Source organism: Erithacus rubecula (assembly GCF_903797595.1).
Source record: "Erithacus rubecula genome assembly, chromosome: 28".
Taxonomy (NCBI): Eukaryota; Metazoa; Chordata; class Aves; order Passeriformes; family Muscicapidae; genus Erithacus; species Erithacus rubecula.
In genome coordinates, this window is record NC_136680.1 from 2,028,088 (window position 1) to 2,087,654 (window position 59,567).

The 59,567-nt window shown below is 56.1% G+C and overlaps 1 protein-coding gene across 1 annotated transcript; it reads right to left on the reverse strand.

Annotated features, from left to right (window-relative positions):
• Window positions 1-208: 208 nt before the first annotated feature.
• On the reverse strand, window positions 209-43,868 carry EFNA2 (ephrin A2). Its single transcript, XM_079328481.1, has 4 exons — window positions 43,455-43,868; window positions 6,485-6,774; window positions 2,053-2,118; window positions 209-576 (listed from the first exon to the last, which is right to left on the reverse strand). Exons 1-4 carry the CDS (start codon window positions 43,574-43,576, stop codon window positions 455-457), a joined length of 600 nt encoding a protein of 199 aa, XP_079184607.1. The 5' UTR covers window positions 43,577-43,868; the 3' UTR covers window positions 209-454.
• Window positions 43,869-59,567: the final 15,699 nt, after the last annotated feature.

Here is a 59,567-nt window from a genome sequence, read left to right on the forward strand (position 1 = left end):
CTGCCCACAGAGGGGACAATGGGGGCTCCCTGGGGACCCGAGCCCGGCCCCTGCAGGTCAGTCTGGCACCAGGACGAGGACCCGATGGGAACAACTCAACAAATAAAAATAAAAATATTTTTTCTTGAAAAAAAACAAACCACAAAAAAAAATTTAAAAAGAAAGAAAAAAAAAAAAAACAACCAAAAAAAAACCCAAAAAAAACCCAAACGGACGAGGACTCTGTATTTGGTCTAGAAATGTAAAAAGCAACGCCCCACCGGGACAGCCGGAGCTGCAGGGCGGGGATGGAAACCGGGATCCATCCGCCGGGACAGCCCAGCCACGCCAGCGGGGACTTCGGGCGGGGACTTCGGGCGGTGACAGGATCCTGGCGGGCAGCACCGACCCTCCCCGGGCACCTCCAGGCGCTGGGGCCGGGCAGGATCCGCCCCGGGGCCGCTCGGTGTCGGTGCTACGAGAGCAGGAGCGTCCAGACCACCGGCACCACCGCCAGCGCCGCCGGCGGCACCCTGAGGCTGCAGCAGGAGTTGTTGCTGGTGAAAATGGGCTCCGGGGATTCGTACAGGGAATCGTCTGTGCCAAAGGAGGAACGGAGGGAGGGTGAGCCGGGGATGCTCGGCACTGACCCCTCCCCAAATCCCAGCTTCCCCAAAAGAGCAGCTGCCACCCCCGGGAGGTGACACATCCGAGGGTGGGAATGCCCAGGGGGGCTCCTGCCCTTTTACCGGGATTGCGGAGCCCCGGAGCCCCTCCCGTGTGCCAGAGGAAGGTGACACTGATGGGGGATGGACCCGCTCGGGACAGCCTGGGGGTCCCGGCCAGGGCGGCACGGAGCACACGGGGGGGACACACGGGGAACACACGGGGACACATGGGGACACATAGGGGACACATGGGGACACACAAAGACACAGGGACACATAGGGGACACACGGGACAGACGGGGACACATGGGGACACACAAGGGACACACAGGGGACACATGGGGACACACAGGGAACACATGGGAACACATAGGGGACACATGGGGACACACAAGGGACACATAAGGGACACATAAGGGACACATGGGGACACACAGGGACACACGGGGGACACACGGGGACACATGGGCGACACATGGGACACACAGGGGACACATGGGGACACACAAGGACACATGGGGGGACACATGGGGACACATGGGGACACACAAGGGACACATGGGGACACACAGGGGACACATGGGGGCACATGGGGGACACATGAAAACACACAAAGGACACATAAGGGACACATAGGACACACAGGGGACACATGGGGACACACAGGACACACCAGACCCCACGTGGCCACTCCCCCAGCTCAGCCTGCTCCGGTTTGTCACTGAATTATGGATTTTTATGGACCTGGGGGCAGGACAAGCAGAGTCTGGTCCTGCCTGGGGATGCTCCAAAGCTGCACCCACCTGATCCCCCTGTCCCCCCAGTTCTGGAGGGTCCCTCGTGCCAGGATGAGATTCCCAGACTCATCCCAGACCCCCCCAGGGCCCACCCACCTCTCTCCCCCTTCCCTTCCCCTCCACAAGACAGAACAAAATCCCAACATTATTAAAATACTAAAGTATAATACGGGCAGAGATTTTTTTTCCCCCTCATCCTGAAGGGAACATGATGAGATTTTTGTGCTGGGTTTTATTTTAAAGCCACCAAAGGAAGGGAGGTGAGAGCCATCAGTTACCCGGTGACATTCCCCTGTCCCCGGGGAGAGCCGCTGCCATTTGCTAATTACACATTAACAGGAGAAGAAAATTATTAATTTGTTTTTTTAAATGGCTGATTTATGCCAGTTGGAAAAGTAGCCACTGAGCAGGGATGATTGTTGTTATTCATTTCTTTTTTTATCCCTGTCTCTCTGTCTGGACAGTGCTGAGACAGCTCCAGCAGAGCTGAGGGACACTGTCCCCATCCCTGCCACCTTTAGGGTGGTACCCAAAGGTCACCACATGCCCCCAACTCATGGGTAAGATTTGGGGACCCCCCCAGGGACCCCCCCAAACCTCCCACTTACTTGTTGGCCGAACATAAACCTTGAGCTTCAGGCAGGGCCTGTCCACCGTGTTCGGGGGGGAGGCGGCTGTGGGGGGAGAAGGGACAGAGGGGACAAAGGTTGTGGGGACAGCAGCACAACCAGGGTCAGGGCACTGATGAAATAAAAAACACTGGGAGAAAGGGAGGGATCACAGCAATTAGCAGGGTGGTACATCCTCTCAGGATGAGAAAATGGGATTATTTTTTGTATATAAAAAGAGATTTAATTTTCTGTCTATTTTTTTTTTTTTTAATTAAAGCAAGGGTTTTTTTACCCTTCCCTTTTCTTTTCCTTTTTGGCACTTCACCCCATAGGGGGAAGGAAAGAGTGGCACTGTGGGCATCCCAACTCCTCCATCCCAGCTCCTCCAGAGCTGCTGCCAACCCTCCATGGGGTGTGGCTTTTTTTACCCTCCCATTTTCTTTTCCTTTTTGGAACTTCACCCCATGAGGGGAAGGAGAAAGTGCTGAGCTGAGTGGCACCGTGGGCACACTACAGCATCCCATCCTATGGAATCCTATCCCATGGAATTCCATCCCACAGCATCCCATTCTACAGAATTTCATCCCACAGAACTCCATCCTACAAAATCCCATCCTACAGTATTCCATTCCATGGAATCCTATCCCACAGAATCCCATCCCACAGCACCCATCCCACAGTGTCCCATTCTATAGAACTCCACACCATAAAATCCTATTCCATAGAATCCCATTCCACAGCATCCCATCTCATGGAATCCTATCCCACAGAGCTCTATCCCATAGCATCCCATCCCACAAAATGCCATCCCATGGAATCCCATCCCATAGAATCACATCCACAGCACCCATCCCACAGAATCCCATCCCATGTAATCCTATCCCATAAGATCCCAGTGTTCCATTCTATAGAACTCCATCCCACAGCACCCATCCCAAGGGATCCCATCCCACAGAATCCCACCCCACGGCACCCATCCCACAGAATCCCATCCTATGGAATCCTATCCCACAGAATCCCACCCCACAGCACCCATCCCACAGAATCCCATCCCGTGGAATCCTATCCCATAAAATCCCATCCCACAGTGTCCCATTCTATAGAACTCCATCCCACAGCACCCATCCCAATGACTCCCACCCCACAGCACCCATCCCACAGAATCCCATCCTGTGGAATCCTATCCCACAGAATCCCACCCCACAGCACCCATCCCAAGGAATCCCATTCCACAGAATCCCACCCCACAGAATCCCATCCTATGGAATCCTATCCCACAGAATCCCACCCCACAGCACCCATCCCACAGAATCCCATCCTGTGGAATCCCATCCCACAGAATCCCACCCCACAGAATCCCATCCTATGGAATCCTATCCCACAGAATCCCACCCCACAGCACCCATCCCACAGAATCCCATCCTGTGGAATCCCATCCCACAGAATCCCACCCCACAGAATCCCATCCTATGGAATCCTATCCCACAGAATCCCACCCCACAGCACCCATCCCACAGAATTCCATCCCATGTAATCCTATCCCCTAAGATCCCAGTGTCCCATTCTATAGAACTCCATCCCACAGCACCCATCCCAAGGGATCCCACCCCACAGCACCCATCCCACAGAATCCCATCCCAAGCACTCCCACCCCACCCTGCTGCCCCCCAGCCCCTGCCCATGCCCAGCTCATGCCCTTGACCCTGGCAGAGGCTCAGAGTGTCCCCCTGCCTGTGGGTTAATGGATTCCAGCCCGTGGGCTGGAGCAGGAGGTAATTTCTTTTCTTTCATGTCTGCTAAATACGGCTCCTCAAAGAGGAATAATTTCTAATGTTCCGCATGACGGGAATTCTAACCGGGTTAGCAATGATCAGCTTCCCATTTACTCCTGTGTAATCTCTCCCTAACCACATTAAAAAATAAAAAAAAAAAATAAAATAAAAGCTGAGGAGGGAGGGGTTGTTAGTGGGGAAGAGAGAGAGAGAGTTGTGGCCGCAGTTATTGCGCCGGTGACATTTTACGGGGGGGAAGAGAGAGGGGGGGAAATGGTAATTTAATATAGATAAAAGGAACAAATTAAGTGGGCTGAAAACAGCTGCTTTAGGAAAAAGAGGAGGAATGATAAGGCAGAGGAGCGTGGCTGTGGCTCTGGAGAGGGCAGCAGGGTTGGGGTCATGCTGCCTCCTGGGTTATTCTTTCTCTCCCCCTCCTGCCCCTGTGGATGCTCTGGAGGTGGGAATTCCCTGCCAGGGTCCCTCATCCTGCAGCCAGAACAGGAGTTTCCTCCAGAGCAGCTCAGGGGTCAGGTTTGGGTGAGAAAGTGAGTCCAGATTGAGGAGAATACAAGAATTACATGGGAGAGCATGTGAGAACATGGGAATTACATGGAAGGGCACAGGAATTACATGGGAGCATAGAAATATTTAGGAGAGCTCAGGAATAAATGGGAGAGCATAGGAATTACATGTGAGAGCATGGGAATAGATGGGAGACCACAGGAATTACATGTGAGAGCATGGGAATACATGGGAGAGCTCAGGAATTACACACAAGAGCACAATAAATCATGGGAGAGCACAGGAATAAAAGTGAGATAATGGGAACACACATGAGAGCACAGGAACATACTGGAGAGCTCAGGAATTACACGTCAGAGCATGGAAATATATGTGAAAGGATGGGAATCAGTACAGGAATTACATGTCAGACCATGGGAATTGCATGGAATACATAGGAGAGCACAGGAATGACATGAGAGCACAGAAATACATAGGAGAGCATGGGAATAGAGGGGAGAGCTCAGGAATTATATGTGAGAGCATGGAAATGCACATGAGAGGATGGGAATAGATGGGAGAGCTCAGGAATTATATGTGAGAGCATGGAAATGCACATGAGAGGATGGGAATAGATGGGAGAGCTCAGGAATTGCAAGTGAGAGGATGGGAATGAGCACAGGAATTACATGTGACAGTATAGAAATACATGTGAGAGGACAGGAATGAGCATAGAAGTGACATGTGAGAGCATGGGAATGTTTTGAGGGCACAGGAACACACAGGAGATCCTGGGAGAACTGTCCAGTTCTATTCCCAGTGCCATTCCCATGGGATCAGACCAGTGCCTCTGGCCAGTCCTGGTCACTCTCACACCCAGAGCTATGACTCAACCCCAGAAAACATCCATGGGATGTTTGCCCTGAGCTGGACAGCTGCAAACACCATGTGTGTGACAAAACCAGAATCTGAACCAATGATACATAGTCTAAATAGAAATTCAGCTTTTAGATTTTGAAGGTTAGAGTGGGAACCATAAGCTCTGAGAGATAAAATGATTTTTCCTACTACATCAGTGTGTATGACTTGTCAGGTTCTGTTATTTTAACATCAGAAAATCACCTAAATATCAAACAAATATTACACTTGTATTTCTGTCCTTACAGAAAAGCCATTAGCCTTTTATAGAACACCATCATGTGTATCATTCCACATTCCTGAATATATGCAAGACACTTAGTGTGGACACTGCTGAAGGCCCAGGCAGATTTTAGCCAGGGCTTTTCTCAGGTTCTGAGTTCTTTTTCTCTTTCTCAGGCTGGGAGGTTTTTTCCCAGGCTGAGACAGTTTGTCAGCTCCAGCCTGAGCCTTTCCCAGGGTGATAACTTTCTTGTAAATAGAAAGGAATTAATAAACAGAAATTAGCACTTGGTGTTGGCTGAGGGACAGTTTAGTGATGTACATGGCAGGAGATGTTTTCTCCTGTTGTCCAATGAACTGTCCTGTTTGAGGTTTGTGAACCACTCTATAAATATGGTTCAGTTTTTCAATAAAATGCTTCTTTTGCTTCTCTTGCCTAAGAAGTTGTACAGCGACAACTCAGCAAATCCCATCCCATGGAATCACATCCCACAGCATCTCATTCCATGGAATCCCATCCTACAGCATCCCATCCCATGGAATCACATCCCACAGCATTCCATGCCATAGAATCCTATCCCATAGAATCACATCCCACAGTGTCCCATTCTACAGAACTCCATCCCATAGAACTCTATCCCATGGAACCCCATCCCACAAAATCCATCCCATGGAATCTTATCCCATAAAATCCATCCCACAGTGTCCCATTCTACAGAACTCCATCCCACAGAATCCCATCCCATAAAATCACATCCCACAGTGTCTCATCCCACAGAATCCCATCCCATGGAACCCCATCCCACAAAATCCATCCCATGGAATCCCATCCCACAGCACCCCACCCCAAGGAATTCCACCCCATCCTGCTGCATCCCAGCTCCACCCCCAGGCCCAGCTCATACCCTTGACCCACCAACAACCCCAAACCACTGAAATCCACCTATTCCTCCCTAAAAACCCCACAAACCCACCACCACCACACCCCCACACCCACCCCCAGCCCCACTCACAGATATAATAATACTCATGGCCGGGTCTGAACTCGAAGCCCAGCGAGAAGGGGGTGAAGAGCTGGAACTTCTCGGAGAACTTGAGGGGCCCGTTGGGGGAGTCGGGGCGGTTGCACTCCCAGCGCTTGAAGCCGCGCTGCCGGTGGTCGCAGGACGCGTGGCCCTCGTAGTTGACCATGTAGAGGATGTACCTCTCCATGCGCTCGGGCAGCGGCTCCTCGTAGTGAGGGCAGTAGATGTCCAGGTAGTCGTTGATGCTCACCTCCACCGTGTAGTCCCCCCGGTGGAACCTGTGGAGGAGGTGTGGTTGTTTTGGCTTGTTTTGGGTTGGTGTGGCCAGAAATGGGGATTCTGTCATCAGCTGTTAAAGCAGGTGGGGAAGTGATCCTGATCTCCTGGCACATATTATCTGCTAATGGGCCAGCTTTAAACCAGCTGGGGCAATCATCTTTATTTTTCACAGCCCATCCTCCTTCCAGGAGATATCTCCTGCTAATGGGCCATCCTTAAATCAGCTGGGGCGATCATCTCTATCTTTCCCACAGCCCATCCTGTCTCCAAGACATATCTCCTGCTAATGGGCCATCTGTGAAAAAACAGGTGGGGTAATAATCTTTATCCTTTCCACAGCCCATCCTCCCTCCCGGAGATACCTCCTGCTAATGGGCCATTGTTTAAAACTGGGTGTGGCAGTGATTCTAATCTCTGTTGGAGATATCTCCTGTTAATGGGCCATTGTTTAAAACTGGGTGTGGCAGTGACCCTGATCTCCTGGCACACATTATCTGCTAATGGGCCATCTTTAAACCAGCTGGGGCAATCATCTTTATCTTCCCACAGCCCATCCTCCCTCCAGGAGATATCTCCTGTTAATGGGCCATTGTTTAAAAATGGGTGTGGCAGTTACCCTGATCTCCTGGCACACATTATCTGCTAATGGGCCATCTTTAAACCAGTTTGGGCAATCATCTTTATCTTTCCACAGCCCATCCTCCCTCCAGGAGATATCTCCTGTTCATGGCCAGTGAGTCCCAGTGCATGACTGATAAAACTACATCATCCCACTGGGAGATGCTTCAGCCAGGGGAGGAGCCAAGCCTTTCCTACCCAGAGAAAAACTGAGATTTTGAACAGCAAGTCATCTGTCTTTCCACTGGATCCCAAAGGAAAGCCAGACCTTTCCACATCATCCCTGGACCTTCAGAGGAAAGGTGCACCTTCTCCAGGAGCACTGCTCCAGCTAAACCACATCTGCCCCTGCAGGAGGATGCAGCCACCATTGAATGGGACTGTGCCACCACCCTGCCTGACTGACGGGTGTCAGCTTGGATTCTGACTCTGGCAGGGTTGGGATTGTTCTTTGTAATGCTGCATTTCTATTTTAATTTTCCTAGTAAAGAACTTTTATTCCTAATGCCCCTATCTTTGCCTGAGAGCCTCTTAATTTCAAAATTATAATAATAATTTGGAGGAAGGAGGTTTACACTCTCCATTTCACAGAGAAGCTTCTGCCTTTATTGGCAGACACCTGTCCTTCAAACCAGGACAGTGGGTCACAAATTCATTCTCGCTCGTTTTGGAGAGCCCTCTGTGCAATCGTGCAGAGGTTTGGGGTTGGAAGGGAACTTAAAGATCACCTAGCCCTCGTGGGTGTTCTGTTTCTGTGCCCTGATGGGTGTCCTGGGCTGGAACTTTGCCAAATATGCTCTTTTTGGGACTGAAAATCCTCTTTGTTTTGTAGGAATGAGCCATTCCTAGGAAATCGAGTGGTGCCTCCAGCTGATCCTGGATTATTGGATCCAAGTGGGTAAGGAGGGGCAGCACCATGGAATCACCAAATCCCAGCATGGGTTGGGTGTGAAGGACCCATCCAGTCCCCCCTGCCCTGGGCAGGGACACCTCCCACTGCCCCAGGGTGCTCCAAGCCCCAAAGTCCAACCTGGGCTTGGACACTTGCAGGGATGGGGCAGCCACAGCTTCTCTGTGTGCCCCACCTCTCCATGATCCAAAACCTGCTCCAACCCCAACATCCCCATTAACCTCCAGATTAACCCAGATCCTCTTTGTTTCATGCCAGCAAACCAGCACCATTTGGCAGGAAGCCACACAAAAATGATGATTCCCGCTGCAATCCCGGTGTCAGTGCTGTTCTTGGCATTAGTTATCCAAGAGATTAAGGGATTAGCAGCACTGGAGAACTCTGTGGCACATGCCAGACACCCCCTCCAGCTCCTTGGGGTGGTCCCCTGTGACCCCCTCCCCAAATTCCAGCACCACAGCTGGTGGAGCTCAAAGCCAAATTTGCAGCTTGGCTTCCCCTCCTAGCTAGAGTGAGGTTTTTTCGTGATCAATTTAAGGTTCCCCCCAAAACCTTGACACAGCCAAGGACAGGGGTCACCCCACAGCTCCAGGGTTTGGCTGGAGGAGTCAGCACAGCCCTGGTGGGCTGGGGACAGTGACCACAACCCCCCTGAACATCCCAAAGCAGCATCCAAAACCCCCCTGAAGCTTCAGCAGCTGCTCAGACGGTTTCAGCTCATCCAGAAACACCCCAAAAATGCATCCCCACCCCTGAGGCAGCAGATGTGACCCTAAAAAGGGAAGGGGGGGAAGAAAGGAGGTGGTGTGGGGAGGGGGGGGGGGTCCTGCAGCCCCCCTCCAGCTCATTACCTGCCTCATAAGCTCTCTGATCACACAGGGAACACGCTAATTAAGGAGCAGGGTTTCTCCCTCTCCTTCCCTCTCCTTTCCCGAGCCAGTTGTGCCAACCCTGCCCCTGGCAAGGTAACATTGGAAAATGTAAAATTAATACAAAGGGCTGGAATTTACTGGGAAACAATTTTCAAACGCACGGAGAACAATAAAAAATATTTAAAGAAAAAACCAACAAAAAAACCTTCTTCTGGCTGCCTTTTATTTAAAATAAAATTATTTATTTTAATGATCGTTACTAAAGCCAAAGCAAAGGCGGGGGGGCCCCATGTATCAGGGGAACAATAATAGTAATAATAATTATATTTTTGGGAAAAAATCACTTTGAGGGTCTTCACCTGCCTGACAAATTGCTGAATTAAAGCTGATTAAAGCTGATTAATGGCCCAGACAGAGTTGGGTGCGGGGGAGGAGAGAGAAGGGGGGCACCCTCCTTTGGATGAGGGGGTTTGTGGGGACCCCCAGCACGGTGCACCCCACTCTGTATGGGGTCCTGGGCTCCCCCAGTGCATCCCAGTCTGATGCCATGGGATGGGGATAGTGCCAGCACCTGAGCCATGGGTTTGGGATGATGCCATGGGATGGGATTGAAGTCATGGGATGGGGATGGTGCCATGGGACAGGGATGATGTCATGGGATTGGGATGATCCCAGCACCCAGGATAACATCATGGATGGGGATGATCCCAGCCCCAGAGCCAGTGCCACGGGATGGGGATGATCCCAGCACCATGGCCATTGTCACAGATGGGGATGATGCCATTGGGATGGGGATAATGCCATTGGGATGGGGATGATGGCATTGGGATGGGGATGATGCCATTGGGATGGGGATGATGCCATTGGGATGGGGATGATGCTGTGGGATTGGGATGATGCCAGAGGATGGGGATGATGCCATTGGGATGGGGATGATGCTGTGGGATTGGGATGACACCAGAGGATGGGGATGATGCCAGGGGATGGGGATGACACCAGAGGATGGGGATGATGCCAGAGGATGGGGATGACACCAGAGGATGGGGATGATGCCACTGGGATTGGGATGAAGGCATCACCAGGGATGCACCCCAGGACAACCCACAGCCTGGCAGCACACACTCCATGGACTCCCCAGCTCTGGAGTTCCACACTCCCACCCTCCAGCACCGTGGGGCCCAGCACAGGACATGTCACCCACCGAGCCTGGCTCCACCAGGTTTGGGGTTAATCCACAAATTCCCAGCACTGTGACACCTTTCCACAACAGGAGCAAGAATCCATCAGAGGAAGTGAAACCTCTGAGCTGGTGAAGCCCCTTTGGCATTACCCAACCCCTGTGTCCCCACACCACAGCAGGCAGAGTGGCATCTCCATGCTGGAAACACGTTGTCTTCCCAAGTTTTTACCTCTTGGATATTCATTGTGGAGAGGAAAACCCTTCTGAGAGGAGATGCACCTGCAGATGGAAACCCCTGGCCTCTGCAGGGCAGAGCCAGCAAGGAGAGTAAATCCCACAGACAAACCCTGGTCCTGGTCCCCCAAACACAACCAGTGCCTCAGTTTCCCCTCTGAGCTGCAGCAAAATTCCCAAAATTCCCAAACTCGGGCAGCGACCCAGCACGGGAACAAAGCAGATTTGTCTCTCTACACCCTGCGAGACCAGCCAGTGTCCCAAGGGTTAAATAATTCAGATTTTTCTTTCCTGAACAGCTTGAAAAGAGATATGATTGCGCCCGCTGGAATACAGGGAGGGGGGGGAATATTATGGATGGAAAAGAGCTATTTAAGCTGAGGAACGGTGTTGGCACATAAACAAATGGGTATAAACCGGCCATGAATAAATTGAGGCTGGAAATTAGGAGGTTTGGAACCACTGGGGGCCAGGCAGGGCTCATGGGGGCAGAGGGGAGAGGGGGGGACTGGGGCAGGGGGGCCAGGTATGGGGTCCCCCCCACTCCAAGGGCACCCGTCCTTGCGGGGCCAGGCGCTGAGAGACTTAAAATCTCCCTTCTGCTTTCATCTCCCGAAATCTCCTTCATTCAAATAGTCACAGCGTGATCAGGAGTAATAAGCCTATTACAGAGCAAAATAAAACACAGCAGCTCCCCCCTCTGCCCCCCCAAACCAGCCCCCTCCCCAGCCCTCTTTGGGGCTATTAAACAGAACCCGATGGAAATTCAGCTGTGGAACAACCAATGTCACCCCCTCCTCAGCTCCCCCAGCCCTGCAAGGTGTCCCCCCCTCAGGAAATGGGGACAAAGTGATTCTCAGAGCCGGGGGGGGTGGCAGGGAAGGGACCCCGGGGCGCAGGCGCCCACCGACCCCTTCCTTTCTGCATTAATCCTGCTGCTCGGCTGGTTCCTGCCATGGCCGTGGCCGGCAATGGACTTCACGCCGGGAACGTTTAAGCCGCTTTTCCATCTGTTTCTGCTTCTCCTCGGGCAGCCGGGATCGCTGCCGAGCCAGCGTCACCCCGCGGGATGAGAACGGCAGCGCTGGGCAGGAGCCGGACGCGGCCGTCGGGGGGAATTTGGGGCATGGGCTGGTCCCGGTGTCCCGGAGGCTGATCCCTGTTCCCTGCTCTAAAACCACGGACGGAGCTGGGAGGGGATGGGGCAGGATCTGGGAGGGGATGGGGCAGGAGCTGGGAGGGGATGGGGCAGAAGGTGGGAGGGGATGGGGCAGGATCTGGGAGGGGATGGGGCAGGAGCTGGGAGGGGATGGGGCAGAAGGTGGGAGGGGATGGGGCAGGAGCTGGGAGGGGATGGGGCAGGAGCTGGGAGGGGATGGGGCAGGAGCTCGATGCACCTGGACACCTGTGCCCACCCAGTTTCGATTTGACCACCCCACACCCCATCCCACACCCCACCAGCGCCAAGGTTGATGTTAACCCTGTTCCCAAATATTTCCCACGGGGTGGCACCTCCCAAACTTCCTCCAGGCTGTGCCGGAGGATCCCATTATCCCAAGCCCTGGCGCTGGCAGGGATGAGATGACATTCATGGGACGCCCCGTCCCCATCGACCCCAACCCCTGGGATGGTGGCAGTGACGAGTCTCGGTCCCCGGAGGCTCCGGCGTTGTCCCCGGGGCCGCGGTGGGACGGAGCGGGGACGCGCCGTGGCTCACGGAGCGCCGGTAATGCGGTCCGGAGGGACCCCGCCGTACACACAGCACCTAAATTATTTAATTTCTCCAAACTGCTGCACCTTTATAAATCATTAAAAGCTCCTTTTGATCTGTGTTAATGAGGTTTCCTGAGTGCGGGGCTGGGAAATGCTTCGGCGCCAGAAAGCGACGCCGCTGATTAAAAAAATAAAGAGGGGGCGAGCGGGAGGGTGGGGGGCGGGACGGGCACGGGCAGGGGGCGGGGGGCACGGGGAGGTGGGCATGGGGCGGGGGGCACAGGGGCTCCCCAGGGCCCAGCCAGGCACTGGAGGGGCTTTAGGGATGCTTGTCGTGTTTATGTTCTTTCCCTTCCTTTTCTCTTCCCCTCCCTTCTCTTTCAGTTTCCTTTTCCTTTCCAGTTTTCTTTCCCTTTTTCTCTTCCCTTTCCCTGAGCTTTCCAGCCAGGGAATCTCAGGAACGCACAGCTGCCACCACAGCAATGCCAACCAAACCACGGGCAGGGCTGGGGCTGTTGGTCCTCCTGGTTCTCTGGGGAACAATTCCCTCTTTGGGGAGCAGCGGGATGGGATGAAACCCCCCAGGGATGTCACTGGGAGCCGCGGCCAGCGGGAGTGTCCGGTTCCAGCGGTGCCACCATCGGTGACCCCGGCGGTGACACCGCGGGAGCGCCGCGGCGCCGGCCCTGACAGCTTTAATGCCGATATTTATCCCAGCTCCGAACCTCCGAGCCCGGCTCCATATTCAGGAGCTCAATCACCGGGATCGGGAATGGCGGTGACGGTTCCGCCGGTGGCAGCTGGGTCTGGGCTTAACATCGGCTGAACAGCCCCGGAGAGATCCGGATGGGGACAGGGATGGGACAGGGATGGGGATGGGATGGGATGGGATGGGATGGGATGGGATGGGATGGGATGGGATGGGATGGGATGGGATGGGATGGGATGGGATGGGATGGGATGGGATGGGATGGGGATGGGGATGGGATGGAACGGGGGGCGGGCAGGGGTGGGAACAGTTGTGGGGCAGGGATGGGAGCAGGGAAGTGAATGGGGGAACAGGGATGGAGATGGGGACAAGGATAGGGATGCAGGTAAGAATGTAGATAAAGACAGGGATGGGGACAGGGGTGGCAGAGGAGCTAGACAGGGAAGGAGATGGAGATGGGGATGGAGATAAAAACTGGTATAGGGACAGGGATGGAAATGGGGAAAAGCATGGGAATGGTGATAAAGACAGGGATGGGGTGAGGATGGAATAGGGATACAGACAGCGACAATGATAGGGATGGAGATGAGCACAGGTATGGGGATGAGGACTGAGGCAGGCATTGTGAGTAATGAAAACAAATTCCATGCAGATCCAGGGAGCACTTCCCCAGCCCTGGCATCCCTGGAGCTGGGCAGGGACCAGCTGGAGCAGGGCAGCAGCACCCCCAGCCCGGCTGAGCCTGAGCTCACACCTCACTGACGGATATTTCCCCTTCCCACCTTTTAAGGTAAATGACAGAAAATCCCAGGACAGCCATCAGCCTCCGAGGTAACCTCGTCCCGCCTCGGCCGCGTTCCCACAGGATTCAGCGGCTCCTGTTACCTGGGGCAACGGCGGGGAAATGACGGCTGGCATCTAAATTGCCATCATTATGCTCCAGAGCCAACACTCCCCATTTACACTTTATTGTCATCTTTCGCTTTAGGGAGATGCTGAGATATTACAGGATGGGGTGACAGAGCGGGATGAGATGGGATGCACGAGGAGAGAGGCGCGGAGATAAATGGGGACCCCCGGAGCTGTTATTTCAGCCTGATTGTGGATCCAGAAGCGGAGCCGAGCCCGATCCTGCAGGCTGTGGGGAGGCTTTAATGCACAGAAGAAAATAAAATTTGTTTAAATGCAAGCGCCAGCCTGGCGGGGCCTGGGCACGTGGTACCTGCGAGAGGATTCCCACCAAAGCGCTGCCGAAAATGCTGCGGAAGCAGCTCGGCCTCCTGGAATAATGGGAACTGATCCTCACCCACAGCAGGCACTGGGCTGAGGGTGTGAGCACACTGTGGGGATGGGATCATACAATGGGGCTGGGATCCCACTGTGGGGCTGGGATCCCACTGTGGGCTGGGATCATACAATGGGGCTGGGATTACACTGTGGGGCTGGGATCACACTGTGAGGCTGGGATCCCACTGTGGGGCTGGGATCACACTGTGGGGCTGGTATCCCATTGTGGGCTGGGATCACACTGTGGGGCTGGGATCCCACTGTGGGCTGGGATCACACTGTGGGGCTGGGATCATACAATGGGGCTGGGATCCCATTGTGGGGCTGGGATCACACTGTGGGGATGGGATCACACTGTGGGGATGGGATCCCATTGTGGGGCTGGGATCACACTGTGGGGCTGGGATCACACTGTGGGGATGGTACCCCATTGTGAGATTGGCACCCCATTCCAGGGCTCACATCCCATTGTGGGGCTGGCACTCCATTGTGGGGCTGGTACTCCATTGTGGGGCTGGCACCCCATTGTGGGGCTCACATCCCATTGTGGGGCTGGTACTCCATTGTGGGGCTGGCACCCCATTGTGGGGCTCACATCCCATTGTGGGGCTGGCACCCCATTGTGGGGCTCACATCCTATTGTGGGGCTGGCACACCATTGTGGGGCTGGCACCCCATTGTGGGGGTGGTATCCCATTGTGGGGGTGGTATCCCATTCCAGGGCTCACATCCCATTTTGGGGCTGGCACCCCATTGTGGGGCTGGCACCTCATTCCAGGGCTCACATCCCATTGTGGGGCTGGCATTCCACTGCATCACAGTACCCCTTTGTGGGGATGGTACCCCAATACTGGACAGGTATCCCACTCTAGGGCTGTCACCCCACTGTGGGGCTGGCACCCCACTGCACCCCTGGTACCCCTTTGTGGGGCTTGTATCACAATATTGGACAGGTATCCCATTGTGGGGTTGCCACCCCATTCCATCTCCTGCACCCCACTGCCCCACTGTGCCCCATTCCAGGGCTGGCACCCCACTGCAGGGCCATTCCAAGGATACTCCTGGCCACCCCAAAGCAAAACCAGCTCTGGGTTCTCCAAACTCTAAGTTCATTCTCCCTCCCCATCCCACTTTTTGCCAAGTTGCACAAAGGAAATGCAAAGCCAAACTTGGGGAGTCACCCCCCCATCCCCACATGGGGACTGCAGTGAGTCAGGGCTGGGGGGGCTGCTGGGGACAGCAGGGGAGGAACGGGGCCTTTCAAGTGTTTGCAGTGAAAAAAGAAAGAGAGAAAAAAGCAAAGAGTTCAAAACCTGAGCAGCTTTCCAAGGAACAGCCAGGGTGGCGTCGCCCTCAGCCCCACTGCACTGTGCTCAGGGTTGGGATTGGGGGATTCCTTCCCACACAACATCTCCCTGATGGGACCCTGGAGCTCACAGAGCCTGGGATAAACCCAAACCACAGCCACGACCCCATGGATGCACCAGGAGCTGAGAGTTCCACAGGGCATGGACACGGAGGGTGGATGGATCCTGCACGGTGCCAAGCATGGATCTAACAGGTTTTTCTCTCAGACTCATGACATCATCCTCTTGTCCAGAAAAAAACACAGGTGTCAGACAGAAATGGTGGTTTGGGCACACAAATATTCCATTTTCAACATGCCACAGGGTGATGAACCCACTCCCCAGGCAGGTGAAGCCTCTTTTTGGAGAGCTCTACCCTCACCCCACAACCAAAGCACCCTGGAACTGCTCCAGCTGCTGCAATTCCCACCACTCACCCCTCATTAGCATGGATGCTCGTTAGCCCAGCGCTGAGACTAATCAATACTGCCATTAACCAACTCCCTGGAATTAATGTGCTTGAACCTGGCAGGCCGCAGGATATTGGTCATTTTTCCACTTAACCTGGCAGGAGGAGTTTTTCCCTTTGCTGGTGGCAAAGGATGACAGAGGGAAGCAGGGACAGCTCATCCCTACAGTACCTTTGGGTTCACCAACACTTTTATTTGGTCATCCCAAGCTTTTGGGATGCTCCCAAACCTGAGCAAGGGCAGCCCTATCCTAAGCCATGGGGTTGGAGATGCTGGAGAAGGATCTGGGGACACCAGATCGTGACCCTCTGGTGCCACCCCATTCCTGCAGCTGCTCCATCCCCTCTGCCCCAGGTTCCCCGGGCAGGCACAGCAGAGCTGCTCTCCAGGGCACCCCAGAGCCACCCTCCCCTGCTGCTCCCGCCGCCTCGCAGTGCCTCTGGCTAAACAGAGATCAGAAATGTTAGATCTTTCTTAACATCTCCTGCCAGCACTGTCAGTGGCCCTCTCCAGAGTACCAGGGCCCTCTGTTATGTAAACACAGCACATTCTCTGTCAAAGATTAAAAAAAAAAAGCCTCATTTGCACATAAAAGCAGCCTCTGCACTAGTTACGGGCACTGTGGCATGTAAGGAAGACTGTAGGTTAAATTCAATAATAAAGTGGGGCGGCACAGAGGTCCTGCTCCAGCTCCTTCTCCTGCAGCCCAGCCCTGGCTGCTCCAGCCAGACCTGTGGCCACCAAGCAGTGCTGGCCACGAGCCCCTGGGCTGGGGACTGAGGAGGCACCATGAGCCTGGGCTGGGCTGTGGGTGAGTGACCCCCAGGCCACCCTGAGACCCCACCCTGGTGCTCCTGTGTGCCCCCTCCATGTTCAGGGCACCCCAGACTCCATCATCCCCATCTCCTCCCCTTCCAGAGTGCTGCCCCACATCCCTCCCCACACATTTTTGGGAGCTGGCACTGCCCTCACACCCCAGCATCATCTCCCAGCTACCGAGGCACCACTCAGGTGATGAATGTGACACTGTGGATGTGCCATCCCTCGGTGCCATCCCTCGGTGCTCACTGGGCTGGGATGGCACTGGGGGGGTCTCTGGCCACACTGACCCTCCCTGGGGGTGCCAGAGGCTCCAGGGATGGCGGCAGCCAGCCGGGCCAGCAGCAGGATTCACACAAATCCAATCAGAGCAGAAACTCAACTGCCAGAGAGACGAGGGCTGGGAAGTGTCACAGTAATTGTGTTAGTGCCAGCAGAGCCACGGGAGCTGGGGGCACGGCGAGGGGGGCACGGTGGGATGGGCACAGCAGGATGGCACTGAGCAGTGGGCACACAAGGGTGGGATGGGCATGGCAATGCCAGCACAGGGGCTCGCTGGACACCCAGATCAGGCACTGTGGGAGGAGTGAGGGTCCAAGAGGGATCAGGGTGAGGGGCAGCAGACCCAGGTGGCAGCAGGATGACAGTGGTGGCTGACAGTGAAGGTGATGGGCACTGGGCTCTGGAGGGAGGTGATTCATTCCCAAATCATTGAGTGTCAGCATTCAGCACACGTGACCCCATGGCCATCAGCCTGGCACTTGAGACCCCATAGACACCAGGCTGCAAATGTGACCCCACAAACATCAGGCTGGCACATGTGTCCCCACAGACATCAGGCTGGCACATACAATCCCACAGACACCAAGCTGGCACTCATGTCCCCATTGACACCAGGCTGGCACATGTGTCCCCACAGACACCAGGCTGGCACATGTCTCCACAGACAGCAGCCTGGCACTGGTGTCCCCATTGACACCAGGCTGGAATATATCACCCCAAAGACACGAGCCTGGCACTCATGACCCCACAAACACAGCCTGGCACATGTCCCCATTGACACCAGTCTGGCACTCATGACCCCACAAACACAGCCTGGCACTGGTGTCACCATAAACACCAGGCTGGCACTCATGTCCCCACAAACACAGCCTGTCACTGGTGTCCCCATTGACACCAGCCTGTCACTGATGTCCCCACAAACACAGGCTGGCATTGGTGTCCCCACAAACACAGCCTGGCACTGGTGACCCCATTGACACCAGCCTGTCACTCATGACCCCACAAACACAGCCTGTCACTGGTGTCCCCATTGACACCAGCCTGGCCCTGGTGTCCCCACAAACACATTCTGTCACGGGTGTCCCCATTGACACCAGCCTGGCCCTGGTGTCCCCACAAACACATTCTGTCACGGGTGTCCCCGCGCTCGCCGGGCCGTGCCCAGCCCCGCTCACGTCCCCGCGCTCAGTGGCAGCGGGGCCGGGCACGTCCAGGCGCGCAGGAGCCGCGCTCGCCCCGCTGAGCGCCCTAATTAGCGCGTCTGGCGCTGATAACGGGCGCGGGACGGAGCTGCTGGGGGTTATCAGCCGGTGACAGCCGGGCCCCCCGCCGCCCTCCCGGGACACGCCGATCAAGGTGCCCTTTGGGGGTCCCAGCAAACAGCCCCCCCCCCAGGGGTGACCTCATTAGCATGGCTGAGCCCCAATGTTGCTGTGGCTGGGCCTGGTAAAGCCTCAGGATGGGGGGTCATTAGTGGCATGGTGTCCTCTTGTCCCATCTGCTGTCACCTCCCTGCTGTCCTGGGGGTGAGGGACAGTTCTTCCTGGGGTGCCCACCCTGCTTGTTCCACTGTCACCATGCTGGAGGGAGATTTTGGATATCCCTGGTGCTGTGAGGGGTGGGGTGGCAGCAGGAAAGGGCACTGAGGAGGTGGATCAGGGTCACACCCTGAGCCAAAACCAGCTGCTGTCCTGGAGCTCCCCAGAGCCATTCCATTGGTCTCATCCCAGAGCCACAGCTGGGACGTGGCACAGCCCTGCACTGCTTCCGTGCCTCAGTTTCCCTGCCCCAGGGCTGGATGTTCCTGCACCGAGTGGGTCCAGCAGCAGGAGCGACAAACAGGGAGCACATTGCCCATCAACAAACATGGAGAACACTGCCCATCGACAAACAGGGAGCACACTGCCCATCCCAAGCGGCTAAAGACACAAATTAACACGGATAAACACGGACTGGTGCATTATTTCACTCGCTGGCCACTCTCTGCCGGCTGAATTCCGGGCATTGGCAGGATGGGATGGGATGGGGGCAGCAGGGCGGGGGCTGGCGGCAGCACCGGTGACTCTTTAACCTTGGAACACTCGCACTGGCAGCGAATTTGGGGCTGTAATTTGATCGGCGGGAGCGCCGGCCCCGCAATCACCGGGAAAACGCCGACGCGGTGGAAATCGGCCGCCGCTGCCCAGCGGGACATCGCGGCAGGGCCAGGCGGGCACGGGGACACGGCTCGGAAGGACGGGCACAGGGGACACCTGCCTGCCACCCCGCAGCCCCCTGCCTCTGCTCAGTGCCACCCTGGCATTCCCAGGGACATCAGGGGGCTCCAGACCTGCGGTCTGTCCCCTCTGTCCCCCCGTCCCGGCAGCCCCACAATTTATCACACCCACCCCTGACAGTTCCTTTTGACGGGGTCTCCGGGGGGGCCGAGCGATGCCTTTTGTCTGCCCAACAATTAATTATTTCCTGGCTAATGATGAACTCCGACTTGCCAAGCAGGGAGTGGCTGTGTGTGGGAAGGAGCCGGCCCTCCCTTGCCCTGCCGTGCCCCCTCCCCACCTCCTCTCCCACGGCAGGGTGGGATGTTGGGGTACCCAGGGATAAAACTGGGCTGTGGGATCCCCCTGCATCTCACCATCCTTCTCATAGGCATGCTGCCCCCCAAAAAGGGCGCCCCAGAAGCTGGGGGCTGCAGGGCTGGCAGGATGGGTGCCCCTCTGGCAGTGCCAGCAGGTGGGTGCTGTGCTGGCAGTGCTCTAAGTGCCAGTGGCGACAGCGCTGGAGAGCTCCAGGGCCAGATAACCGACTGATGGGGCTGAGCTAATGGAGAAAATCCATTTAGGATCACTCGATACTCTCCCCTGGGCTTTCATTACACCTCGGGGCTCTGCAGGGCACCAGGCCCTGAGCTGGCCTCTGCCAGCCCAGATCCCATCACTGCTGACTGGATGTCTCACAGAGGCACTGGTGGGATGTGGGGAAGAATAGTGGGGGAGAAATGAGGGAAGAAATGCAGGAAAGGATGCAGGAAGAGATATGCATGGGGAGGAATGCAGGAAGAGATGAAAAAGGGATGTGCATGGGAATGGGTGCAGGGAGAGATGTGCATGGGGAGGGATGCAGGGAGGGATGTGAATAGAGAGGAATGCAGAAACAGATGCAGGGAGGGATGTGCATGGGGAGGGATGCAGGGAAGGGTGTGCATAGAGAGGAATGCAGGAAGAGATGCAGGAAGGAATGTGTATGGGGAGTGATGCAGGGAGGGATATGCATGGAGAGAAATGAAGGAAGGGATGAAGAGAGGCATGTGCATGGGGAGTGATGCAGGGAGGGATACAGGGAGTTATGTGAATAGAGAGGGATGCAGGAAGAGATGCAGGAAGGAAGTGTGTATGGGGAGTGATGCAGGGAGGGATGTGCATGGAGAGAAATGAAGGAAGGGATGAAGGGAGGGATGTGCACGGGGAGTAAAGCAGGGAGGGATGCAGGGAGTGATGTGCATGAGAAGTGATGCAGGAAGGGACACTGAGCTTTGTGCACAAAGCCTGCAGCCCTGAGATGCAGCTGCAGGTGACAAGAGCAACGCCAGCAATCCCTGCGAGGGACAGGGACAAACTGAGGTGTGATGGGGCCTTGCCCTGGAGCAGCTCCCAAGGAGCAGTGCCTGGCTCAGTGCCACAGGCAGAACAGGGACCCCCAGGGCTGCGGGCACTCAGGCCGAGCTCCCCGTGGCAGGAAAGGCGACAGAGCCATGAAAAGAAGTAAAATAATTATCGGGCGCTGGCAGCTCTGGCTCCCGCCCGGCGCGTTCTGTTTAAGGCTAGTTAATAGCCAGTGTTCTCTGGTTAGGCCTGAATGACATTTCCAGAGTTATAATAACTGAGCTATTACTCGCCGTATTGATGCATTCCCCCCGCCGGCAGCGGCTCATCCCGCGCCGTGCCGCCCGGCCGCCGAAAGCTCCTTTAGTCAATAGCACTTCTATTTTTCATTACTCCCTGGAAATGTGGCTCTTGGAAGCTCATCCGTCATTCAATTACGCCCTGGTTCAGTCCTATCATACACGTGTCATAAAGTTCCTCAGATCTGAACTGCTGTTAATTTTCTGCGCCATCCCAAGGGGATGCCCGGGACGTGCCTGGAAAGCAACCAGGCAGCCGAGGGCATGCCGGGTACGGGCGCTCCCGGGAGCGGGGGCTGCGGCACTGCCGGGGTGCCCGGGGGGCTCCAGCACCAGGGGGGTCACCCTAGAGCTCGGACATTGTCCCTTCCTCTAGTGCCACACGACCTTGGCAGCGCTGGGAATTTATTCCTGGGGTTGGTTTATTCTTTTATCAGGTGTTGGTTTAACAGGGTGAGTTCCCCCCCTTCCCCTTTAATCCTATCGGCATCTGTGTTGGGCACGTCCGTACCCAGAATAATCACCTGCTTGGCAGATTTGTCACTTCACCAGATGTAATCGGGGAACTTTTGCTTTTTTTTTTTTTTCTTTTTGAAACTCTCCTTATTTTCTGTTTCTTAGAAGCTGCAGCTTGCAGCAGAGGTGGCTGCTGCAGGCGGTACCTGCTCCAGGTCACCCTCCCCAAACCCAAGGGTTTGCTTTGCTCAGCTTCACTCTCTAGCTGGGTTTTGGCTGAGGGGAGGATGACAAGGCAGTGGCACAGAGGGTGGCTGTGCCATGATGGCTGTTCTGCCATCCTCTGCTGCCAGGAGTGCACCTGGATGGGCACAAACTCTGAGCCAGGCGGGAAAATGGGCACAGGATGAGGCTGGGGGATGGTGAGTAAGGGGGATGCCAGGTGAGGAAGATGCCAGGCTGGGAGGATGCCAGCTCAGGGGGATGCAGAGGTTGCTCACAACATGTTCCTACACAGATGCCAAGGACCAGCAGCTCCTTCCCAGCCTTAAAAACTCACCAAGAGATGCTGTGGGTCCTGCTCCCCTCCACACCCCTCCAGGCACCATTCCTGCTTTCCCATCACAGAATTCCTGTAGCTCTCTCCCAGCCAGGCCTACTCTGGGGATCCCTGTCCAGGGAGTCCTGTCCAGTCCCTTCATCAGTGCCTGGGTGGTCTCAGCCACTCCACGTGGCCTCCCAGCAGGACAATGACCTGGTCACTGTCCTGCTCCCACGGAGCCTCCCACGCGCTGCTGTCCCTAAGATGGGACAGACACACGGCCGGGTGGGACAGACACACACCCCGGTGCTTGTGAACATTCCCATCAGGAGGATGTGCCAGGAACAGCCCAGCCACGAGGCTGCCACGAGGCTCTCCCAGCCCCGGGACAATCACCAGACTCTCAGTCATGCTGGAACAGCCTCTAACCCAGCTCTGATCGGGGAAACTGAGGCAGGGAAAGGTGTGTGGATGTGCAGGGTGGCAGCTCCCGAGCATCCCGTGCCCTGGGCATCCTCTGCCAGCCTGGCATTTCCCTGCTCCCTTCCCAGCCCAGGCTCCCGCTGAGCTCTGGGCACGGCTTAATGACCGGCCTAATTGATCTCTGACGAGGCACCAGAGATCGATGCTGGATCCCGCTCCAGGCTCTGTGAAAAGCCATTTCTCCTGCCCGGCCGGGCAGCACCGCCCCTCGCCCGCAGGGAAGCGCCCATCGATCGGGGCAAGGATCGATCGGGTGGGAGAGGGGATGGAGGGGAGGGGGGCCACCCCCACCGCCGAGGGGGCTGCGGGGAGCACCCCCGGCAGCCCTGGGCTCCAGCCCCGGGGCTCCAGGAGCTCGCCCTGCACCCAGCGGGACCGTGAGAAGGCTCCTTGTCGCCGTTCCAGGTGACACAGGGCACAGCCAGCAGCTCCTCCCTGGCACCTCCGGGCTGGAGGGTCCCGGTGCCCCGGGAGGGGAGGGGGCAAACAGAGCCACCAGCGGAGAGGTCACAGCGCCAGCAGACCCGCACTGATTTCCTCGCCTGACTCTTCCCCCCTTATTCCTTCCCCTTGTGTCCCCACCGGCCAAATTTGACCTAATTTGGCGCAACCGGCCGGGGTCTTCACTTCTCAGTGCCCCCCTCCTTTCCTCTCCTTTCATTGGGGTTTAAGCCTTTTCACTCCGTCCATTCACTCCAAGACTAATCAGATTAAAGCCCTGCCCGGGGTGCTGCCTCGCCTCGCACGGATTCACCTCCTTATCCCCCCTCCCCTCGCTTCACCCCCTTTTTCCCCTGTCAGATTTTGGCAGCCAACTCCACGGCCACGCCAAGGGACAGTGGTGGCAGCAGCTGCCCTTGTGTCCCCAGGGAAGGGCACAGAGTGGGGATCTGGGGGGACACGAGGGGTGCAAGGCAGGGATGAAGAGGGTGGCAGGATAAGAATAAAGAGGGTGGCAGGACAGGGATGAAGAAGGTGGCAGGACAGGGATGAAGGCAGCAGCAGCCACAGGTCTCCAAAGCTGTCCTGTTCTTTGAAGAATCCCTCCTCCTCCTCAGCCTGGCTTCACATCCCAGGTCGTGCTAAAGGAGCATTTAACTTAGGAGAAATTTAGGAAAAAAAGGGTACTTTTTTTACTTTTTCCCCTCTTTTCACCCAAAATCAGGAATGGGTGAGGGGTGAAGCCAGGACCACGGTGCTCACCCTGAAGCCCCCCAGAAAACACAACACCCAGAGACTGGGGTCACCCACCAGCCCCCACACCCCAGGACTGTTTGGGAAAGAAACAAATCCCTACAAGAAACTTCCTGGCCTCATCCCACGTGCTCCAGCCCCAAAAATCACCCAATGCCCCCACCTAAACCTTAACCACGGATTTCCATTCCCCTCGGCCCAGCCCTGCACACAAACGCATTCGCCACGGCCCCCTCCCCGGCAGGGATTGTATGCAAAGGCGCAGAGGGGGAATGAATAATTCATCCGCGCTGTCTTTCAGAATTACGCTGTGGAAAAATAAATCTGAGACTACTATATAAAAAAAAAAAAAAAAAAAATTAAAATAAAGGAGAAAGGAGCCGGGGGCGCGGGGAGGCAGCGCTCGGTTCGCGGCCCCCGGCCGGAGCGGGATGCGGGGATGAAAAGCGCCGGCGCGCCGCGGCTCCTCTTCCATTGAGCGACTCCACATTCAGGTCCGTGCGGAAACACCGGAATCCCTTCCTGTGCTTTGTTCTGAGGCCTTTTCAGCGGGGGCTTACGGGGCTGGGCAGGGGGCGGCGGGGAGGGGGGGGCACAGGGTTTGGGGGGGGCCCTTTGAAGAAACCCACTCATGCGTTCGGCTGGTTGAGTTCAAGGGGCGGCACTGGGGGCGAGGGGGGATTGGGATGGGTGAGGAGGGGGGGACTCTGCTGGGTGAGAGAGGGGCTGGCCTGGCCGGGGGGCTGCACTGGGGTGAGCAGGGGCTGTGGTGAAGTGAGTGGGGGGCTGCCTTAGGTGACTGGGGGGCTGCCCTGGGTGACTGGGGGGCTGTCCTGCATGACTGGGGGGCTGCCCTAAGGTCAGCCAAGCGCTGTTCTGGTGATGGGGGGGCTGCCCTGGGTGACTGGGGGGCTGTCCTGCATGACTGGGGGGCTGGCCTGAGGTCAGCCATGGGCTGTTCTGGTGATGGGGGGGCTGCCCTGGTCATGGGGCTGTGCTGGAGTGAGTGGGGGTCTGCCCTGGGTGAGTAGGGAGCTGCCCTGAGATGAGCAGAGGGGCTGCTCTGGCCAGGGGTCCAGTGTGCCCGACCCCCCTGACTCAGTTTGAACCCCCTCAACACCACCCTGGCAGCAGCCTGCAGTCCCAGCACGAAGGAGGGAGCTCTGCCCCATCCCAGAGCGCTCCCAGCTGGATTTTGGGCTGTGCCCTGACCCCTCCCCGTGCCCAAAACCCCCTGCACGGGACCAGCCCTGCCCGCATCCCCCCTCGCAGCCGGCGGGGGCCACGTGCTGCCGCGCAAACGGGGAGGGGAGGAAGCGGGAGGCACTTTAATTTGGCTATTTAAAAATAAAGAAATAACGCAGGCTTTGAAAGCCCGGAGGGGTCCCAGCGGAGGGACCTCATCCCCCCTTCAAAGGCCGCCTCTGCTTTCTTCCCCCCGCTCGCAGCACACAAAGGTGCACGAGCACTTTCGTCTCTGTGGAAAGACCTTTTTAATTGGTTCCAGGCAGAAGGTTAAAATCTCTCCCCTTCCCTGTGCGCTTGGCTAAGAGGGGAAAGGGGGGGAAAAGGGGGGAGGCAGGGAGGAAGGGTTGTATGGAGGCAAAACAGCTCTGCCCAGCTGAAGGGGCTGAGCTGGGGGGCACCCAGGGCAGTGTCCCCAACACGGGGTCCAGGGTCACTGAGGGTGACAGGGATCCAGGAGGGAGCCAGGGGACTGTGGTGGGGGCTCTGGGGCAGGAGGAAATTTGAGGTGCTCAGTGTGAGGTTGCTCGTGGCCTCCATGGGAATGCAGGATTGGAGGTTTTCTGTAGATTCCCAAAAAGAGCAGATGGGAACGTGGCGCTGGGGAGGAAGTTGGGCAGAGCAGGAAGGCACCCAAGGGGCTGCTCTCACCTCCACCTGTCTCCCCATGACCACAGAGTACCCTCAGCACATCCCCATCCACAGCGGGGTGACCCCAGGATGGCATCTGTGAGCATCCACATGGAACATGCAAATGAGGCATCCACATGGAACATGCAAATGGAATATCCACATGGAGCATCCACATGGAACATGCACATGGAACATGTACATGGAGCATGAACGTGGAACATCCACATGGAACATCCACAGCCCCTCACCATTCCCATTCCTATCCCATGTCACTGCCACTGCCATCCTCCTGGTCCTATCATCCTCCCAATTCTGCCATCCTCCTGCCACTGCCATCCTCCTGCCACTGCCATCCTCCCAGGCCTGCCATCCTGCTATTCCTGCCACCCTCCCAGCACTGCTATTCCCTATTCCTGTCATCCTCCACCCTCCACCCCAATATTGCCACCCTCTATCCCTGCCACCCTCCCAGCCCTGCCATCCTCCCAAATCTTGCCATCCTCCCAGCACTGCTATTCCCTATTCCTGTCACCCTCCACCCTCCACCCCAATATTGCCACCCTCTATCCCTGCCACCCTCCCAGCCCTGCCATCCTCCCAGCACTTGGGTTTCCTTTCACGGAAGGGGGAGCTGAGAAAAACGCATCAATTATTGAGCCGGGGCGGCGAGCCCGCCGCGTCCCCCTTGCTGATGCCGCTCAGGTAGAGCCGAGCGAGCCGCAGTCAGACACCTCTAACACGATTAAGCTGCAGGGCTCTGCCAGCGCGCTTCAAGGTCAACTTCTCTGAGGCTGACAAAAGGCACGGCGGGCAGCGGCTTCCCCCGCCCCCGCCCGGGGCGGCAGCACGCTGGGGACGGGCAGCAGCAGCCCTGAGAGGTGGCAGCGGGACAGGGCAAGGTGGCAGGGGACCCGCGGGGATGGGGGTGCAGTCCTGGGGCTCCCAGTGGGATGGGGATGCAGTTCTGGGGCTCCTGCTAGGATCAGGGTGCAGTGCTGGGACTCCCAGTGGGATCAGGGTGCAGTGCTGGGGCTCCCAGTGGGATCAGGATGCAGTTCTGGGGCTCCCAGTGGGATCGGGGATGCAGTCCTGGGGCTCCCAGTGGGATCAGGGTGTAGTGCTGGGGCTCCCAGTGGGATCAGGATGCAGTTCTGGGGCTCCCAGTGGGATCAGGGTGCAGTCCTGGGGCTCCCAGTGGGATGGGGATGTGGTGTTGGGGCTCCCAGTGGGATCAGGGTGCAATGCTGGGGCTCCTGCTGGGATGATGATGCTTTGCTGGGGCTCCCAATAGGATAGGGATATGGTGGTGGAGCCCCTGTTTGGATGGGGATACAGTGCTAGGACTCCTGCTGGGATCAGGGTGCACTGTCAGGGCTCCTGCTGGGATGGGGATGCAGTGGTGGGGCTCCTGTTCAAATGGGGATATGCTGGTGGAGCTCCTAGAGGGATGGAGATGCAGTGGTGGGGTTCCCACTGGGATCAGGGTGTAGTGCTGGGGCTCCTGTTTAGATGGGGATGCAGTGGGGGAGTTCCCAGTGGGATGGGGATGCAGTGGTGGAGCTCCCAGTGGGATGGGGATGCAGAAATGGAGTTCCCACTGGGATGGGGATGCAGTGGTGAGGCTCCCACTGAGATGGGGCCTTGCTATGGGGTTCCCAAGCCCAGGACAGGGTCCTGCTGTGTCCCTCTGCAGCAAAGCTGTTCCTGTCAGGCCGTGCTGCAGGAGTAGGTCCAGCCCAGCTGCACGTGGAGCAGGAATTGGATCCAGATGTTTCCCCCTGCAGCCGGAAACCGCCTCCCCCCATCCCAAAAGGGCTCAGCAGCCCCTTCCTCTGCTCCACAAGGCCTTGGTGGGGACCAGCCCTGGCCAGCATGGACTGGTGACAACAGGGCTGGGATCCACCCCAGCATGGCACAGGCAGCAGAGGGACCAGGCAGCTCGGGAGGGGACAGGGGGGCAGTGACAGCTCTGCTGTGGTGCTCCTGCATTTGGTGTTTGGGTACTCACAGTGACAGGACTCACCCTGAGTCATCCTCATCCTCATCCTCATCCTCATCCTTATCCTCATCCTCATCCTGCTCATTCCCTTCCAAAACCACCCTGGCTGTCATGCAGGGCAAAGGAGGGACAGCAACCCCTCCTGGGTGTCCTCTGGATTGGGCACTCACCATGCTAGCCAGAAGGCAACAAAGCCATAAAAAAACCCCAAACCTCAGCATGGGAGGACCCAGATCCCATGTCTGGGTGCACATGGGTTGGGGAAGGGCTGACAGGTGGCTCCAACAATGGGGTGCATGACACAGGTCACCCCCAGCACCATTCCCAAAGGACACCACACCCACAGGTCCCTGTCACCACCTCAAGCCATCTCCTGCTTTGGGGAGGGCAGTGGATGGGGACACAGCTTCCTGGCCCTGCCACAAGAGTGAGAAAAACCACCTAAAAACCTCAAAAACCCATTGGAGGAGCCAGAACCCAAATTCCCCCCCTCTCCTGTTATTTAAAGCCCATCCAGCTCCCGAGTCCTGCAATGATGCAGGAAGCTCAATTACCATTAAAAGAATGTTCCTGCTCCTCCATTACAGAGAAAAGCCTGAAAATCAACCCCTGGGAATTCCACAACTCTAGAAAGAAGAAAAATAAAATATTCATGTAATTTAGATTATTTAAAACGTGGCAGTTGGTAAACCAGTCTCTGCACTGGAGGGAACTGGGGGTGTTCACACCTTGCAGAAAGCCAGGAATGGGTCAGGGCTGGAAAACCCAGTTGTGGCCACGCAGATCCCAGTGCCACCCTGAGCATCCCAGGCCCAGGATCTGGTGTTAAATGGGTTTTTAAACAGCTCTGAGCTCGTGGGATGCTGCACTGAGGAAGGACAGTGGGTTATTTTTATCGTTGCATTAGTTCCAGTTTAATTGCTGGGATGTCATTAACGGCACGGAGCAGGGTCCAGGCATGGGGACGCTGATTTTGGGGAGTCCTGTGCCAAACCCTGTGCACTGAGACACTGCACGTGCTTCTCCTCCACCAACAGAGCCTGGTGACAAGCAGGGACAGGAGCCATTGACCAGGGACAGGGCCAGGAGCCATCGACCACAGCTGGACACTCCCAGCCCAGATGTTCCTTCTCCTCCAGCTCCACCCAGCAGCTCCAGGGAAGAGGTTTGTGGCTCACTCCAGACCCTCCCTCCTCCTCTTCCTCTTTCCATGGCAGGTCCCACTTCCCTCCAGTGCTCCACAACTGGGAATTCTCCTGCCAGCCCATCCCACCTGGGACCACCCCCCCTCCTGCTCCCTTCACCAGCCCCTCCTGGAATTCCCACATCACCAACAGGGCCAAACTCCCGTGGTTTGTGCCAGAGCCAGAGGCTGGGATCTCTGGGGTCACCCAGAGCTGGGACACACACTCAGCTCTTCCCTTGGCTGCTCCCAGCAGGAAACTTCCCACTGGTGCTGACCCAAGACCTCCCCAGCACTGGGCTGGGAGGGGGCTGCAGGGCCTGGCTGGGGGATGGCACTGCCAGCACAGGGACCCTCCACTGTCCCTGTCCCCTCTGTGCTCACACAGCAGAACACAGAAATCACCTTGGGGGAAACCACAGCTGCACATCAGAGACCCCACTGCTGGCACAGGGGAATGGGGACACTGGAACTGCCCTCCTATCCCAGCAGGTGTGATCCCAACAGCTTCCTTCCACCAGGAAAGCCAGGATTGTGCTGCCCAGAGCTTTGGATCATGTCCAGCACAATGTCCCCACCCCACCAGGGACTGGCCACCCCCCAGCCAGGCCCTGCAGCCCCCTCCCAGCCCAGCAGCCCCCAGGATGCAGGTGGGATTGGACACAGGATGTGGAATTTGTTGGGGATGGTTTCTCCTGGAAGCCACTGAGTAGGTCGAGGTTGCCACAGGTGCCTGAGCAGCTGGACAGGGATGAGCAGTGTCACAGGGAGGTGACAATGACATAATCCCAACATAGGAATGCCCCAACATGGAAAACCTGGCCAAGGGGGATCAGGCCCAGGTGGAGCTGGGATGCAGAGCTGCACCCCATGCTCTGGGACACCCCTATACCAGTGCCCTTGCACCAGTGCCTCCCAGTTCAGCACTGGGGAGGTGACACCAGGCAGGGACAGGGCCACATGGCTCCTGCAGAGACCAGTGACATTCCCAGGTGGATTTGCTTTATAGGGTCAGGGAGGAAGGAACCATCGTGGAGATATTTAAGTGGCGTTTCACCATCGGAAAAAATTAGAGTCACAATATTAATTAATCCTCAAAGCACTTTACGAACATTAACTAATTAAGCCTCCCAACCCCTCTGTGAGGTGGGAAAGGTATCATTGTCCTCGTTTCACAGCTGCAGAAAATGAAGAGTGCGGAGGTGACGTGACTCACCCAAGGTCGCTGTGAGCCAGGCAAAGGTGGGAACAGGATCCCAAAATCCAGGATCCCAAAATCCAGGGTCACAAAATGCAGGATCCCAAAATCCAGGACCACAAAATCTGCCCCTCACTCCTCAGCAGGACCCAGCAGTGCTGGATTCTGAGCCAGGTCCCAGCATCCTGATCCCCACCCAGAGCAGGGACAAACCAGGATTTGCACCCACAAAGGGACATCCCAGTGAAAAACCCACCAGAACCAGGGGCAGGGAGTTAAAACAGAAACCAGCGAGGGGTTTTATGGAAACCCCCCCCCGACCCTGCGCGGTTTAAAAGCGATTAGAGCCCTGCCTGGGTTATCAACTGGCGTCTCAATCCCGCGGCATCGATCCGGATAATAGCCGGCAATTGTTCAGATACAATATCATAAAGTCACTTTAACTACAGCCATAAAGCTTCCCCCGCCTGCAGCACCGCTGGGCTCCCCGCCCCACGCCGGGCACCGCCAGCACACAGCACAGCTCAGGGCTGGGGATGGCGGGGGGACCCCTCCAGGACCCCCTGAACACGCACAGGATGCTCAGGGATGGCCCCCATTTCTGCTGGGAGCAGAGGGAATGTGGAGCCCCCCTTGGGCTGCTGAGATCTGATGTTGCAAGTTTTAATTTGTGGGGTTGATGGGAATTGGGAGAAATGGGGTGCTCCCCAAATGTACCCGTACAGCAGCCAGGATGTCCCTGCTCCCCTGCTTTGTCCTTGTCCCCAGCACATGGAGATCTCGGCTGGGCAGTGTCGGGATTTAATTCCTTCACCTCTTTCCCACCAGCACCTCCCCATCCCAGGGTGCTTGCACTCCATGCTCCCTGTGTCCCCAGGAGTGCCACAGGACAACACAGATCCCAAGAACCCGGGAGAATCCCTCCAGAGAACCCGCACTCCTCACACGCCGCTTCCTCACCCGCCGCTTCCCGCTGCCTAATGAGCACAAAATATTTCCATGTTGCCAATTACTTGGTTCGTTTGTGCTGCTGCGGGCAGCGGTGCCGCAGGGAAAATCCCCCCGGAGCCAGCCTGGCCCCCAGGGAGCAGGGGGAGCCCTGGCTGGGTCTCCCCAGGGCTGAGCATCCCACCCTCACCACGCACCCTGACACCCCCCTCGCCCTGGGGTCACCGTCACCAGCAGCCTCCTGTCCATGTCCCCGCATCCCCAGTGACATTCTCACGGCCCCAGCGTGACACTGATGGCTGCAGTGGGAAAGCAAGCCCTTCCTAGGATTTAAATAAGCCGTGGGAAAGGCTTTGGAACCTCTTTTTCTTTTGACAATGGTTTGGGGTCCAACCTGCTGGTGCAACTTTCCAGCACGGAGAAAATCCCGAGCGGCACCAGAGATGTGCCAACCTCAGGCCATCCCAGACAGGTCCATCCCTGCTCCCAGCACATCCCCAGCAGGATTCCCAGCTGGAGACCTCTCCCCTGGCAGGAATTGCTGCTGTGACCATCACCACAAAACCATTCCAGCAGGTCGGTCCCGGGAGCCGTGTTCCTCCCACCTGCGCCCATAAATCTTCCCTCCAGCAAGGAAGTGATTTATAAGGTGGAATAAATACTACAACGTTTAAGGAAAAATATTAAAAAGTCACAAAAATCCACCCAGCTGGATTCCCCTCCCATGGGAATGGGGTTTCAGTGACACCAGGATTTTGGGGCAGCGAGGGACACGCCGGGAAGAGGCCGGGATGAATTGGGCTATAGCATTTCCAAACCACCTGGATGTGGGATGCACACTGGAATCTGAGCCACCATGTCCCCACACAAATCCCAAACCAGAGTGGAAGGAGCTGGGAGGCTCCAGTCCCTCCTCATGGAGCCCTGGGCTCTGTGAACACTTCACTGCAGACGCCCCAGTCGCTGTTCCCAGCTGGAATTCCCACATCCAGCCCTTGCGCAGGCGGACGGGCTGAGCAGCAGGACATGGTGCTGTGAGAGCCATGTCCTTCTCCATCTCTCAATCACTCCACCAACATTAATTCCCTAATTTAGCCCCTGGCAGCAATCCCCACCTTACCACGGAGAAACTGAGGCTGGGGGAGGGAGAAGCCATTTGTCTCCGAGTAATGAGCTGGAAGCCGGATCCAGGATCACCCCCAGCTCGCAGGGCTCCCAATTCAAAGCTTTCTATCATAAAAGTCAACATTATGATTTATGATTATCATTAATCAGCTTTGAAATGGAGTCCAGATTGTCCTGGAGTCCAGATCCACTGCGACACCGGGCTCTGGACATTCCCTCACTGCCGGTGCTCCGCATCCCAGTGTCGGGAAGAGCCAAGGAACAATGGAAAACTGCAGATGGTGGCGGGATGAGCTGGGAGAGGCAGCCCTTGGGTGGCTGGAACTGAGGTTCACAGACCCCAGGAATCATCACAGAGAGAGGAAAGCTGGGAATGGCAGGAAGAACAGGCAGGGAAAGCCGGGAGCTGGTCCGAGCTGAAGGTCACCGGCGGCAATGAGCGTTAGGAAACCGGCACCGGTCGGGCTGGATGCTGCCTCCAGAGCACACATCCTACAAAGGCAATCCCTGCTTCCAAACCTGCTTCCAACTCTGCCCATTTAGCCTTAAATCCCACCACAAAGGGTCAGGAGCTACGCCAGGGCACACGAGCCTGGGGCTCCACAGGACTCGGCAGCCGTGCGGCTCTGACCAAACCAATCCCCGCGACCCCGTGGTGATCCAGCAGAAATGTGGAGCAGAAGTAATTTCTATTCCAGACATGGGTTCTCTGTTGGAAAACACACAGGAGAACCTTTTTGACCAGCACTTGCAGCCAGGGCAGGTGCCAGAATTCCCATGTGCCGGTGCCAGAATTCCCGTGTGCCGGTGCCGTATCCGACAGTGGTTCCACAACAATGGGACAATCACTGGGACAGTCACAGACACAGCCCAGCAGGACCAGGGCTCCATCACAAGTCCCCCAGACAGATCCAGAGGGCAGCAGGTTCTCCCAACCACCCTGCATGGAGGATCTTGAAAAATCCAAGGAGAGAGCCTGGAGCGTTCCCAAGATGGACACCAAGCCCTGGAGCACGAGGGAAAAACATTGCAGGGTTCAGGATAACAGTAATTTCCCAAATTTATTTTTACCAAATAAAGAATTTTGGAGCCGACACTGTTCTCACCCAAATCCCTCAGCAGCAGCATAGGGAGGGGATTGGGGAGAGCCCCCAGCCTAAAAAGGGGATCCCAGGAGCTCACCCAGGGGTGAGAGAGCAGCCGGAGACACAAAGAGAGGGAATTCCAGTTACAGGGTTTGCACAGGTTTTTTAAAATGCAGAAAAATGGTGGAAAGGCAGGAAAAAGCGGAGCAGTGCAACGGGAAAATTGAAACATCCAAACACCAGGAGGGAGGGAAACCCTCCAGGAAAGCATCTTTTCCCAGCAGCATCTCTCCCACTCTCATCCCACCCTTGGATGCCCTGCTCGGTCAGTGCTGAGAATTGGGTGAAATTTGGGAAAAGCTCCTTTGGAAGGGTCGGCACATCGGCCCTGGCTCAGCAGTGCCAGGTAAAAATAAAATACAATTTGTGGGCACAATGTGAGAAGAAGGGGTCGATGAGAAAACCAGGAAGGTTTGTGGGATGATAAACTGGGAATTCCAGCGGAAAGGCCTGGATTTGCAAAAAGCCGATATTCCTGAGGTGAAGGGGGACAGGAGCTGATAAAAGGTCTTTCAAATTTCAGGGAAAAGGGAAAATAATGTCTGTTGCATTGTATAAAAGCACCGACCATTCCAAAATAACCTTGGAATAAAAACTTGGAATAAAATCCCAGAACAGGGATGGAAACGGACACACGGACACAGCCCAGGCAGCTCCACCAACCCAACCCAGCACTGCTGGGGCTGTGCCAGCATCTCCTGACCCTTCAGAACCCGGGTACCCCCAGCCCCTCCCGCCGTCCCGGGGGGCTCTGCCCCGTGTTTTTCCACTCAATTTCCTTCCCGCGTCGGCAGGAGATAAATCCCTCTGCCGAGGCAGGCGGCCGGAACGGCAAAGCCAGCGGTGCCAAGTTTAATAAGCAACCCTGATCGAGAATCCAGATAATAATTGGGATTATCGAGCTGGCTGGGAAAGAGCTTCCTCAGCTCCTGACGGCACCAGCGCCCGGCACCGGGGTGACAATGACACCCACGAGGTCCCCAGCAGGGCTGGAACATTGATGGGAGACTGGGATGCTCCTGAGGAGCAGCGGGAGCCCATCCATCATTGAATATTAAAATCAAATCAAAATAATAAACTCTTTTTGGAGCGCTCCGTGCGCAGTCAGAATCAGCAACACAAGGGAGCCTGCGCCCCCAAAATCCCACGGGGAGACCCTGGGGACCCCAGCTCCATCCCCACCTCTGCAGGAGCTTCCCTGAATCCTGATTTTAGGGGGGAACACACGGAGCCAGCGCCGTCCCAGCGCCTGCAGAGAAGCTCAGCCGCCGAAATAATCCCGTCGCGGTTGGATTTTGTGCAGGGCACGAGGTCCAGGGGCTTTTTTTCCTCAGTGGAAACAGGATTGGAAAAGGAAAGAATTGGGATTTTTCGAGTTCTCAACAGGGTCAGGCAGATTTCATTTTACTGCAAATATAAATAGGGTTTTTGATAAATAATATTAAAAAAAAAAATAAGACAGTCTAAATAAAACCCCCCTTGGAAGACATGGCACGGAATTCGGAATCCTGGCAGGAATAGCTGTAGCCGGGCTGAGTGCTCTGGAATATTTGTATTTGCTGTCTAAACACTTTATCTCTTTCCCAGCACATGGGTGAGTTTTGCTCCCATGTAATGTTCAAGGAAAAATAAACCGAGACGGATAATTCCTCCTCTTCTGCAGGGGGAAAAAGAAAAATCCGACAAAACTTGGTTGTATTGGGGAAAACGGCAAAATATTTCCAGGGAAATTCGGATGAATGCCAAGGAAATAGATGGAGGAGGTGATTGGGATGGGGCAGGAGGAGGAAATTGGGGATGGAACGGGGCTTCTACATTCCCTGTTATAAAAAATCTCCATTGCCATTAATTCCCCTTTTTTCCCAAAGTCGGCGGCGCCGGGAATCGAAGCCGAGAGAGGTTTGGGTTTGGCACAAAAGATCCAAAATCCAGAGTTGGATTCCTGGAGGATTTCGGGGCTGGTGGGGAAGGAGCTGAAACAAAAAGTCCATTCCTGGAGTCAAACAAAAAAAGGTATTGGTGTAAAACTCTGCGGATCCGGGAACGCTTCGGCAGAGCGGTGGGAATACTGGTGGTGGGAGAACCATGGTGGGAATACAATGATGGGAATACCACAGTGGGAATATCACAATGGGAATACTGGTCCTGGCATCCACAGGGAGCAGCAGCTCTGGGTCCAGCACCAGGATGGTGTTTGGTGGGACTGAGCAGGCACAGGCAGCTCCGGTGTTCGCACAGACACCCGTGTGCGCCTGGAGGTCACAGCTGCAGGAAAAACGGGAAAATCCCACAAAACAAGGCCAGAGCAGCTGGAAACAACAAAGAAAGAAGAAAACTGGGAGGTCAGGAAGAAGTGATGAGCTGAGGGAGCATAGGTGTGTATCCCACAGGATCCCACCATGTCACAAGTTTATCCCGTGGGATCCCACCACGGCAGATGTGTATCCCACCAGATCCCATCAAGGCACAGGGTGTATCCCACAGGATCCCACCACAGCACAGGGTGTACCCCACAGGATCCCACTACAGCACAGGGTGTATCCCACAGGATCCCACCACGGCACAGGGTGCATCCCACAGGATCCCATCAAGGCACAGGGTGTATCCCACAGGATCCCACCACAGCACAGGGTGTATCCCACAGGATCCCATCAAGGCACAGGGTGTATCCCACAGGATCCCACCACAGCACAGGGTGTATCCCACAGGATCCCATCAAGGCACAGGGTGTATCCCACAGGATCCCACCACAGCACAGCGTGTATCCCACAGGATCCCATCAAGGCACAGGGTGTATCCCACAGGATCCCACCACAGCACAGCCCCACCAGGACATGGCTCGGCCCCGTGGCCGTTCCTCTCCCAGCAGCGGCATCACTCCCTGCTCCGCTGCGCCTCGGGAAGCAAACACGGGAAAAGGGGAAAAATTTAAAAAGAGAGGAATTAAAAAAAACCAAATAGTCTAAATCCCTGTTTTTGCATCCCTCTCCCTTCATTAATGAACCAAAGGAAAGAGTCAAATGGATCCGTGCTAGGAGCAGGAGCGCGGATCTGGCGCTGATCGGCTGCGCCATCGACCCCGGGCTTTGTGCCGAGCTGGAGATGGATCCATGGGCAAATTGGGACAGATGGGGCAATCCCAAAACTGCCAGCACCTCCATCCCCTTGGAAGGGCTCACTCTGGACCCCTCACTGCCTTGGGCACCCCTCATCAAGGGCACAGGGAAGGGGAACTCATTCCCCTACCTTCATTATTATTCCAGGGAGTAAATTTTCCTCCTTTGGAATATTTTCCCCCACTGTTGTTGCTTTGAATGTTGTCCCCACCCCGTGTTGGGGTACAAAGCCTGGCTTCAGTGGGAGCAGGGTGGAGGTGGGGGCTTTCCCAAACCCTCTGGAGAAGGATCCTCTTCTCCCCCATCACATGGAGGAGCCACGGGAGCTGCCACAACCCCGAGGGACACGGGGGATATTCCAGGGGCACAGCAGGATCCAGGATGTGGAGCCCAAAGTTCTGGGACAAGGACACTCCTGGACACTCCCTCCAGCCAAAGTGGCCAGTTTCATCAGGATCAGGGCTCATCCCAGTCTCTTGCCGAGGGATGGGATGAGTTCAAGAAGAAAGTGGAGGAGTGGAGCAAGATTTGTCCAGCACATGGATGGGATAAGCTTTGGGGACCCCTGGTTTGAACCAAAATGAAGGATGTGCCCTAAAAGGTGACACTTGTCCCAGACAGGGCTGGCAGGGAGGTGTCACACCGAGCTCTGAGCACCAGCACAGCCCTGCCTGGCCAAAATCCAGAGGGCACAACAAGAAAATTTTGACAAAACCACTTCCCAGCTGCCCTTTAGGATGAAACTCCAGGCTGGCAGCTCCACGGCCGTGGATTTCCCCACCACCAGCCCCAATTCACACAGCATAGCTGAAGCCATCGGGTGACCCCAGTGGTGACCCCGATGGTGACCCCAGCCCTGCCCTCACCCCCTCCCAGCACAGCCCCCTCACATCCCCCCACAGCCCCTGCTCAGCTCGGCTTTTGAGCCGGGAGCCTCATTAGGAGGTAATTAGCTCCGGAACAATGGGAAGCTCTTTAGCAGCCCAGGCACAGCGGCAGCAACAAGCCAAGGGGGAGCGAGGGAGGAGAAATAAATAAATAACAACAGTGTGACCACCCGGGAACAAGGCAGGACGGAGCAGGGACATGGCAGGACAGGCTCCATCCCATTGCCCTGCTCTCAGCCTTGTCCCTTCCTGCTTTTCCTGCGGGATCAAACCAGCTCTGATGCATCCCACACCCAAACAGCTCTTAGGACACCATTTCCCCGACACGGCTCCCGGTGGGATCCCCAAATCCAGAAGGGTTGGGGTGGTGGCAAAGAGTCTGGACACACAGACGCCCCTAAACACAGCCCTGGCTTTGGGGGAGTTTCAAAAATGCTTCTGGAATTCATCTGGAAAAGGCCAAAGGGGGCACTGGCTCACTCCAACACTTTTCCAGCCCTGGAGAATCACGGAATCACTTGGGTTGGGAAAGAGCTCCAAGATGATGGATTCCAAGCCATGATCCAGCCTGGCCCTTAGAGCACAGTGCTTCATCCTGTACTTGCAGAAGCCAAACAGGGCCTGGTTTTGGGATGGATCTCCAAGCAAAGAGAAGCAGCCAAACATTGGGATTAGCATCGGGTCACGGCAAAGGGGGAAAAGGAATTTAAACACCTCTTAGGGGCTGCAGGTAACAGCACTCCGAGCTGTTCACCTCCCATAAATCCCATTAAATCCAACGAAGCGGGGCAGGATCTCTGCCCCGAGTGGGGAAAACCAGCTCGGATCAAAACGGAGCCTCAGAAATCATGATTAATATCTAACACAAAAGAACCGAAATTGTCACCATCAGGAACGAGGAGCTATTTAAGGAACAATTGCTGCAATTTTCCAGCCAACCCAGCAGCTGAACCTTGTCAGGCACAGGCAGGTACAGCTCCAGTCGGCTCCTGATGTGGCAGGGATGGACACAGCTGGACAGCTGGACAGCCTGGAGCCAGGTAAACCCACAGGCAGGTAGATCCTGCATCCCCCAGATAGGAATTCCAGGGGAATGTCACAGCATTGCCAGACAGGGGGGGTTTTGGCATTGGATTATTTGTGTGTGTAAAGTGTATTTAAGTGGGGCGGGGGTGCGTGTGAACAAACACCCACATATATAAATACATAAATAAATAAATATTTTATATAATATATATATATTTGTATGTAAAAGATATATAAATCTGTGTATATATATTTATAAGATATATAAATCATGTGTATATATATTTATATACACATGTGTCTTTATACAGCTTTCAAAGCTTACCTGAGGGTATCCCTCACCCCCTGGACTATTCCCACTGCATGTCCCCCCTTAGCAGGACACACCAGGATTTTGGGGGGGGGTCCTGGGGACTGTCTGACCCTCGGGCAGCTCCGCACGCCCCCAGCCCATCCTCGCATTAGGATGCGGCGCATGGTCGGCATTTGGATACCAAATGTGCAAGCAGCAGGGAATGTAATTGCGGTCCCTGGAAAGGGACAGGCGGAGACAGAGACGGGCACGGAGAGAGAATCCTGTCAGCGACGCCGGCCCGCTGGTGTCTGCTCTCCATTAACCACTCGCCGCAGCCCTGGGCTGGTGAGGAATTGCTAACACGGCTTAACGGGCTGGAAAAGAGGGGTGGGAAGGGCTGGGAGTGATCTCGGCACAAAGGGAGAGCAGAAGGAGGAAAACTAAAAGAGCAGGAATTGCACAGGACGAGGCGGAGTGATGGCACACCCAGCACTGTCCTGGCACCCCGATTCGGCCTGAGGGAGACACAGGAAAAACCCGAGTGCCTGGGTTAAAATTCACATTAAAATCACTCCAAGGGAGGAATAGGACATGTTTCTTTCAGAGGTTGATGCCCCAGTATGATGCCCATGGGAGCAGGGACAAAGAGAACTGGGGACATGTAGCAAAGGGGGTGACCCCAAAAGTCCCAGCCAGAGCCAGGACACAGCAATTTTGGGATCCAGCCCCACTCCAACATGGAGATATGGGTGGGATCCCCCAAGCTGAGTCCTCTCACTCAACCACCCCTCTGCAGCACCAAATTCCCCTGGAAAAAAACAGATTTGGCATCATATTTGCTCCCTTCATGGAGAGGTGGCACACACAGCCACCAGTGGCCTGGCCACAGCCCCTCGTGACACACAGGTGGGCAAGTTGGCCTTGGCTTGGGTGGTCAGTGGGTCACAGTCACAGCCACGGCCACCACAAAGCACCAGTGACCAGCAGGCACCGGGGCTGCAGTTCCAGGAGATGGGAATGCAGGAAAAAGGGGCACAAAATCCAACGGGATTGGGAATACGTGCCCCATTCACCCCAACCCCACCACCCCTGTGGCAGAGGCACCTTTCCCCCCAAAGTCCTGCTCTGCCTGCCCTGAGCATCACCTGGCTCTGTAAATCCCCCTGCCAGAAACCATTTCTCCGGTCCCCGATCCCGGGATTGGGGAGTGCAGAGGAGCAGAACAGAAACCCGAGCTGTGCTCACAAACCACACCGAAAAATAATACAGGAATCAGCAAAAGAAGCGTTGGGAGGCAGCGCCATGACCTCGGCGTTAAAGCAGGCCAGGGCACGATCCCAGCTGGTCCCAGGGAGGGAGGAGAAGCCCTGGCACTCTGCACATTCCCACTGTGGATCCAGGCACACGGCAGTGACCGTGGGATTGCTGCAGGAACACCGAGCAGCGTTCGGGAATGACGATTCCCTGCCCGTCACCCAGCAGAACGGGGGACGGCAGCAAATCCCAAACCCTCCATCCTTCCTTGGCCTCTCTGGGGTTTCCACACAAGGCCATGGGTCAGGATCACAGGACTGGGGACCTTGTGAGGACAGGTCACTCCTTCCCACAGAGCCTTTCCCCCATGGCACAGAGGTTCTCCCAAATCCCTGATTTTTTTGCCGCACGGTGCTGAGACATCCACCCTAAACCCGCTGTGGTGTGGGGGGCAATGGGGGCCAAAACTGGACACCCCAACCCGCTGGTGATGCTGGACACACCAGCACACCCAAATCAACCAGGTTGGCTCCCAAGGCAAATCCACCCTGGGATCCTACGGGCGAGTGGATCCCGTACCACCAGCAGGAAACACGGAGTGACGGCGGGAAGAGCCCTGGTGTTGTGCTGGACCCCTGCTCACGGTGCCAGACCCCTGCCCACAATGCCAGACCAGGGAGGAGCCCCAAAATCCCATCCATGGCCCCATCACCCCAAACACAACCAACGGATCCACCCGCGACCGGCCCGGCCAACGGATCCACACCCGGAGAGCGACCATCACCAGCAAAACCCCACATTTCCACACAGCACCAAAACTGCATGTTTTTATATAATTCTACCTTCATCACCCTTCGTTTTTTTACCTGGATAAACCAGGAGTTCAATCCAGCCAAACGTTTTCCCAGCGCATCCTCATGAAACCATTTAAAAATAAAAATAAACCTTGTAAATCCACAGCGAGTGGTTAAATCTCTCCCCAGAACAGGGAAATTGCAGCATCCCGAGGTACCACTTATTTTTAATTTAGCCCCAATTATGAAATATAGAATTATTCTAATCTGGGTAAATCATATCGACCATGAGATTTATTCCTGTCTTTTATAAAATATAGATTGCTGTATAAACCTGACAAAAAATATTTAGTGTCAGAGAAGGTCTGTGGGTTCAAACAGGACATTTTAACCTTGGGTCTTTTCCCCTTTTTTTTAAACCCCTTTTTATTTCCCCCTTAATAAATGAGGTGTCGTTTGGGGGGGAAAAAAAGAACAAAAACGAGAGACCAGAAAACACATAAATACGTTTTTTCTTCATTTTTAAGAATGAGACGGTCTTGTAGTAACTCCAGAGAAAAAAATAAACCCACCGCTGGGTTCAAAAAGGGAATAAGCAGGAAACTCAATGGCAATTTCAATCTTTGCAACCCCTAATAAATTGCCTCGAATTCCGAGAGCCGAAGGCGCAGGCGGGGAGCGCTGGCGACACGGGGCGCTCCCACATTGGGGAAATTTGGGTCACATCCCGGAGCCAGGCGCTGCGGACGTGCCTGCTGAACCCACCAGCCATTGTCTGCTCTTCCCTGCCAGCCCCTCGCGCTTCCCTCCATTTTATTTCCCCCCTCCCTCCTCGAAAATATTTTTCCCTGCCAACAGCAGATTTAGAAATGTAGAAATGTATATGGAATAATGATCCACCGTGGATTTTTCGAGGAGAAATTGTCGGCGGCTTCTGCGAGGGGGTGAAGGGGATGGAGCTGACGCCATCACCGGTGCTGGGTCCCGGGACGCCCGTCCCCAACAGCCAAGGGGCTACTTTTGGTTGTTGGTATCACCATCGGAACCCTTGGGTGCCAAATCCCATCCCCAGGAACCCCTGGGCACCAAATCCCAAATGTCAGAACATTTGGGCGCCAAATCCCAAACGTCAGAACCCTTGGGTGCCAAATCCCAGCCACCGCCCCAACCACCCTCATCTCTGGGATGCCGGGTTTGGATAAAAGGGGAACCCCTCACACATGTTTGGTATTTGGGAGAACAAAAGAAAAGAACCCAAAGTGTTGGAGACTGGGGGGGAGCACCAGGAGCCGAAACCAAAAAACTTTGCAACGGGCAAAAAAAAAAAAAAAAAAAAAAAAAAAGAAAAAAAAAATAATTCCCTGGCTCTTACAATCCCCCACAAAAATGTGAGGGAGATAATAAAATCCATATGCACCGCGGGCGGCTCGCGGCGCAGGCACCACCGCCAAGGCACCGCCACCAAGGCACAAAGGGACTGGCTCGCCCCAATTTTGGGGTGGTGAGAGGGGCGTGGGCGGGTCCCCAAAAAGGGACGTGTGGAGGTTGGATGGACACCAGGGACTGCTGAGGGCTCTCGGCCCCGTGAACGTCCCAGTGCTGACACACCGCCAGGAACTTTCCCCAAGTGCGCCGGTGACATCGAGGGAGAGAAGGTGGCACCCGGGGTCCCCTCATGGGTGGCAGCAAGGGATGAGCCACCCGGAGCTGGAGGTGACACCTCAGGTGGCTGGTAGCCCTGGGGACAAGGACCAGGCCACGCTGTGCCCCACGAGTCACGCAGGGATCGAGGGGGACAAAGAACCCCCAGTTTGACCCAGAAAACGGGATAGCCCAAAGCCCACAAGGGCTGCATCCACCGAGCTCATCCCTCACTGCTCAGACACTGCCAGGCTTGGGAGAACTTTGAGGAATTTTGGGGGAAATGAGGGTTTGATGGGTGGTTTTTGTTTTTTACAGGAATCCCCATAAACGGGCCCCTTCAGACCCCAAAGGGTGTCCCCAACAGGGACGGTAGTGGGGGTCCCGAGGGTCACAACCACCTGAGCATTCCCAGAGCAGAATTCCTCCCGCTTCCAACTCACCAACAGTTTTTGGTTCCTCAAAATCATGAACAAAGAAATACGACAGAAATGAAAACTCTTGCCCCCAAAGAAAAAAACACTTGGTGGGGAAAAAACACACAGAAAAATCGAAATTCCAGCTGGAATCAGGAAACGAATCCAACTGTGGGGATTGCACTTCCAGGATGGGAATGACCCGGGAACAGCAGGGCCGGCCATCCCCAGCTCCTCACCCCCGTCCCTCCCTCGGGCCCGTTTTGCCATTTTCCCCTCCAAATCGTTCTTTCCGACCCCCCCGCAGACGCACCCGCCGCTTTGGGCGGATTTCGGGGTTTTTTTTATAGCATCCCGGGAGAGGGACCGGGGGAGGAACGGGGCGGCGGGGGGAGGAACTTGAACTTCCCCGAAGTTGGGCGCGGAGGGGCCGAGCCGCAGCCCCCGGCGCCCCCTCCCCCCGGCCGCCCCCGGGAACGCGCCCCGCTCCCGGCGATGCTCCCGGCGCTGCCGCAGCCCCCGGGGACGGTCCACCCGGGGCCCCGCGGGAACTTTCGGGGGAGGGAGCCCCAGGGACCACCCCCGCCTCCCCGGGGCCGCCCAGCTCGTTCACCGGAGCCCACCGGGGGCTCGAGGGGGACCCGACCCGCCACGGGCGGCGGCGGCCGCTGTCACCGGGCGGCTCAGCGGGTGTGCGTGCGGGGGGGAAAAAACCGACTGGAACTCGGGCGCCGAGGCCGCCACCGCCGCCCCCCGCCTCACCTGGGATTGCTCCGGTTCCAGTAGACGGCGAACCGGTCCGAGATAACTTTCCCGGTCTCGTCGGTCCAGACGCAGACGCCGAGGAGCGCGGCGAGCAGCGCGGCCGCACCGCAGCGCACCATCGTCCCGGCGGGCGGCGGGCGCGGCTCCGGCCGCTTCACGGGGCGGCGGGGCCCTGGGGCCGGCCGGGGACGGCGGGCGGGCGGCGGGCGGCGGCGGCGGCGGGCGGGCGCCCAGCCCTCACCATCGCCCGCGGCCCCGGGCGCCGTCAGCGGGGGGACTCGGGGGCGGCCGCGGTGCGGCGGCGCCGGGGCAGCCGCATCCCGCGCTCGGGCGGCGGGGACCGACCCGCTTCCCGCGGCGCCCCGGGATCGCCCCGGTACCGGGAACCTTCCCCCCCCACCCCCCCCCCCGCGCCCAACTTCGGCCAAGTTCCTCCGAGCCCCGCGGCGCCGCCGCCGCCGCCCGGTGCCGAGCCGCCGGTGCTGCCGCCGCACCTGCGGGCTCAGCCCCGGGCCCCGCCGCGGGCTGCTCCGCCCCGGGGACACCGGAGAGACAAAGGCCGGGCCGGGAGGCCGTCGCTAGCTCAGTGCCGCCGCGCCATGCTGCGCCCGCCGCCCGCGCCCCCCGCCCGCGACCCCCGCCCGGGACCGCCCCCGGGCCCGGCCCCGCCCCCGCCGCGCGCCGGCCCCGCCCCCGGCCCCGCCTCTGACACATTGTTGCCACCGGCGGCCGCGCGCGCGCCCGGCGCGGTCCCAGGGCGGGGCTCCCGCGCGCCCCCGCGGCCACGCCCCTGCGGGGGGGGGGGGCAAAGATTGGGGGGGGGTCACACCGAACCGGGACCGAACCGGGACCGGGACCGGGGGATCTGCTTGGGGAGGGACGGGGGTCGCACCCGGTGGGCTGAGGGGCTTTGAAAAGGGGGGGTCGCACCGGCGGGGGGGTCTTTGGAAGGGGAGGGGTCACTCTGGTTTTGGAAAAGGGAGCGGTTCGCTGGTATTGGGATTTTGGAACGGGGGGTCAGATGGGTGGGGGGTTTGGGAGCAGGAGGGAGGTTTGGGGGTTCGTTATCTTGAGGAAGGGATGGGTTGAGGGGGGGTTTGGGATGGTTTTGTGAGGGAGGGGCTGTGAGGGGCTCACACTGGAGAGGACAGGGATGGGCATGGGGACAGGAACATGTCCTGTGACCCACAGGTGCCAAGAAAAGACAGACAAGATGGTGACAGGGAGAGTCCCCTTCCCTCTACAGGGACATTTTTTCACCTCTGACATGAGGATAAATTAAACAATAATTCGTATTAAGGGATTGCTCTCCTTTGTTGAAATCTTGGAAAACAGTGATGGGAATAACACAGAGCCCTGAAGCTGCTGTGGGGCTATGTCCAGCTCTGAGAAAGACAGAATCTGGGGAGAACAGGGAATTTTTGGTCACCGAGCCACATCCCTGAACAAAGACACCCCACGGCCCTGGAGTTACATCCCTGAGCAAGGATGCTCCTCTTGAGCTGTCCAGGGAAGGACAGGACCTGCTCTGCTCCCAGACCCCCCTAAGTCCCCCCAGGTTTCAAAAACTGTTTCAGAAGGATGAGTGCACACAGGTGGATTCCTGACCCTCCTCGCAAGGAATCATGGACTGTCCCCCTGGGTGTCTGGAGTGTCCTCCTGGGTGTTTAGTTCCCCCCTGAGCCCCTCAGAGCCAGAGCTGGCTCCCAGCAGAATTCCTCAGGTGCCTCCAGATGCAAAGACACTTCCAGTTGGATTCACAAAGCACCAAGGTGCCCATTAAGTCCATCAGGAGGAGCAGTTCCAGCACATCCTGCTGCCTGTCCTTCTGCTCAGCATCCAAATATCCCTGTAAATCCATCTCCATCTCACCAGCTCCTTGGAGTTTGTCCGTGCTAAAAGGGAGGGAGCGGCCCGGTGTAAAACACCACCAGCGCCACACGGAGAGGTGGGATATAAATAAAATATGGATCCTCCTCATTATTTATTTAGCAAATCTGTTTAGGAAAAAACTCCACGGAGCGTGGGGCTCTGCATCCCTCCCCCCCGCCCCGAAGGAAAACAAATAAAAACCAAATTATTTTGGAATAATGCCGCCGGAGCATCCTCCCGCGCCGCAGCTCCATCAAGGTTATCCATCTCCTCATCCTGCTCCCATCAGGATCCCTCTGCATCAAGCCCACGACAGCCAATCTCCCTCCTGTCAGCGGACGCTGCCATAAACCCGGACACTTGTCTGTCAACTTCATTTGTTTCCATTTCTCCAGCCAAGGCACTAAAAGCCTTTCCGGGCTCTCCAGGAGGCCTGGCCACTGTTGCTCTGGGTTTGGGGACAGTGGTGGGAGCCCTGGCACAGCCACATTCCAGGGGCAGCTGCAGGGGCATACAGAATCCAGAGCTGCTGCTGCAGAGAGTGATGCCAGCTCTGGGAATGGGGATGATCCAAAGGGCACGTGCTGGTCATGGGTTGTGGTGCCAGGTCACCAATGGGAACTCGCTGGCTGGACATTCCCAGGGCATCCCAGCTCAGCCCAGGGCATCCCAGCTCAGCCCAGTATATCCCAGCTCAGCCCAGTATATCCCAGCTCGGCCCAGTGCATCCCAGTTTAGTCGAGTTTAACCCTGCACATTCCAGCTCAGCCCAGCTCAGCCCAGTGCATCCCAGTTCAACCCAGTATATCCCAACTCAACTTAGTGCATTCCAGTTTAGTCCAGATCAGCCCAGTTCAGCCCAGCTCAGCCCAGTTCAACCCAGTTCAACCCAGTGCATCCCAGCTCAGCCCAGTGCATCCCAGTTTAGTTGTGTTCAACCCAGTGCATCTCAGCTCAGGCCAGTTTAATCCTGTGCATTTCAGCTCAGCCCAGCTCAGCCCAGTGCATCCCAGTTTAGTTGAGTTCAGCCCAGTTTAACCCAGCTCAGCCCAATTCATCCCAGCTCAGTTCTAACTAGAGTTGTGGGGGATCCCAGATGAAATTCCCTGGGAAATGGGGTGATCCATTGGGATCAGGCAGGAGCAGCCCCACACCTGTTCTGGTTTGTTCCCTCCCAGCCAGGATCAGTCCCAACACGTCCCTGCCCCAGGCGAGGGGGGGGCCCAGCCCTGCTTTGCATGGAACGACTTCTCCTTCCCCACTCCTGGTAACGGGAAGGAAAACCTTTTCCAGGATTTTTCTGGCTTCTCCAAACAGCACCGGGTTGTTTTTCTAACCAAACAAAACCAACTATTTGCCTTAATTACTGCAAATCCTGCAATTTCCAGCCCCCAGCTCTATGCAGGGGGCAAGGCTGGATGCAGGGAGGGATAATTCACACCCGCCCTCCTCTGCATTAATTGGATCGGCCAGGAAATTATGGAAAATATTTGCTACTGACAGAAAAATCCTTCCCACTAAAAAGGTGAGGAGTCGCAGGGAAAGGGCTGGGAAGTGCTGGTGCAGAGCAGAGCCAGGCTGCTGGCAATGGAGATGCAACAGGAAAAAAAAAAAGGAGCCCGGGTGGGTCCCCTTGGAGCTTCCCAAACTGGAAAGGATCAGTGCGAAAATCCCAGCTGGCAGCAGGATCCAGATGCTCGGCACGGAGGCAACAGGGTGGTGCTGATGTTCCTAGACAAGGGATCCTTGGCATTGTGCAGCATCCATGGGCTCCGACCCCATGGACGGGCTCCGACCCCATCCAAAGGCACCGACCCCCAAAGGTCGGGGAGGGGTCATCCCCCAGGATCCCCAGGCTAAAGGGGCTGGGGGGCAGCGCTGGGGACACCCAGATCTTGGCACAGCTCCGGTTTTGCTCTCTGGAGCCTCCCAGGCTCCCCGAGCACCCAGTTTATTCAGGACACCAAGCAAGATGCCACAGATCCGCAAAACCACAAAACCCCACAACCATCCCCCAAATGTGGGTGCGCCCGGAGCTCCTGTGCGCCCCCCCGCGACCCCGGGCAGCGTTCCCCCTGCAGTGGGGTGGGAGAGAGGCACAGCCTTGGCTCAGGGTGGGAACCCGGACCTCGGGAACACCCAAACCCCTCCCGCAGCCTGGGCACGGACACGCCTCGCCCGGGGCCGTTCACACCTTCCCCATCAGCACCGGGCGCGTTCTGCCGCCTCATGCGATGCTCGTTAAAACACCCAGCCCTAAAATCCAGCTGCGGATTAATCCTTCCCACGCCGGAGCCAGGAGAGAGCTCGGTTCGCCTTGGCTCGGTGGCATTTGGTGACCGCTGTCCCTCGGCCATCGCGGACAGTCGCACCGGCTCGTAGCAACGTCCTCAAAGCAATTTCCAGCCATGAATTAACCCACAGCCCCCTCGCGATGCGAGGTGCAGGATGGCACCTGGGTACCAGCGCAGCCGACACTTGGAAAACCAGCCGGGAAATCGCCAAGGGCCAAAACGCTGCGGTTTCACCCCAAAGCTGAGGCGGCGGCGGAGCGGCGGCACCGCATTGCTTAGGCAACACCCCCCTCTAGTGCCGGTGCCCCTCGCGGCCCCCGGGGCTGTCACCGTGCACTCGGGTCGCCGCTAATGCGACACAGCCGCGGCCCCTGTTTGGGCTGGGGGAATCGGTCACCCGGGAAAACAAAGGTGGGATCGCAGATTCACAGCTCACCCAGCCCCGCAGCCCCCAGTTCCCCCCCCAATATTGTACCCTTCTAGCCCCCAACCCCATAACCCCGCTGCCCCCAGCATCCTTCAGCCCTCCCAATCTGGAATCCCCCCAGTCCAGCAGCCCCCCAGCCCTGTACCCCACAGGTACAGGGAACCGCCGGGACTTTTGGGGAGGGTCTGCAGCCCCTCACTCCTCTGGGGAGCCCCCCCATCCCTGCACAGACCATTCCCAGAACCCCATTAACGGCGCTAAAGGGACACAGCGCAATGCCACGACCACCGTGTCCCCCTCCCACGGCCACCGTGTCCCTCTCCCACGGCCACTGGCCCCGCACGCCGGCCTGAAGCCCCCGGCCCCGCGGCCCCCGCTGCCATCCGGCTGCGCTCCGGGAGCTTTTGAATATGGAAAGCGCAGGGGAAAAGCGTTTTCTGTTCGGCCAAAACCCACCCAAGTGGAATGGGGAGGGGCGGGGGGAGGGAGGGCAGCCCGAGGAGTTAATCCACTTTGAATTGCAGCGGCTCCGGCCCGCGCTCCGGGCTGACAGCTTGACAGAGACGGATTGGCAGCTCCCGAGGTGAGGCATCCCGGCCGAGGCACGGAGCCGCAGGAAAACCCGGCTTGGAGAGGGCAGGTTCCACCGTGTGGTTTTCCATAAGGGGGGGAAAAAATAAATTAAATAAAGGTGAGAAGGAAAGGAGAGCAGGGAGCTGGAACAGGTCCTGGCAGGGGGAACGGTTCCCTGGAGCCTCCCTGTCACAGGGACCCCCGAGTGGCTCTTCAAGCACCCCCAAACCTGACCCTGGGGTCTGCAGGCACAATCCCCCAGCGACCACCACAGCATCGTCCCCCAGCTTCCACCCGGTGGCTGAGGCACCTCCCAGCCCCCACAGGACTTGGGGCAGGGTTTTCCCACCGGGATCCCTGAGGAGCCGCTGGAATACAGATCAATGACAAACGGGGGTGAAGGAGAACAGGCACAGGTGAGCACAGCCTCAGGCAGGACGTTCAATCCCTTCATTTGGCAGAAAAAGGCATTTTCCAGGCAGGAAGGAGCCGGGGAAGGTGAGGCCCAGCTCTGCCTCCCAGGGCTGCTGCCTGTCAGCAGCCGGGAATCACTGAACTACGACGGATGTCTCGGAGGGATGATAGGGCAGCGACCCTCATATTTTCTGCGGCGAGCGCTCCTGTAAGCTCCCTTTGTGCTGGAATGATGGGAATTCATTACAGACCACCCCCCGCCGTGAGCTGGCTCCCAGGGGAGGGATCTGCCGGCTCTCTCCAAGGCTAAATGGGATTAGGTTATCTCCCGGCACGGATACCCAGACAAGAGCACGCCAGGAACGGTCCCGGAGCATCCAGCCCAGCACTGGCAGACACAGTGCAGGCATCACCACCAGCTCCTCCATGGAGGGTCTGCTTCCAGCTGGACATCTGCTTCCAAATGGGAGATTTAGTGATGCTGATCCTGGAGATGTTTGGTGTTGGGGGAAGCCAACCACTCCATTGTGTGGCTGCCACCCAAGGACCTTCATTCTAATCCTGATCCCCACCCTGTGATCAATCTGTGATCAACTGCTCAGCAAAGCATGGCAGGGGCTCTGCCAGCCCCGTTCTCACAGTTTTGGTGCCAGCAGCCCTGATGTCACTGTCAGTTCTAGATTATGGCACAGGGAGTGGGGCTGAGCTGGGCTTCACCCTGGGACAGGTGAAGGGAGCATTGCTGTGCCCAGCCTGGCACTGCTGGCACTGCCAGTGCTGCTCCCAGGAGAAGCCACTGTGAGCTGCTGCAGGAGCAGGAATGCCCAGGCTGGGCCAAAACAGCTTAAAGCACCAAAAGCTCCATCTCAGGGCTTGGCAAAAGCAGAGGTTGAGTTGGGGTGGGAGCACCCTCACTCTACCCTGCCCACAGCAGGGCTTAGCTGCTCCACTCTGGGGGCATCACTGCCCCTAAAGACCACCACAACCTCCTCCCGAAGGCCACAACAACCTCCCAAAGACCACCATGATCTCCTGAAGCCCCTACCACCATGACCACCTCCATGCAGATCCTAGCACAGCCCTGCTGGGCCCCCCAAACCCTCCTGGTGCCCCCCCTCAGCACAAGCACCGGCTGCAGGGTTGGTGTGAGCATTGCTCCATTCCCTCTCCCTGTGGCTGCTGGATTCCCTCAATCATGTCAAACAAACCCAGAGAAAAACACGTTTGACTGCATCAAAGTTCAAACCTCCACCTGGCCACGTCCCCGAGCAGGGACCCTTTAAAGCTGCGAAGATGTAAACTCCCCCAGGTCTTCATTATGTCTTACAGGCCCGATATTATATCAGATTATGGAATCATTAAACAAAAAATTGTACTCGGCGCTGTCCGGAGGGGCCTCCAGTTACCTTGTCTAAATATAACAGCATCATTTTTAACTGAGGAGCTGGTACAGTCCCTCGGGCCTTCATTATATTTCATGGGTCTGGGCTGGAATATCATCTCCCTCATCGGAGAACTCATCCTGCACTTGTGCCAAGGCCAAGGCCAAGGCCAGCAGTACTGGATGCCACTCTCCATGGGACACCTCCGTCTGCACGGGCAGAGAATGGGCACTGAGAGGAGTGGGATGGGCTGGCAGGACTGAACAAAGGATGGAGGGGAGGAGATGAAGGGAGAACAGCGTCGGGGAGGGGGGGATCAGAGCCAGGTAGGCGCCCAATTATTTTAATTGTGTGTAGGTGCCCTTCCGGCTCGCTGATGCGACACATCAGTGTTTACTGCGCCGAGCAGAACCAATTATGTTTGAACATGGAGGGGCTGAGAGACAGCAAATAAACACGGCAGCGTGCGGGGGGCTCCGTTTGCACCCGTCCATCAGCGCCCAGCCAGGCATGGATGGGGAAGGGGGGGGGTCCTGGGATGGGTCTGGGCAGGAGGGAGCCCCACGGAGCAGCACGGCCGCCGGCAGGAGCGCGGCGCCCGGAGGGGAGAGGGAATAGATCTGTTTGGGGGAAAAAAATAAAAAAGGGGTAATAAATAAAGCTGTAAAGTGATAGTTTCTGGCTGGGGCTTTGACACGAGTTGTCAGAGGCGGTGGTGCGTGTGCTCCTGTCTTTACAGTAAATAACTGTCAGCAATTAGGAAGCGGAGGTGGTTCGGGGGAGTCGGGCGGCTCCGCGCGTCACTCACCGGGGGTGGGGAGTGGGGACCACCAGCAGCAGCCCCGGGGCTGTGTCCCCTCAGGGAAGAGCTGCTTTTGCTCACAGTTTACCCATAGCCAAGGCTCAAACCCCCAGGGCTGCTTGAATTCCCAAACATCGGGGGCAGCAGCTGTGTGGGAAGGGGCACGGATCCTAAGGGTCTTTGCCAACCTAAATGTTTGTATGAGTCAGCAAATCCCAGGATGGTTTCGGGATGCAATGACCTGGGATCACACAGTCCCACCCCCTGCCATGGGCAGGAACACTTTCCTCTATCCCAGGCTGCTCCAAGGCCTGTCCAACCTGGCATTGGATATTTCCAGGGATGGGGCAGCCACAGCTGCTCTGGGCCTCCCCACTCTCACAGGGACAAATTTCTTCCTTACACCTGGCCTAGATCCACCCTATTTTAGTTTAAAACCATCACCCCTGTCCCACTGCAACAGGTCCTACAACACATCCCCAGGACCTGAGCTCCATGATCCTCGTGGATCCCTTCCCCCAGGATATTCAATGATTGCATGATCAGTGATGAACCGAGCCCTGAGCCTCACCCTCCCCCCTGCCCTCCCCACCGCTGACATCTCCATCACCTTCCACCTCTTCCTCCCACCCCCCTGGCACTAATTGGCTCTGGCTCCCAGCTCTCCCTTTCCCTCCTCCCGGTTTTCACTCCCCTCTGCTAAGTGCAGCTGTAGCCGCGGCTCAGCCTCGGGAGCTGCCGAGTTCTTTGACACCAATAACCTCTGTCTTTGTGCTGCCGCTCCCTCCCGGGCTGGCACAGCCCGCTCCCCCCGGCCCGGAGCAGCCCAGCTTCAGAGGCTCGCTGGAGCTCAGCCCCCCGAGCTGGGCCCCGGGGGACCCCCGGCTCCCGTTCCTATGGCGACCGAGGATGCCGATGTCGCAGCCCGAGGCGGTACCTTTGGTACTCAGGGATCAAACCGCAGGGCAAGCGGAGCCGGGGAGGGGACACGGAGTGCAGGGAATGCAATGACTTGAATTAAGAGCAGGAGAGCTGGCGGCTCCTCTCGGAGCAGGGAGGGAGGAGGCCAAACTTCTCCTGGGTGGGTTAAAACTCGTATTTTTTTTTTTTATTTCTCCCCCTGTCCTTAGCCTCTCCCAATTTTTGGTGTGGTGAGGACAGCGGGCTGGGATCACCAGTGTGGGATGCAGGCACCAATCCAATGGATGTCAGCCCTGTTGTGCTCACCAGGAGAATCCTGACAGGCTCCCTATATCTGCCCCTCAGTGTCCCCCCCAGCGGCCCAGGGACCACCTTCATCCCCCCATGTACCCACTGGTGCAGGACAGAGCCCAGGAAGAGCAGGGAGAGGGTGAGCAAAGCCCAGCTCTTCCCTGAAGGAGCTGGGGGACACCCTCAGCATCCATCTGCCTTCACTCCAGCAAGGAATGTGAAAGGGAAAAGGTGACTTTTCCCTGGATTTGTGTCTCCTCACAGCCTCTTTTCTTCTCTTTTCCATCACGCTCCTTCCTCGCTGCTCTTTCCGCTCCGGAGCATTCTGTGCTTTGCTGGGGCATTAAGAGGCAGCAGCTCAAACTGTTTAGTGAAGCATTAAAGGGGCATGAAAACACTCACATCACGGGAGCTGAGAGCCCTGGAGCATCCTCGGGAAAAAAGCACCTCCCAGTTCTGGGAAATAAGACATATTTGTGTGCTCACAGCACCAGACAAAACTCATCTCCCAGCTCCTGCCAGCCCCGTCATCAGCCCGGCCATCCAACATTCCACTGCTCCTAAAGTCAATCCCTCCCTGCTCCCATCCAGGTCACTCGGGAGCAGCTGGGCCACCACCCCCACAAGCCACCATCTGCCACCATTCAGTCACTCCCCAGCCCCCCAGGATGCCTCAGACATGCCCAAACCACGGGATTCACATGATTTGGACACATTAAAACTATCACAGCTCGAGCACATGAAAAGGAACCAATTCCTAACTCCTTCCCGAATCCACCAGAAAACTGCAAACACCCCAGGGCTAAAAAGGGATTTTCCCCCTTTCAAGGGGTTCAGAACCTGTTGGGCACACACAAAGCTCAGATGTCCCCTGTGTCCCATCCCAGGCTCTGAATGCAGAGCCAGATTTGGGAAAATCAGGAAAAATCTTGAAATCAGAAACGTGACTGCTCCATGGAGGGGAAAAGGCTGCTCCACACAAACCCCCCAGCAGCTGGCTGAGTTTTTTTCCCTCTTCTTTTCACCAGCCACAGGGAAACTGGATTCCTTGGGAGGGGCTGCTCTCCTTGTCCGAATGTCTGGAGGTGGGAGCGATGCCTGAGCCCCATCAGCCAGCCCTGCTCCCTATGGGAACTGTGAGGAACAGAGGGCTGGCTTCACACAGTGCAGGATCACAGCAGGAATGATTTGGGGCTCCCTCTGAGAGACCCCTGTTCCTTCCCAAGCTCAGAAATCAATCCCAGAGCTTCCACTCCCATTACTGCAAGGGTCCAGGGTGTTCCAAGCATCCCCAAATGCAGCATCCCAAGGATTCCAGACAGGAAAGGGGACAAGCTGAACACCCCAGGGAAGCACCATTCCCTGTGAACACACCGAACAGGAGGAACCAAGCAGCTCCCCTGGCCAGGGCACAGCACCTGGGTGTGCTGGTTGGTGCTCCCAGCTCAGAGAGGGTTTGGAGGTTCTGCTCCAAGAGAGCTGGACCAGCTCTCCCATTTCAGCAGGATCCATCTCCCCCTTCCCTTCTCCTCATGGATTTGCATCTCTCCTTTGGGCAGCTCGTTTCCAGCACAGACTGGGCTCTCTTGGGGTCTCCTCCCTCCGAGGGCTCCCTTCAGGTTCCCCCCCACCCAGAGCTCCGTGCAGGGTCCCCCCTTCCTTCCCCAGCAATTGTTATGTTAAAATCCCCAGGACATGTTTCTGCAAAGAATTAAAGGAGGGTGAGGAGGGGATTGTTTTCGTCAGTGTCTCACCGAGTCTCTGACCTTGAGCGTGAATAAAAACAAGAAAAAAGGAACTTTATGCAAATCTCCTGCACTCGGCACAAGGGGGAAAATAATAACGGCAAATGGAGATTAGGAATGCAAATCGACTTAATGAAGAGGCAGGGGCTGGGCAGGAGCTTGTTTTGCTCTTGTACAGACGACTCACCCCGTCTGCTCTTGCTGCACCCCAGGTCTGATCGTTACAAATTGTATCGGGGAAGGGAAGGAGAAGCACAGGAAAGGTTTAATTCCCTAATCACGGCATTGTTCATCTCCCCTGCCCACGGCTGCTCCTTCCAAAGGCCTCTCACACCTCCCTTGAGTCACTCCCAGCCATTCACTACCCAAAATTGGCCCATTATGCTGCAGATCCCACAGGCTCAGGTCCCCAGTCCCACATTATGGGGGTGCAGCTGCTTCCAGGGGTCTGGGGGGATAAACCATATCACCAACGTGTCACCCCAGATGGATCTGGCACTGTGGGACCCCCCTGCTCTCCACCAGCCCCTTCAAAGGCTCAGCCTCACCACCTGGATTATTTTTCTCTCGTTTTTCATTCCCTCACCAGCCTTCTGCTGCTGCACTGGGGCGAGGGAATGGCTCCCACATCCCCATGGAGTGGCTGTGGAACAAAATCCTGCTCCTGGCAGGGATCTCCAACACACCCCATGGTGAAGGTGTGACCAGCCACAGCCTGGACACAGGACACAGGACCACAAGGAGCAGCAGGAGGCCACTGGCACCTTTTGAGGGGGGATTTGTTGACACACAGGGGAGTTGGGATGGAAATGGCTCAGGGTAGCCCCCAACACCACATTTCCAAGGTTGTGGAATGCAATTTCCTCTTCCCACCTAGAATCACAGGATTATGGAATATCCTGAGTTGGAAGGGATCCACAGGGATCATAATGTCCAAATCGCAGCCCTCCACAGCTCAATCCCAAAATCCCACTTTTTCCAGGGCACAACACTCCTGTAAAAATTCTGCTTTACAAAACCCTGAGCTCAGAGCCACAACCCTGAGCAGTCACTGCTGTCCTGGAAGGTGCTGAACACCCAGATCCCCCTGGGAAGGTGATCCCAGGTCTGTCACTGCTGATGCTTCCCACTGGAAGTTTGGAATGGTTTTCCTTTCTTCTACAGGAGAACAATCAAGGTCAGTACTATTTAAATGAGTCTTGCACTGGTCTGAAGATGAAATCAGGCCCTAGTCCTATTCCAAATTATGCTGGGATCACAAGGAATTGCCTGGGCTGGCTGAAACTCAGGCAGAATTAATTCCTGAGGTGTCAGAGCCTTTAACATCCCACTCCCCCTGGCTCTGCTCCTCTTGGCAACAAGAACAGATCCCACAGACCCCAGGCTGCCCTCAGGATGCATTTAAACCACGGTTTAAAGGTGCTGAAAAATTCCTGGACTATTTAAAACCGAGTGAGGCTCCAGGGGCAGCGACCTCACCAAGACCTGGAAACCATCCCCGAGCTCTGGGTCGTGATTCTCCACCAACGCCAGGGCTGGTGATGCTTCCACCCCATAAACACCCCCCTCCCCTCCCTCCCAAACAACATCCAGGGAGAGTTTGGCTGGGAACGCAGAGCTTTAATCTCCTGGAAGCCTTTGACAACCTGTCTCGTCCTGGCTTTTAGCTGCGTGAGAGCTGCTCGTTAATGGAGCATTAACCTTGGAGAGCTGCTGCAATTACTCCAACACTAATTCTGACAGTTTTTGGTGTATCTGTTTGTTCTTTTGACAGGCAAAAGGAATTTCTTTTTAAAAGCTGTTTGATACATTTGAGACCTTCTGTCCACATTTCTCTTTTTTTTTTTTTCGGGGTTTTTTTTTCCTGCTGGAGATGGGAAGGTGGGGGAAATGTGTGGAGGGGGAGACGCCGCCTTCCCACGACACCTCGTTCAGGCACCAGTCGGGATATTTCCCCCCTCCCAAGCCCTTCCCACCCCTGCTTTAAGTCACAGAAGCGTTTGGTCTCTCCTGACCTCATTAGGGTAATTAGGAAACCTTTTGAAGCTGGGAAAATGGCTCTGAGCGCTGGGAAAGGAGGAGAGCAAGGAGGCTCTGAAGGAGCACGAGGATGGAGAAAGGGGGAGAAAAACATCTTCAGCAGGGAGGAGGTGACCTGCAGCTCTGCTCCCCTGGAAAGCTCCTTAAATTGCCTCTTTTAAGAGGATGGAAATCCAAGTCCTGGTTATCCCATAAGACCTGGGCAGCCAGGGAGCTGGGAAGGAAAAGGATGGTGGGGCAGGTGCAGGCTGAGCTGAGGATTCCACTTCCATCTCTGATCCATCACCACTTCCCCAGGTACCCTTTGGCAAATCAGCTCTTGTTGTGCCTTAATCCTCCCTTCATTTGGAAAAAAACCATTCCCCAGATGTTATTTTCAATGTGGGAAACACAGGTTTTGGAGGGAAAGGGCTCCCTCTGACTGTGCAGCTCCCAGGAAAACCAGGCTGCTCCTGGTGATCATCCACCTTGCAAATGATGCCAAGCAACACCTTGATCTGAAGTCTGATAAAGCCACCTCAGGTGGAGGCAGAAGGTGATTTCAGTTTGAACTCAGCTTTTCAAATTGATAATTTGAAAAATGTAAACTAGAAATTTCCAAACCCACTTGAGCCACCAGGTAACTCCTGGGGGACAGGAGTGGGAACCTTTCTAAGAACACCCAGCCCTCTCTCCCTCTAATAAAAGTGGGAAGAATTTTCCCTGCACTCCTCTGAGCCAGTGGAGAAGCCCAAACGATGAGTGTGGTGAAGCTAAAGTTATCACAGGGATAAAACCTCCAGTTCTAAAGGAAAAAACACAGCCCTTTGCTACCAATCACAAAGGGCACAAACCTGATGCCTCTCTGTGTTCTGCAGAAAGAGGAGTTTGATGTGAGAGAAAAGCAGATTAAAATAACACTGGCAAGAAAAAGGATGAAAATGCAGCAATGTAGCCTGGCACGAGTGAGTCTGAGCCTGAGGTCCTGCTGTGCACGTGGAGATGGAAGCTCTGCCACCATCCTGCTCAGCTGCTTTGAGGGTCCCCTTTGTACATGAGGCCTCTCCTCCATCCCTCTGGAACATCCCATCAGGAGCTGCTGCTCCAGTGTCCTCAGCAGAGCCACACCAGCCTGGGTTTCAGCAATGTCAGGGAATGCTGGAATGGTTTGGGTTTGAAAAAAATCATCCAGTTCCACCCTCTGCCATGGGTAGGGACACCTTTCATTATCCCAGGTTGCTCCAAGCTCCATCCAGCCTGGCCTTGAGGATTTCCAGGGATGGGGCACCCTGTGCCTCTCACCTCACAGGGAAGAATCCCCTCCTTTTATCCAGTCTAAATCAGCTTTTTTTTTGTTTAAAACAATCACTCTTTGTCCTGCTGCAACAGACCCTACCATGCATCAACTGGAATTGGATTTGATGATCCTTGGGATGTCCTGGAGAGGCACCTGGGGGTTGCAGGTAGAGCAGCACCGTGGCTGCCCCAAAGCCTCAATTCCCTCAGCTGCTGCTCAAGGTGTTAATGCCCATCAGTTTTTCCCTGTCAGGAACAGCCTCTCCAGCAGCTCTGCAGGAGCGGGGGTGGCTGGGCTCAGCTCGGGCTGAACAATGAAATAATTGGGATTATTTTAAGTACAAGAGGTTTTATTCTTTTAAAGAGCAGGAGTAATTAACCAGCAGAACGTAACAGCAGCGTAGTGGGGCGGAGTGAATGCTCCAGGGAGGGGCTGGAGCCTCTCCAGGGAAACATTCTGCCTTCACCTCACATGGAGCAGGACAAACCTCTGGTACCCTGCATGACCCTGCAATGGGCTCTTCCCTCTGCAAACCTGCAAATCTCAACACCCTCATCCCCAGGCTCTGATTATGAGGTGGATTGAAGCATTTTGAGGATGCCCAGGTGCTGCCAAGAGCAGCTCCTGAGGATTCCTGCGTGGCAGAGAATCACACCAGCACTGGGAGATGCTTCCAGTGGCAGAGGGAATGAGGAGGTTGCCCACACACCAGTTCGGTGCCATTCCAGTTCCAATTCCCAGCACAAACCTCTTCACACCCAGGAGCCACAATGAGTGGGAATAGGGTGACCACAAAATCCCAGCAGGGTCTGGATGGGAAGAGAACTCCCACTCCTTGTTCCACCCCCTGGGGAGCTGCTCTAACCCATCACCTCCACATTCTCACATGCCATGCTAATTAAAGCAGCTGGTAATTGTCTGCAAACGCCTCTCCATGTGCAGGGGGGTCTCCAAGCTCTGCTGAAGCAGGATCTGTTCAGATCCACAGCAATCCCACAACCTGTGGAAGTGCTTCCACAAAATCACACCTAAAATCACCTTTTTTCTGGCAATTCCAGCCCATGGGTGCATGGAAGTTCCATCCCCCCAACAGATATCCCTGGACATGAGCTACACCTCATGACTTTGATCCAACATCGTGAGAAGCAAACATGGGTTTGTAACATCCAAGACATCACCTCCAGTTTAATTTTTGGGCTATTTCCCCCCCCCCCCTCCCCACTGCAATTGTACATTCAGGAGCACAGAGCCCCTTTCATGTTTACTCATCCTTAGATTGCAAAAATTGTCGTGTGAATTCCTTCTCCAATTAGCTCTGGTACTCAAAAATAAAATATTGTTCCGTTGCCAGCACAGTTCTGATCATTCCTGTCCTTTATACTTTTATTCCCCAGAGTCACTTGAAAAGCAGATGCTCCTTCCTCCTCCCCTGCAAAGCCCCCTTGGAAAATTTTTTAAAACAAAAAACAAGCAGCAATTCTAAAGGAAAGGCTTTGGTGGCTGAAGTGCCATTTCCATTCACCTTTCCGTGATAGAAAGGAAAAAAATAAAGATCAGAAGGAGGATTTAGACAAAAAGCCAACTAAGTAAAGGTAATTTCTGATACAGGAAAATCTGCTCGTTGTGTAGAGGTGCTTTGTTGAGTGGAACAGAAGAGACATCAGAGACTCTGCAGCAGGTTTTCAAACATTCCCAGCTTCCTTCCCAGTGTGCCACCCTTTTCCACACCAACCCAGAGACACATTTTGGAATGCCAGTGTCCATGGAATGAAGGTGAGGAAGATCACCCAGCCCATGCCCACAGTGAGCCCCAGGGGGACACAGCCCCATCAGAACTGTGAGTGCAGCTGGAAACATTTATGGAGAAATTCCAAGAGCCACCCAAAGTACCCAGAGGCACCCAGTGAGTGTATGAGCAATAAATGGGACAAAACTTGTGACACCTTCCCCTGACCATGCTCATCTCCTCACCCATGCAGGGCTTGGCCCCAAAGGGACCAAGAGCCCAGTGTGTTCATGGGGACAATCTGTGACCCAAAGAGCTGCCCATGGGGATAATCCCAGGATAGTTTG

Excerpts from the sequence above, each read along its gene's own strand:
- EFNA2 (XM_079328481.1), bottom strand. The coding sequence starts at position 43,576 with ATGGTGCGCTGCGGTGCGGCCGCGCTGCTCGCCGCGCTCCTCGGCGTC. Across the intron at positions 6,775-43,454 it reads TGGAACCGGAGCAATCCCAG|GTTCCACCGGGGGGACTACA; the intron begins GTGAGGCGGGGG and ends CCTCCTCCACAG. Across the intron at positions 577-2,052 it reads GGTTTATGTTCGGCCAACAA|ACGATTCCCTGTACGAATCC; the intron begins GTAAGTGGGAGG and ends CCTTTGGCACAG.